The sequence below is a fragment of the Notolepis coatsorum genome (assembly GCF_963971535.1).
Source record: "Notolepis coatsorum genome assembly, chromosome: 4".
NCBI classification, from domain to species: Eukaryota; Metazoa; Chordata; class Actinopteri; order Aulopiformes; family Paralepididae; genus Notolepis; species Notolepis coatsorum.
The window spans coordinates 109,516,105-109,586,882 of record NC_140168.1 but is presented as its reverse complement, the minus strand read 5'-3'; positions in this window follow the sequence as shown (position 1 = coordinate 109,586,882).

Genomic DNA, 70,778 nt, shown 5'->3' with positions numbered 1-70,778 from the left:
TATTGTCACAGTGAAAGGGTTAACCTGCTGTCGTGTGGGAGTGAAAGGGTTAACCTTCTGTGTATTGTCGCAGTGAAAGGGTTAACCTTATGTGTATTGTCGCAGTGAAAGGGTTAACCTGCTGTGTGTTGTCACAGTGAAAGGGTTAACCTGTTGTGTATTGTCACAGTGAAAGGGTCAACCTGCTGTGTATTGTCACAGTGAAAGGGTTAACCTGCTGTGTATTGTCACAGTGAAAGACCTGCTGTGTATTGTCACAGTGAAAGGGTTAACCTGCTGTCGTGTGGGAGTGAAAGGGTTAACCTTCTGTGTATTGTCGCAGTGAAAGGGTTAACCTTATGTGTATTGTCGCAGTGAAAGGGTTAACCTGCTGTGTATTGTCACAGTGAAATGGTTAACATGCTGTGTATTGTGACAGTGAAAGGGTTAACCTGCTCAGTGAAAGGGTCAACCTGCTGTGTATTGTCACAGTGAAAGGGTTAACATGCTCAGTGAAAATGTTAACCTGCTGTGTATTGTCGCAGTGAAAGGGTTAACCTGCTGTGTATTGTCACAGTGAAAGGGTTAACCTGCTGTGTATTGTCACAGTGAAAGGGTTAACCTGCTGTGTATTGTCACAGTGAAAGGGTTAACCTGCTGTGTATTGTCGCAGTGAAAGGTCAACCTGCTGTGTATTGTCACAGTGAAAGGGTTAACCTGCTGTGTATTGTCGCAGTGAAAGGGTTAACCTGCTGTGTATTGTCACAGTGAAAGGGTTAACCTGCTGTGTATTGTCGCAGTGAAAGGTCAACCTGCTGTGTATTGTCACAGTGAAAGGGTTATGTATTGTCACAGTGAAAGGGTTAACCTGCTGTGTATTGTCACAGTGAAAGGGTTAACCTGCTGTGTATTGTCGCAGTGAAAGAGTTAACCTGCTGTGTATTGTCGCAGTGAAAGGGTCAACCTGCTGTGTATTGTCACAGTGAAAGGGTTAACCTGCTGTGTATTGTCACAGTGAAAGGGTTAACCTGCTGTGTATTGTCGCAGTGAAAGGGTTAACCTGCTGTGTTTTGTCACAGTGAAAGGGTTAACCTGCTGTATTGTCGCAGTGAAAGGGTTAACCTGCTGTGTATTGTCACAGTGAAAGGGTTAACCTGCTGTGTAGTGTCACAGTGAAAGGGTTAACCTGCTGTGTATTGTGGCAGTGAAAGGGTTAACCTGCTGTGTATTGTCACAGTGAAAGGGTTAACCTGCTGTGTATTGTCGCAGTGAAAGGGTTAACCTGCTGTGTATTGTCACAGTGAAAGGGTTAACCTGATGTGTATTGTCGCAGTGAAAGGGTTAACCTGCTGTGTGTTGTCACAGTGAAAGGGTTAACCTGCTGTGTATTGTCACAGTGAAAGGGTCAACCTGCTGTGTATTGTCACAGTGAAAGGGTTAACCTGCTGTGTATTGTCACAGTGAAAGGGTTAACCTGCTGTGTATTGTCACAGTGAAAGGGTTAACCTGCTGTGTATTGTCACAGTGAAAGGGTTAACCTGCTGTGTGATGTCACAGTGAAAGGGTTAACCTGCTGTATTGTCGCAGTGAAAGGGTTAACCTGCTGTGTTTTGTCACAGTGAAAGGGTTAACCTGCTGTATTGTCGCAGTGAAAGGGTTAACCTGCTGTGTATTGTCACCGTGAAAGGGTTAACCTGCTGTGTAGTGTCACAGTGAAAGGGTTAACCTGCTGTGTATTGTGGCAGTGAAAGGGTTAACCTGCTGTGTATTGTCACAGTGAAAGGGTTAACCTGCTGTGTATTGTCGCAGTGAAAGGGTTAACCTGCTGTGTATTGTCACAGTGAAAGGGTTAACCTGATGTGTATTGTCGCAGTGAAAGGGTTAACCTGCTGTGTGTTGTCACAGTGAAAGGGTTAACCTGCTGTGTATTGTCACAGTGAAAGGGTCAACCTGATGTGTATTGTCACAGTGAAAGGGTTAACCTGCTGTGTATTGTCACAGTGAAAGGGTTAACCTGCTGTGTATTGTCACAGTGAAAGGGTTAACCTGCTGTGTATTGTCACAGTGAAAGGGTTAACCTGTTGTGTATTGTCACAGTGAAAGGGTCAACCTGCTGTGTATTGTCACAGTGAAAGGGTTAACCTGCTGTGTATTGTCACAGTGAAAGACATGCTGTGTATTGTCACAGTGAAAGGGTTAACCTGTTGTGTATTTTCACAGTGAAAGGGTTAACCTGCTGTGTATTGTCACAGTGAAAGGGTTAACCTGCTGTTGTGTGGGAGTGAAAGGATTAACCTTCTGTGTATTGTCGCAGTGAAAGGCTTAACCTGCTGTGTATTGTCACAGTGAAAGGGTTAACCTGCTGTGTATTGTCGCAGTGAAAGGGTTAACCTGCTGTGTATTGTCGCAGTGAAAGGGTTAACCTGCTGTGTATTGTCGCAGTGAAAGGGTTAACCTGCTGTGTATTGTCACAGTGAAAGGGTTAACCTGCTGTGTATTGTCACAGTGAAAGGGTTAACCTGCTGTGTATTGTCGCAGTGAAAGGGTTAACCTGCTGTGTATTGTCACAGTGAAAGGGTTAACCTGCTGTGTATTGTCACAGTGAAAGGGTTAACCTGCTGTGTATTGTCACAGTGAAAGGGTTAACCTGCTGTGTATTGTCACAGTGAAAGGGTTAACCTGATGTGTATTGTCACAGTGAAAGGGTTAACCTGCTGTGTGTTGTCACAGTGAAAGGGTTAACCTGTTGTGTATTGTCACAGTGAAAGGGTCAACCTGCTGTGTATTGTCACAGTGAAAGGGTTAACCTGCTGTGTATTGTCACAGTGAAAGACCTGCTGTGTATTGTCACAGTGAAAGGGTTAACCTGCTGTGTATTGTCACAGTGAAAGGGTTAACCTGCTGTGTATTGTCACAGTGAAAGGGTTAACCTGCTGTCGTGTGGGAGTGAAAGGGTTAACCTTCTGTGTATTGTCGCAGTGAAAGGGTTAACCTTATGTGTATTGTCGCAGTGAAAGGGTTAACCTGCTGTGTATTGTCACAGTGAAATGGTTAACATGCTGTGTATTGTGACAGTGAAAGGGTTAACCTGCTCAGTGAAAGGGTCAACCTGCTGTGTATTGTCACAGTGAAAGGGTTAACATGCTCAGTGAAAATGTTAACCTGCTGTGTATTGTCGCAGTGAAAGGGTTAACCTGCTGTGTATTGTCACAGTGAAAGGGTTAACCTGCTGTGTATTGTCACAGTGAAAGGGTTAACCTGCTGTGTATTGTCACAGTGAAAGGGTCAACCTGCTGTGTATTGTCACAGTGAAAGGGTTAACCTGCTGCGTATTGTCACAGTGAAAGGGTTAACCTGCTGTGTATTGTCGCAGTGAAAGGGTTAACCTGCTGTGTTTTGTCACAGTGAAAGGGTTAACCTGCTGTATTGTCGCAGTGAAAGGGTTAACCTGCTGTGTATTGTCACAGTGAAAGGGTTAACCTGCTGTGTAGTGTCACAGTGAAAGGGTTAACCTGCTGTGTATTGTGGCAGTGAAAGGGTTAACCTGCTGTGTATTGTCACAGTGAAAGGGTTAACCTGCTGTGTATTGTCGCAGTGAAAGGGTTAACCTGCTGTGTATTGTCACAGTGAAAGGGTTAACCTGATGTGTATTGTCGCAGTGAAAGGGTTAACCTGCTGTGTGTTGTCACAGTGAAAGGGTTAACCTGCTGTGTATTGTCACAGTGAAAGGGTCAACCTGCTGTGTATTGTCACAGTGAAAGGGTTAACCTGCTGTGTATTGTCACAGTGAAAGGGTTAACCTGCTGTGTATTGTCACAGTGAAAGGGTTAACCTGCTGTGTATTGTCACAGTGAAAGGGTTAACCTGCTGTGTGTTGTCACAGTGAAAGGGTTAACCTGTTGTGTATTGTCACAGTGAAAGGGTTAACCTGCTGTGTATTGTCACAGTGAAAGGGTTAACCTGCTGTGTATTGTCACAGTGAAAGGGTTAACCTGCTGTGTATTGTCGCAGTGAAAGGGTTAACCTGCTGTGTTTTGTCACAGTGAAAGGGTTAACCTGCTGTATTGTCGCAGTGAAAGGGTTAACCTGCTGTGTATTGTCACAGTGAAAGGGTTAACCTGCTGTGTAGTGTCACAGTGAAAGGGTTAACCTGCTGTGTATTGTGGCAGTGAAAGGGTTAACCTGCTGTGTATTGTCACAGTGAAAGGGTTAAACTGCTGTGTATTGTCGCAGTGAAAGGGTTAACCTGCTGTGTATTGTCACAGTGAAAGGGTTAACCTGATGTGTATTGTCGCAGTGAAAGGGTTAACCTGCTGTGTGTTGTCACAGTGAAAGGGTTAACCTGCTGTGTATTGTCACAGTGAAAGGGTCAACCTGCTGTGTATTGTCACAGTGAAAGGGTTAACCTGCTGTGTATTGTCACAGTGAAAGGGTTAACCTGCTGTGTATTGTCACAGTGAAAGGGTTAACCTGCTGTGTATTGTCACAGTGAAATGGTTAACCTGTTGTGTATTGTCACAGTGAAAGGGTCAACCTGCTGTGTATTGTCACAGTGAAAGGGTTAACCTGCTGTGTATTGTCACAGTGAAAGACATGCTGTGTATTGTCACAGTGAAAGGGTTAACCTGTTGTGTATTTTCACAGTGAAAGGGTTAACCTGCTGTGTATTGTCACAGTGAAAGGGTTAACCTGCTGTTGTGTGGGAGTGAAAGGGTTAACCTTCTGTGTATTGTCGCAGTGAAAGGCTTAACCTGCTGTGTATTGTCACAGTGAAAGGGTTAACCTGCTGTGTATTGTCGCAGTGAAAGGGTTAACCTGCTGTGTATTGTCGCAGTGAAAGGGTTAACCTGCTGTGTATTGTCGCAGTGAAAGGGTTAACCTGCTGTGTATTGTCACAGTGAAAGGGTTAACCTGCTGTGTATTGTCACAGTGAAAGGGTTAACCTGCTGTGTATTGTCGCAGTGAAAGGGTTAACCTGCTGTGTATTGTCACAGTGAAAGGGTTAACCTGCTGTGTATTGTCACAGTGAAAGGGTTAACCTGCTGTGTATTGTCACAGTGAAAGGGTTAACCTGCTGTGTATTGTCACAGTGAAAGGGTTAACCTGATGTGTATTGTCACAGTGAAAGGGTTAACCTGCTGTGTGTTGTCACAGTGAAAGGGTTAACCTGTTGTGTATTGTCACAGTGAAAGGGTCAACCTGCTGTGTATTGTCACAGTGAAAGGGTTAACCTGCTGTGTATTGTCACAGTGAAAGACCTGCTGTGTATTGTCACAGTGAAAGGGTTAACCTGCTGTGTATTGTCACAGTGAAAGGGTTAACCTGCTGTGTATTGTCACAGTGAAAGGGTTAACCTGCTGTCGTGTGGGAGTGAAAGGGTTAACCTTCTGTGTATTGTCGCAGTGAAAGGGTTAACCTTATGTGTATTGTCGCAGTGAAAGGGTTAACCTGCTGTGTATTGTCACAGTGAAATGGTTAACATGCTGTGTATTGTGACAGTGAAAGGGTTAACCTGCTCAGTGAAAGGGTCAACCTGCTGTGTATTGTCACAGTGAAAGGGTTAACATGCTCAGTGAAAATGTTAACCTGCTGTGTATTGTCGCAGTGAAAGGGTTAACCTGCTGTGTATTGTCACAGTGAAAGGGTTAACCTGCTGTGTATTGTCACAGTGAAAGGGTTAATCTGATGTGTATTGTCACAGTGAAAGGGTTAACCTGATGTGTATTGTCACAGTGAAAGGGTTAACCTGCTGTGTATTGTCGCAGTGAAAGGGTTAACCTGCTGTGTATTGTCGCAGTGAAAGGCTTAACCTGCTGTGTATTGTCACAGTGAAAGGGTTAACCTGCTGTGTATTGTCGCAGTGAAAGGGTTAACCTGCTGTGTATTGTCACAGTGAAAGGGTTAACCTGCTGTGTATTGTCACAGTGAAAGGGTTAACCTGCTGTGTATTGTCGCAGTGAAAGGGTTAACCTGCTGTGTATTGTCACAGTGAAAGGGTTAGCCTGCTGTGTATTGTCACATTGAAAGGGTTAACCTGCTGTGTATTGTCACAGTGAAAGGGTTAACCTGCTGTGTATTGTCACAGTGAAAGGGTTAACCTGCTGTGTATTGTCACAGTGAAAGGGTTAACCTGCTGTCGTGTGGGAGTGAAAGGGTTAACCTTCTGTGTATTGTCGCAGTGAAAGGGTTAACCTTATGTGTATTGTCGCAGTGAAAGGGTTAACCTGCTGTGTGTTGTCACAGTGAAAGGGTTAACCTGTTGTGTATTGTCACAGTGAAAGGGTCAACCTGCTGTGTATTGTCACAGTGAAAGGGTTAACCTGCTGTGTATTGTCACAGTGAAAGACCTGCTGTGTATTGTCACAGTGAAAGGGTTAACCTGCTGTCGTGTGGGAGTGAAAGGGTTAACCTTCTGTGTATTGTCGCAGTGAAAGGGTTAACCTTATGTGTATTGTCGCAGTGAAAGGGTTAACCTGCTGTGTATTGTCACAGTGAAATGGTTAACATGCTGTGTATTGTGACAGTGAAAGGGTTAACCTGCTCAGTGAAAGGGTCAACCTGCTGTGTATTGTCACAGTGAAAGGGTTAACATGCTCAGTGAAAATGTTAACCTGCTGTGTATTGTCGCAGTGAAAGGGTTAACCTGCTGTGTATTGTCACAGTGAAAGGGTTAACCTGCTGTGTATTGTCACAGTGAAAGGGTTAACCTGCTGTGTATTGTCACAGTGAAAGGGTTAACCTGCTGTGTATTGTCGCAGTGAAAGGTCAACCTGCTGTGTATTGTCACAGTGAAAGGGTTAACCTGCTGTGTATTGTCGCAGTGAAAGGGTTAACCTGCTGTGTATTGTCACAGTGAAAGGGTTAACCTGCTGTGTATTGTCGCAGTGAAAGGTCAACCTGCTGTGTATTGTCACAGTGAAAGGGTTATGTATTGTCACAGTGAAAGGGTTAACCTGCTGTGTATTGTCACAGTGAAAGGGTTAACCTGCTGTGTATTGTCGCAGTGAAAGAGTTAACCTGCTGTGTATTGTCGCAGTGAAAGGGTCAACCTGCTGTGTATTGTCACAGTGAAAGGGTTAACCTGCTGTGTATTGTCACAGTGAAAGGGTTAACCTGCTGTGTATTGTCGCAGTGAAAGGGTTAACCTGCTGTGTTTTGTCACAGTGAAAGGGTTAACCTGCTGTATTGTCGCAGTGAAAGGGTTAACCTGCTGTGTATTGTCACAGTGAAAGGGTTAACCTGCTGTGTAGTGTCACAGTGAAAGGGTTAACCTGCTGTGTATTGTGGCAGTGAAAGGGTTAACCTGCTGTGTATTGTCACAGTGAAAGGGTTAACCTGCTGTGTATTGTCGCAGTGAAAGGGTTAACCTGCTGTGTATTGTCACAGTGAAAGGGTTAACCTGATGTGTATTGTCGCAGTGAAAGGGTTAACCTGCTGTGTGTTGTCACAGTGAAAGGGTTAACCTGCTGTGTATTGTCACAGTGAAAGGGTCAACCTGCTGTGTATTGTCACAGTGAAAGGGTTAACCTGCTGTGTATTGTCACAGTGAAAGGGTTAACCTGCTGTGTATTGTCACAGTGAAAGGGTTAACCTGCTGTGTATTGTCACAGTGAAAGGGTTAACCTGCTGTGTGTTGTCACAGTGAAAGGGTTAACCTGTTGTGTATTGTCACAGTGAAAGGGTCAACCTGCTGTGTATTGTCACAGTGAAAGGGTTAACCTGCTGTGTATTGTCACAGTGAAAGGGTTAACCTGCTGTGTATTGTCGCAGTGAAAGGGTTAACCTGCTGTGTTTTGTCACAGTGAAAGGGTTAACCTGCTGTATTGTCGCAGTGAAAGGGTTAACCTGCTGTGTATTGTCACCGTGAAAGGGTTAACCTGCTGTGTAGTGTCACAGTGAAAGGGTTAACCTGCTGTGTATTGTGGCAGTGAAAGGGTTAACCTGCTGTGTATTGTCACAGTGAAAGGGTTAACCTGCTGTGTATTGTCGCAGTGAAAGGGTTAACCTGCTGTGTATTGTCACAGTGAAAGGGTTAACCTGATGTGTATTGTCGCAGTGAAAGGGTTAACCTGCTGTGTGTTGTCACAGTGAAAGGGTTAACCTGCTGTGTATTGTCACAGTGAAAGGGTCAACCTGATGTGTATTGTCACAGTGAAAGGGTTAACCTGCTGTGTATTGTCACAGTGAAAGGGTTAACCTGCTGTGTATTGTCACAGTGAAAGGGTTAACCTGCTGTGTATTGTCACAGTGAAAGGGTTAACCTGTTGTGTATTGTCACAGTGAAAGGGTCAACCTGCTGTGTATTGTCACAGTGAAAGGGTTAACCTGCTGTGTATTGTCACAGTGAAAGACATGCTGTGTATTGTCACAGTGAAAGGGTTAACCTGTTGTGTATTTTCACAGTGAAAGGGTTAACCTGCTGTGTATTGTCACAGTGAAAGGGTTAACCTGCTGTTGTGTGGGAGTGAAAGGATTAACCTTCTGTGTATTGTCGCAGTGAAAGGCTTAACCTGCTGTGTATTGTCACAGTGAAAGGGTTAACCTGCTGTGTATTGTCGCAGTGAAAGGGTTAACCTGCTGTGTATTGTCGCAGTGAAAGGGTTAACCTGCTGTGTATTGTCGCAGTGAAAGGGTTAACCTGCTGTGTATTGTCACAGTGAAAGGGTTAACCTGCTGTGTATTGTCACAGTGAAAGGGTTAACCTGCTGTGTATTGTCGCAGTGAAAGGGTTAACCTGCTGTGTATTGTCACAGTGAAAGGGTTAACCTGCTGTGTATTGTCACAGTGAAAGGGTTAACCTGCTGTGTATTGTCACAGTGAAAGGGTTAACCTGCTGTGTATTGTCACAGTGAAAGGGTTAACCTGATGTGTATTGTCACAGTGAAAGGGTTAACCTGCTGTGTGTTGTCACAGTGAAAGGGTTAACCTGTTGTGTATTGTCACAGTGAAAGGGTCAACCTGCTGTGTATTGTCACAGTGAAAGGGTTAACCTGCTGTGTATTGTCACAGTGAAAGACCTGCTGTGTATTGTCACAGTGAAAGGGTTAACCTGCTGTGTATTGTCACAGTGAAAGGGTTAACCTGCTGTGTATTGTCACAGTGAAAGGGTTAACCTGCTGTCGTGTGGGAGTGAAAGGGTTAACCTTCTGTGTATTGTCGCAGTGAAAGGGTTAACCTTATGTGTATTGTCGCAGTGAAAGGGTTAACCTGCTGTGTATTGTCACAGTGAAATGGTTAACATGCTGTGTATTGTGACAGTGAAAGGGTTAACCTGCTCAGTGAAAGGGTCAACCTGCTGTGTATTGTCACAGTGAAAGGGTTAACATGCTCAGTGAAAATGTTAACCTGCTGTGTATTGTCGCAGTGAAAGGGTTAACCTGCTGTGTATTGTCACAGTGAAAGGGTTAACCTGCTGTGTATTGTCACAGTGAAAGGGTTAATCTGATGTGTATTGTCACAGTGAAAGGGTTAACCTGATGTGTATTGTCACAGTGAAAGGGTTAACCTGCTGTGTATTGTCGCAGTGAAAGGGTTAACCTGCTGTGTATTGTCGCAGTGAAAGGCTTAACCTGCTGTGTATTGTCACAGTGAAATGGTTAACCTGCTGTGTATTGTCGCAGTGAAAGGGTTAACCTGCTGTGTAATGTCGCAGTGAAAGGGTTAACCTGCTGTGTATTGTCGCAGTGAAAGGGTTAACCTGCTGTGTATTGTCACAGTGAAAGGGTTAACCTGCTGTGTATTGTCACAGTGAAAGGGTTAACCTGCTGTGTATTGTCGCAGTGAAAGGGTTAACCTGCTGTGTATTGTCACAGTGAAAGGGTTAACCTGCTGTGTATTGTCACATTGAAAGGGTTAACCTGCTGTGTATTGTCACAGTGAAAGGGTTAACCTGCTGTGTATTGTCACAGTGAAAGGGTTAACCTGATGTGTATTGTCACAGTGAAAGGGTTAACCTGCTGTGTGTTGTCACAGTGAAAGGGTTAACCTGTTGTGTATTGTCACAGTGAAAGGGTCAACCTGCTGTGTATTGTCACAGTGAAAGGGTTAACCTGCTGTGTATTGTCACAGTGAAAGACATGCTGTGTATTGTCACAGTGAAAGGGTTCTGTATCGTTAGTGGCTTAGCTTGGCATCGCTACTGCACTATCTCGCGTACGTGCACGCGTACTGAATAAACCACAAATGTACCTCTAATACCAGTATTAGTCTGACCACACCCCTCATCAGCTTACCTTCATAAGCAGGTGTGTGGTCACCTGCTCTCCTCCTTCTCGCTTTCACCACAAGGAAGAGGTGCCTCGGTAGATCCCCACACTTGACACCATGATGGAAGAAATTGGATTAGGAACAGCTTGGGAAACAAGGATACGTTGACATCATATCTTTGTTTTCTCTCTCACTATTTTCGAGAAAATACGGCGATATTGTCTTCGTACTGGAGTGTCTAGAAGATGATGATCATTCTAAAAACCCTCCACCGGTTTTCGTATTGGGAGCACGCCGCTGCATGCTTCTCAACTGCAGTTCCTTGCTGTGTTTGTTGGGGTGAAACCTGTCAGGCCACAGCTGAACTGTCGGACATGCCGCTGTTGTGAGGAGCGGTGCGTTCCAGGTTGGGTGAGTAGTGTTTGCTGGCGGGCTCCACTTGTCTGTTAGTGCTATGGGGGCTACTTGACAAAGTTTATGGAAACCGGCCCCAGGCTAGGGTCCTTTGTTTAGCCGCCTAGGCGACAGAAGGCCTTGGTCTGGCGACCATTATAGTTTTAACTAGTGGGCCGCGACCATTGACACTGGTGATCCCTGTGTGTTCTGGACGAGTGGATTCTCTCTGTCACCGTGTTAAGACCCCATCTTTCATATCCAAATGAGAGTATTCCTTCACGAGGGGATATGTGCATGTAATGTGCGATAGCGGCAGATTCATGTTCAAAGTCAGCTATACAGGCCAGTTGGTACTGTGCTGATTCCGCCGGACGTGGTAATGTCACCGTTGTGAAGCGGTGTTGACGTCTTGTTTTCTCTTTTCTCTTAAAAAGTGAGGAGGGGTTCAGAACGGCGGCCTGTCTGGGTGAGTGTTATGTCATTGTTTACATGTTCATGGCTTACGGTTAGCCGGTCAGTGGCCTGGCGCGGGGTAGCTTGGCTTCTCGCGCGCCGCCGGGAGCTCGCTTCTGATCGCGTGCGTCGTTAGATCGGCGTCTCACGAGCGGAAGCAATAGCACCCGAACGGTTGGAGCAGCCGTTAGCTTGATGCTATTCTGTTGAACGTGCTTTGATTTTAACATGTTTTACACTCTTGACCACGACGTCATCCTTGACAGGGGATGTTCGTCGACCCTGCCTGAGCCTAGACGGGGATTGCGTCAACAAAGAGGACTGTAGCGACTGGTGGAGCGGCGACGCTGCCCGGGTCGAACAACACAGGACGGCTGTGTTCTACGGTGTCTTGTGACTGCACTTCGCTGATCTGCGTTCCGGGTAGGTACGGGGTTGGCCAGACCTCATAACACGTCTTCTGGTTTTTACTTTGCTAAATGTATTGTGAATAACTGTGTTTTTTCCCAAAACGTGTGTTGTTGCAATGCATTTGGGATACGTTGCGGGTTGTGTGTGAGCTGTTTTTGTCACTGGCAGTTAGCTTCTCCGTGCAGATCGTGATGTATTGATCTGGTTGTTGTGTGAGAAACATCATGGTGTTTATGTGTACCGTGTACTCACTACTAAGGCAACTGACCTATGAAGCTATGCTTGGTGACAAGTGAGTAAAAGAATGTTCTTTCTCAGACTGTAATGACAATGAACAGTGAGTTCACACATTAACAGGTTTTCCTGTTTTAACTGGCCGTATTGAGGGTAAAATAGGGGGATTGTGTTTTTCCCCCCCGGTTCCCTGGGGACTTTATCACCTCCTATCAGACATGTTGTGCATTAATTGTGTCTTTTGTGTGGTAGGGATACGATGTGACTCTTAGCTTGATTGCTGAGGTTGTGCTAAATCTGCTGGAGAAACTTATTTCCTAAAGGGAAATTGGTTTGGTTGCTGTCATGTGTGCTTAGCAAGGCCTGTGGTCGATACTAATCAAGAATGATGTATTCTCTCATTGTGAAAAAAACGGCGTTCCTCTGTTGAGTGTTTTTGCCATTTTTTGTAGGTGATGATGGGTTGTGTGTGTCATGTGACCTACAACTGGGTTGTACTGGCCACAGAAGCACATGTGTATGTTGGACCGGGGTTCTTAGAGCCTTCTCTATTCTGTGTTTTTCCTTAGTAAAAATCAGATAGCAGGTTAGCTCATGCGCTGTGTGGAGCTGTGAAACGCTTCATAGAGCTGACTATGACTGTGTCATATTCTCTTTTTGTCATTACGTCGTATCATGGGTGTGGGGTCGTAAAGGGGTGAACTGGTAACCTTTCCTCTCCCCATTGTTCTGTCGGTCAGGGGTACACCCCCTGTCCTTCAAGGTTCCCGTCACGTGGCGGTTCGGCACGTTACGGGGGGGGGGGGGGGGGGGGGGGGGAGGGAGTTCCTGGTCCCACGGCCTGGTATATTGGGCGTGTGCACCGCAGGAATTCCCCCGCCATAGAGTACGTCACCGTGCGCGTCTCTGTTGGTAGGACTTCCGTGTGCTGTTCAGGTCCATGTGATGGATCTGTTTTCAGGGGGGGTGGTCAGGGCTCCTCCTCACCAAGCGCCTACTCAGGCCTTCTGTGAGTTCGGACTCCTTCTTCCATGTGAGGAAGCCTCCATCAGAGTACAGAGCCTTCCTCCTCAGATTGTCAAAGTGAGTGGACCCTCTAGAAGGGTCCTTTTCTATTGTATGTATATTCGATTCAATTCGTTTATTGAGTGTGTATGGGTTCGGTGCCTCTTCCCCGGAGGCCCTAAAACCAGTTTTTTACATGGCTCAAGGTGCAATATATTCTTTTCAATCTGTACAGCTCGCGTGGGAAGTCTCTCTGGGGATCCCCGTCTCTTTCCTATGGGAGGGTGGTGGGATGTAAAAATGTGAACATTTTTTACCCCGGCTGTGTAAACTGGGATACATACTGTTGATGCTTCCTTCTTTCTATTCCAGAAGTGTTGGAGTTAGGGAGTGTCACACCCCTCTTGTCGTTCCCCTGGGCGCCTTGGGGATTCAATGACAGGTCTAAATAGCCTGTTCATTGATGGGGGTGTGTCCCGACGCACGTATAGTGCTAGCTCGCTGTAAACAGGCGATTGACTGGCACGCCTTGGTTGCTTGTGGTTGAAACAGCGTTTTTATAAAGCAACTGAGATGGGGGTTTTTCCTCTTCCGGCGACCACATCCCATGACCTGGGTGGGTTGTCGACGGATTCTCGTTCATGTCTGGGGGATGATGACGGGATGGATCTGAACATATGTAGTGGGGTCTCACGCCCTTGGGGTGGGCCACCAGGCGCGGTTCGTCCGAACGTCTGGGTGGCGCCTTCTTTTCATGTTAAGATCAACACGCATATCTGCCCTTCTCCTGGAGTAGGCATGTCGGCGTGGTTAGGGCACGGGACTGGTTCTGGTCACGCTGGTCCAGATCAGTTGAACCCGTTGTCCGCCGGGGATGCAGATCTGCTGTTCTGGTACCCTGAGGGACTTGGGCTTTTTTCAGGGGGAAAAATGCCAGGTCGGTCTGGGTGTCACAGGGTTAAGCGCTATGGAGACCCTGGTTGGGTATGTTTTTACTCAGCACTGTCGTCATGGCTTACAGCCATGCCATTCTGTACGCGCTCGATCTCGTCGGATCTCGGCCGCTACACAGGTTGGTCCTGGTTAGTACTTGGTTGGGAGACCGCCGGGGAATACCGGGTACGGTGTGCTTAGGGGCTGGTTCTCCATAATTTTTCGCTCCTCTCTCACGCATGGCGAAGAGGGGCCTGTGGGGGTGGTTTTTTGACCTCCTCTGGTGACCCTGTGCTTCCCGTACCGCCAGGCCCGGTCCGAAGTGATGTTTGCAACCCGTAGGCCTGGGTTAACCCTTTTTGGAAACTGAAACACTTGTACTGCGGTATAGCCGGTGTATACCCGCAGGTGTGTTTTGGAGTTTTTTCTTGAGGGGTTATAGGAACAACCACCGCATTGGGTAACACCGAGGTGGTTGATTCCCTGGTGTGTTGGAGCAGTGTCAACTCCCGGGTTCACCGTTTGAGGGTGCCCCTGCACGTTCATGACGTCTGCCAATCGTGTCAGCCTTCTCTGCCTCGACCCCTCTGGGTGGGGGTTGTTAAATGGAGGCTTGGTCATGCAACACCGCCAGCTTACGCTCCTTCCGCCGGGGCGGCTGTGTTCAGCTGTCCCCTCTGGCGCCTGTCTCGTCCGCAGTCTCCAGGCTAGGGTTAACAGCCTGTTGCCTGGTTTTTCCCCGGTGCGCTGCCTGCTTCCGTTGGTTAACCTTTTTTGTGTGCTTACGGCCATGCTGACTGCCTATTCTGCAGGGTCAGTGTGCCAGGCGGTGTACTATTGGGGGGACGGGGCCCGCTCGGCTTACGGCCATACCGACCTGAACACGCCCGATCTCGTCCGATATCGGAAGCTGGGCAGGTTCTGGCCTGGTTGGTTCCGCCTGGTACCAGGTGCAGTAACTGAGGGGCCTTTGTCCGAATACGCTGGCGATGTGGGGGGCGGGGCACTACGTGCCCACCTGGTGGGGTCTTGATGCTGGCATCATGGACTTCTCCGGGCCCCCATTCTAGGGAGTCCAGTCCTTTTGGTGGGTCTGGGTCTTCCTTCGTGCTCCGCTGCTACGGCCTTGCCACGGGGTTGGGTTTGCCCTTGACCCCGTGATTCTGGGGGCAGTAACGAGGTTGTTCCTCCGTTCGTTCCCGGGTGGCATGCGGGTTGTGCGTGTGTGTAGTCGTGGGTCAAGCCACGGTCTGCTCACCCTGTGCGTTGAGTTGCTTGAGTGCCTCTTCGCACGGTCGGGTCCGTCGCCCTCCCGTGACGTCCCTAATAGGGGGGCTACCCTCCATTAGGGGGGGTCGGGGGGGCTCGGCCCTCCCTGTTCTGATGGTTTTGGGGGGCTGTCAGCGGGGTGTATTTGTCAGCCAAGTGGCTCCGCTTGGCCTCCCTTGTGCAGAAGGCGATGCCAAGCTAAGCCACTAACGATACAGAACGTTAGGTTATGACTATAACCAAGTTCTGTTAGTTAGGGGCGATGCTTGGCATCGGACGCCGCTGCAGCCCTTGTCCTCACCTTGTGGTGAAAGCTTGGGAAGGAGGAGAGCAGGTGACCACACACCTGCTTATGAAGGTAAGCTGATGAGGGGTGTGGTCAGACTAATACTGGTATTAGAGGTACATTTGTGGTTTATTCAGTACGCGTGCACGTACGCGAGATAGTGCAGAAGGCGATGCCAAGCATCGCCCCTAACTAACAGAACTTGGTTATAGTCATAACCTAACGTTAACATGCTGTGTATTGTGACAGTGAAAGGGTTAACCTGCTCAGTGAAAGGGTCAACCTGCTGTGTATTGTCACAGTGAAAGGGTTAACATGCTCAGTGAAAATGTTAACCTGCTGTGTATTGTCGCAGTGAAAGGGTTAACCTGCTGTGTATTGTCACAGTGAAAGGGTTAACCTGCTGTGTATTGTCACAGTGAAAGGGTTAACCTGCTGTGTGTTGTCACAGTGAAAGGGTTAACCTGTTGTGTATTGTCACAGTGAAAGGGTCAACCTGCTGTGTATTGTCACAGTGAAAGGGTTAACCTGCTGTGTATTGTCACAGTGAAAGACATGCTGTGTATTGTCACAGTGAAAGGGTTAACCTGTTGTGTATTTTCACAGTGAAAGGGTTAACCTGCTGTGTATTGTCACAGTGAAAGGGTTAACCTGCTGTTGTGTGGGAGTGAAAGGGTTAACCTTCTGTGTATTGTCGCAGTGAAAGGGTTAACCTTATGTGTATTGTCGCAGTGAAAGGGTTAACCTGATGTGTATTGTCACAGTGAAAGGCTTAACCTGCTGTGTATTGTGACAGTGAAAGGGTTAACCTGCTGTGTATTGTCGCAGTGAAAGGGTTAACCTGCTGTGTATTGTCACAGTGAAAGGGTTAACCTGCTGTGTATTGTCACAGTGAAGGGGTTAACCTGCTCAGTGAAAGTGTTAACCTGCTGTGTATTGTCACAGTGAAAGGGTTAACCTGCTCAGTGAAAATGTTAACCTGCTGTGTATTGTCGCAGTGAAAGGGTTAACCTGTTGTGTATTGTCACAGTGAAAGGGTCAACCTGCTGTGTATTGTCACAGTGAAAGGGTTAACCTGCTGTGTATTGTCACAGTGAAAGGCCTGCTGTGTATTGTCACAGTGAAAGGGTTAACCTGCTGTGTATTGTCACAGTGAAAGGGTTAATCTGATGTATATTGTCACAGTGAAAGGGTTAACCTGATGTGTATTGTCACAGTGAAAGGGTTAACCTGCTGTGTATTGTCGCAGTGAAAGGGTTAACCTGCTGTGTATTGTCGCAGTGAAAGGCTTAACCTGCTGTGTATTGTCACAGTGAAAGGGTTAACCTGCTGTGTATTGTCGCAGTGAAAGGGTTAACCTGCTGTGTATTGTCGCAGTGAAAGGGTTAACCTGCTGTGTATTGTCTCCGTGAAAGGGTTAACCTGCTGTGTATTGTCACAGTGAAAGGGTTAACCTGCTGTGTATTGTCACAGTGAAAGGGTTAACCTGCTGTGTATTGTCACAATGAAAGGGTTAACCTTATGTGTATTATCACAGTGAAAGGGTTAACCTGCTGTGTATTGTCGCAGTGAAAGGGTTAACCTGCTGTGTATTGTCGCAGTGAAAGGGTTAACCTGCTGTGTATTGTCACAGTGAAAGGGTTAACCTGCTGTGTATTGTCGCAGTGAAAGGGTTAACCTGCTGTGTGTTGTCACAGTGAAAGGGTTAACCTGTTGTGTATTGTCACAGTGAAAGGGTCAACCTGCTGTGTATTGTCACAGTGAAAGGGTTAACCTGCTGTGTATTGTCACAGTGAAAGGGTTAACCTGCTGTGTATTGTCACAGTGAAGGGGTTAACCTGCTCAGTGAAAGGGTTAACCTGCTGTGTATTGTCACAGTGAAAGGGTTAACCTGCTCAGTGAAAATGTTAACCTGCTGTGTATTGTCACAGTGAAAGGGTTAACCTGTTGTGTATTGTCACAGTGAAAGGGTCAACCTGCTGTGTATTGTCACAGTGAAAGGGTTAACCTGCTGTGTATTGTCACAGTGAAAGGCCTGCTGTGTATTGTCACAGTGAAAGGGTTAACCTGCTGTGTATTGTCACAGTGAAAGGGTTAATCTGATGTGTATTGTCACAGTGAAAGGGTTAACCTGATGTGTATTGTCACAGTGAAAGGGTTAACCTGCTGTGTATTGTCGCAGTGAAAGGGTTAACCTGCTGTGTATTGTCGCAGTGAAAGGCTTAACCTGCTGTGTATTGTCACAGTGAAAGGGTTAACCTGCTGTGTATTGTCGCAGTGAAAGGGTTAACCTGCTGTGTATTGTCGCAGTGAAAGGGTTAACCTGCTGTGTATTGTCGCAGTGAAAGGGTTAACCTGCTGTGTATTGTCACAGTGAAAGGGTTAACCTGCTGTGTATTGTCACAGTGAAAGGGTTAACCTGCTGTGTATTGTCACAATGAAAGGGTTAACCTTATGTGTATTATCACAGTGAAAGGGTTAACCTGCTGTGTATTGTCGCAGTGAAAGGGTTAACCTGCTGTGTATTGTCGCAGTGAAAGGGTTAACCTGCTGTGTATTGTCACAGTGAAAGGGTTAACCTGCTGTGTATTGTCGCAGTGAAAGGGTTAACCTGCTGTGTATTGTCACAGTGAAAGGGTTAACCTGCTGTGTATTGTCACAGTGAAAGGGTTAACCTGCTGTGTATTGTCACAGTGAAAGGGTTAACCTGCTGTGTATTGTCACAGTGAAAGGGTTAACCTGATGTGTATTGTCACAGTGAAAGGGTTAACCTGCTGTGTGTTGTCACAGTGAAAGGGTTAACCTGTTGTGTATTGTCACAGTGAAAGGGTTAACCTGCTGTGTGTTGTCACAGTGAAAGGGTTAACCTGCTGTGTGTTGTCACAGTGAAAGGGTTAACCTGTTGTGTATTGTCACAGTGAAAGGGTCAACCTGCTGTGTATTGTCACAGTGAAAGGGTTAACCTGCTGTGTATTGTCACAGTGAAAGACATGCTGTGTATTGTCACAGTGAAAGGGTTAACCTGTTGTGTATTTTCACAGTGAAAGGGTTAACCTGCTGTGTATTGTCACAGTGAAAGGGTTAACCTGCTGTTGTGTGGGAGTGAAAGGGTTAACCTTCTGTGTATTGTCGCAGTGAAAGGGTTAACCTTATGTGTATTGTCGCAGTGAAAGGGTTAACCTGCTGTGTATTGTCATAGTGAAAGGCTTAACCTGCTGTGTATTGTGACAGTGAAAGGGTTAACCTGCTGTGTATTGTCGCAGTGAAAGGGTTAACCTGCTGTGTATTGTCACAGTGAAAGGGTTAACCTGCTGTGTAGTGTCACAGTGAAAGGGTTAACCTGCTGTGTATTGTGGCAGTGAAAGGGTTAACCTGCTGTGTATTGTCACAGTGAAAGGGTTAACCTGCTGTGTATTGTCGCAGTGAAAGGGTTAACCTGCTGTGTATTGTCACAGTGAAAGGGTTAACCTGATGTGTATTGTCACAGTGAAAGGGTTAACCTGCTGTGTGTTGTCACAGTGAAAGGGTTAACCTGCTGTGTATTGTCACAGTGAAAGGGTCAACCTGCTGTGTATTGTCACAGTGAAAGGGTTAACCTGCTGTGTATTGTCACAGTGAAAGGGTTAACCTGCTGTGTATTGTCACAGTGAAAGGGTTAACCTGCTGTGTATTGTCACAGTGAAAGGGTTAACCTGCTGTGTGTTGTCACAGTGAAAGGGTTAACATGTTGTGTATTGTCACAGTGAAAGGGTCAACCTGCTGTGTATTGTCACAGTGAAAGGGTTAACCTGCTGTGTATTGTCACAGTGAAAGGGTTAACCTGCTGTGTATTGTCACAGTGAAGGGGTTAACCTGCTCAGTGAAAGGGTTAACCTGCTGTGTATTGTCACAGTGAAAGGGTTAACCTGCTCAGTGAAAATGTTAACCTGCTGTGTATTGTCGCAGTGAAAGGGTTAACCTGTTGTGTATTGTCACAGTGAAATGGTTAACATGCTGTGTATTGTGACAGTGAAAGGGTTAACCTGCTCAGTGAAAGGGTCAACCTGCTGTGTATTGTCACAGTGAAAGGGTTAACATGCTCAGTGAAAATGTTAACCTGCTGTGTATTGTCGCAGTGAAAGGGTTAACCTGCTGTGTATTGTCACAGTGAAAGGGTTAACCTGCTGTGTATTTTCACAGTGAAAGGGTTAACCTGCTGTGTGTTGTCACAGTGAAAGGGTTAACCTGTTGTGTATTGTCACAGTGAAAGGGTCAACCTGCTGTGTATTGTCACAGTGAAAGGGTTAACCTGCTGTGTATTGTCACAGTGAAAGACATGCTGTGTATTGTCACAGTGAAAGGGTTAACCTGTTGTGTATTTTCACAGTGAAAGGGTTAACCTGCTGTGTATTGTCACAGTGAAAGGGTTAACCTGCTGTTGTGTGGGAGTGAAAGGGTTAACCTTCTGTGTATTGTCGCAGTGAAAGGGTTAACCTTATGTGTATTGTCGCAGTGAAAGGGTTAACCTGCTGTGTATTGTCACAGTGAAAGGCTTAACCTGCTGTGTATTGTGACAGTGAAAGGGTTAACCTGCTGTGTATTGTCGCAGTGAAAGGGTTAACCTGCTGTGTATTGTCACAGTGAAGGGGTTAACCTGCTCAGTGAAAGGGTTAACATGCTGTGTATTGTCACAGTGAAAGGGTTAACCTGCTCAGTGAAAATGTTAACCTGCTGTGTATTGTCGCAGTGAAAGGGTTAACCTGTTGTGTATTGTCACAGTGAAAGGGTCAACCTGCTGTGTATTGTCACAGTGAAAGGGTTAACCTGCTGTGTATTGTCACAGTGAAATGCCTGCTGTGTATTGTCACAGTGAAAGGGTTAACCTGCTGTGTATTGTCACAGTGAAAGGGTTAATCTGATGTGTATTGTCACAGTGAAAGGGTTAACCTGATGTGTATTGTCACAGTGAAAGGGTTAACCTGCTGTGTATTGTCGCAGTGAAAGGGTTAACCTGCTGTGTATTGTCGCAGTGAAAGGCTTAACCTGCTGTGTATTGTCACAGTGAAAGGGTTAACCTGCTGTGTATTGTCGCAGTGAAAGGGTTAACCTGCTGTGTATTGTCGCAGTGAAAGGGTTAACCTGCTGTGTATTGTCTCCGTGAAAGGGTTAACCTGCTGTGTATTGTCACAGTGAAAGGGTTAACCTGCTGTGTATTGTCACAGTGAAAGGGTTAACCTGCTGTGTATTGTCACAATGAAAGGGTTAACCTTATGTGTATTATCACAGTGAAAGGGTTAACCTGCTGTGTATTGTCGCAGTGAAAGGGTTAACCTGCTGTGTATTGTCGCAGTGAAAGGGTTAACCTGCTGTGTATTGTCACAGTGAAAGGGTTAACCTGCTGTGTATTGTCGCAGTGAAAGGGTTAACCTGCTGTGTGTTGTCACAGTGAAAGGGTTAACCTGTTGTGTAATGTCACAGTGAAAGGGTCAACCTGCTGTGTATTGTCACAGTGAAAGGGTTAACCTGCTGTGTATTGTCACAGTGAAAGGGTTAACCTGCTGTGTATTGTCACAGTGAAGGGGTTAACCTGCTCAGTGAAAGGGTTAACCTGCTGTGTATTGTCACAGTGAAAGGGTTAACCTGCTCAGTGAAAATGTTAACCTGCTGTGTATTGTCACAGTGAAAGGGTTAACCTGTTGTGTATTGTCACAGTGAAAGGGTCAACCTGCTGTGTATTGTCACAGTGAAAGGGTTAACCTGCTGTGTATTGTCACAGTGAAAGGCCTGCTGTGTATTGTCACAGTGAAAGGGTTAACCTGCTGTGTATTGTCACAGTGAAAGGGTTAATCTGATGTGTATTGTCACAGTGAAAGGGTTAACCTGATGTGTATTGTCACAGTGAAAGGGTTAACCTGCTGTGTATTGTCGCAGTGAAAGGGTTAACCTGCTGTGTATTGTCGCAGTGAAAGGCTTAACCTGCTGTGTATTGTCACAGTGAAAGGGTTAACCTGCTGTGTATTGTCGCAGTGAAAGGGTTAACCTGCTGTGTATTGTCGCAGTGAAAGGGTTAACCTGCTGTGTATTGTCGCAGTGAAAGGGTTAACCTGCTGTGTATTGTCACAGTGAAAGGGTTAACCTGCTGTGTATTGTCACAGTGAAAGGGTTAACCTGCTGTGTATTGTCACAATGAAAGGGTTAACCTTATGTGTATTATCACAGTGAAAGGGTTAACCTGCTGTGTATTGTCGCAGTGAAAGGGTTAACCTGCTGTGTATTGTCGCAGTGAAAGGGTTAACCTGCTGTGTATTGTCACAGTGAAAGGGTTAACCTGCTGTGTATTGTCGCAGTGAAAGGGTTAACCTGCTGTGTATTGTCACAGTGAAAGGGTTAACCTGCTGTGTATTGTCACAGTGAAAGGGTTAACCTGCTGTGTATTGTCACAGTGAAAGGGTTAACCTGCTGTGTATTGTCACAGTGAAAGGGTTAACCTGCTGTGTATTGTCACAGTGAAAGGGTTAACCTGATGTGTATTGTCACAGTGAAAGGGTTAACCTGCTGTGTGTTGTCACAGTGAAAGGGTTAACCTGTTGTGTATTGTCACAGTGAAAGGGTTAACCTGCTGTGTGTTGTCACAGTGAAAGGGTTAACCTGCTGTGTGTTGTCACAGTGAAAGGGTTAACCTGTTGTGTATTGTCACAGTGAAAGGGTCAACCTGCTGTGTATTGTCACAGTGAAAGGGTTAACCTGCTGTGTATTGTCACAGTGAAAGACATGCTGTGTATTGTCACAGTGAAAGGGTTAACCTGTTGTGTATTTTCACAGTGAAAGGGTTAACCTGCTGTGTATTGTCACAGTGAAAGGGTTAACCTGCTGTTGTGTGGGAGTGAAAGGGTTAACCTTCTGTGTATTGTCGCAGTGAAAGGGTTAACCTTATGTGTATTGTCGCAGTGAAAGGGTTAACCTGCTGTGTATTGTCACAGTGAAAGGCTTAACCTGCTGTGTATTGTGACAGTGAAAGGGTTAACCTGCTGTGTATTGTCGCAGTGAAAGGGTTAACCTGCTGTGTATTGTCACAGTGAAAGGGTTAACCTGCTGTGTAGTGTCACAGTGAAAGGGTTAACCTGCTGTGTATTGTGGCAGTGAAAGGGTTAACCTGCTGTGTATTGTCACAGTGAAAGGGTTAACCTGCTGTGTATTGTCGCAGTGAAAGGGTTAACCTGCTGTGTATTGTCACAGTGAAAGGGTTAACCTGATGTGTATTGTCGCAGTGAAAGGGTTAACCTGCTGTGTGTTGTCACAGTGAAAGGGTTAACCTGCTGTGTATTGTCACAGTGAAAGGGTCAACCTGCTGTGTATTGTCACAGTGAAAGGGTTAACCTGCTGTGTATTGTCACAGTGAAAGGGTTAACCTGCTGTGTATTGTCACAGTGAAAGGGTTAACCTGCTGTGTATTGTCACAGTGAAAGGGTTAACCTGCTGTGTATTGTCACAGTGAAAGGGTTAACCTGCTGTGTGTTGTCACAGTGAAAGGGTTAACCTGTTGTGTATTGTCACAGTGAAAGGGTCAACCTGCTGTGTATTGTCACAGTGAAAGGGTTAACCTGCTGTGTATTGTCACAGTGAAAGGGTTAACCTGCTGTGTATTGTCACAGTGAAGGGGTTAACCTGCTCAGTGAAAGGGTTAACCTGCTGTGTATTGTCACAGTGAAAGGGTTAACCTGCTCAGTGAAAATGTTAACCTGCTGTGTATTGTCGCAGTGAAAGGGTTAACCTGTTGTGTATTGTCACAGTGAAAGGGTCAACCTGCTGTGTATTGTCACAGTGAAAGGGTTAACCTGCTGTGTATTGTCACAGTGAAAGGCCTGCTGTGTATTGTCACAGTGAAAGGGTTAACCTGCTGTGTATTGTCGCAGTGAAAGGGTTAATCTGATGTGTATTGTCACAGTGAAAGGGTTAACCTGATGTGTATTGTCACAGTGAAAGGGTTAACCTGCTGTGTATTGTCGCAGTGAAAGGGTTAACCTGCTGTGTATTGTCGCAGTGAAAGGCTTAACCTGCTGTGTATTGTCACAGTGAAAGGGTTAACCTGCTGTGTATTGTCGCAGTGAAAGGGTTAACCTGCTGTGTATTGTCGCAGTGAAAGGGTTAACCTGCTGTGTATTATCTCCGTGAAAGGGTTAACCTGCTGTGTATTGTCACAGTGAAAGGGTTAACCTGCTGTGTATTGTCACAGTGAAAGGGTTAACCTGCTGTGTATTGTCACAATGAAAGGGTTAACCTTATGTGTATTATCACAGTGAAAGGGTTAACCTGCTGTGTATTGTCGCAGTGAAAGGGTTAACCTGCTGTGTATTGTCGCAGTGAAAGGGTTAACCTGCTGTGTATTGTCACAGTGAAAGGGTTAACTTGCTGTGTATTGTCACAGTGAAAGGGTTAACCTGCTGTGTATTGTCACAGTGAAAGGGTTAACCTGCTGTGTATTGTCACAGTGAAAGGGTTAACCTGCTGTGTATTGTCACAGTGAAAGGGTTAACCTGATGTGTATTGTCACAGTGAAAGGGTTAACCTGATGTGTATTGTCACAGTGAAAGGGTTAACCTGCTGTGTATTGTCGCAGTGAAAGGGTTAACATGCTGTGTATTGTCGCAGTGAAAGGCTTAACCTGCTGTGTATTGTCACAGTGAAAGGGTTAACCTGCTGTGTATTGTCGCAGTGAAAGGGTTAACCTGCTGTGTATTGTCTCCGTGAAAGGGTTAACCTGCTGTGTATTGTCACAGTGAAAGGGTTAACCTGCTGTGTATTGTCACAGTGAAAGGGTTAACCTGCTGTGTATTGTCACAGTGAAAGGGTTAACCTGCTGTGTATTGTCACAATGAAAGGGTTAACCTTATGTGTATTATCACAGTGAAAGGGTTAACCTGCTGTGTATTGTCGCAGTGAAAGGGTTAACCTGCTGTGTATTGTCGCAGTGAAAGGGTTAACCTGCTGTGTATTGTCACAGTGAAAGGGTTAACCTGCTGTGTATTGTCGCAGTGAAAGGGTTAACCTGCTGTGTATTGTCACAGTGAAAGGGTTAACCTGCTGTGTATTGTCACAGTGAAAGGGTTAACCTGCTGTGTATTGTCACAGTGAAAGGGTTAACCTGCTGTGTATTGTCACAGTGAAAGGGTTAACCTGATGTGTATTGTCACAGTGAAAGGGTTAACCTGCTGTGTGTTGTCACAGTGAAAGGGTTAACCTGTTGTGTATTGTCACAGTGAAAGGGTTAACCTGCTGTGTGTTGTCACAGTGAAAGGGTTAACCTGCTGTGTTTTGTCACAGTGAAAGGGTTAACCTGTTGTGTATTGTCACAGTGAAAGGGTCAACCTGCTGTGTATTGTCACAGTGAAAGGGTTAACCTGCTGTGTATTGTCACAGTGAAAGACATGCTGTGTATTGTCACAGTGAAAGGGTTAACCTGTTGTGTATTTTCACAGTGAAAGGGTTAACCTGCTGTGTATTGTCACAGTGAAAGGGTTAACCTGCTGTTGTGTGGGAGTGAAAGGGTTAACCTTCTGTGTATTGTCGCAGTGAAAGGGTTAACCTTATGTGTATTGTCGCAGTGAAAGGGTTAACCTGCTGTGTATTGTCACAGTGAAAGGCTTAACCTGCTGTGTATTGTGACAGTGAAAGGGTTAACCTGCTGTGTATTGTCGCAGTGAAAGGGTTAACCTGCTGTGTATTGTCACAGTGAAAGGGTTAACCTGCTGTGTAGTGTCACAGTGAAAGGGTTAACCTGCTGTGTATTGTGGCAGTGAAAGGGTTAACCTGCTGTGTATTGTCACAGTGAAAGGGTTAACCTGCTGTGTATTGTCGCAGTGAAAGGGTTAACCTGCTGTGTATTGTCACAGTGAAAGGGTTAACCTGATGTGTATTGTCGCAGTGAAAGGGTTAACCTGCTGTGTGTTGTCACAGTGAAAGGGTTAACCTGCTGTGTATTGTCACAGTGAAAGGGTTAACCTGCTGTGTATTGTCGCAGTGAAAGAGTTAACCTGCTGTGTATTGTCGCAGTGAAAGGGTCAACCTGCTGTGTATTGTCACAGTGAAAGGGTTAACCTGCTGTGTATTGTCACAGTGAAAGGGTTAACCTGCTGTGTATTGTCGCAGTGAAAGGGTTAACCTGCTGTGTTTTGTCACAGTGAAAGGGTTAACCTGCTGTATTGTCGCAGTGAAAGGGTTAACCTGCTGTGTATTGTCACAGTGAAAGGGTTAACCTGCTGTGTAGTGTCACAGTGAAAGGGTTAACCTGCTGTGTATTGTGGCAGTGAAAGGGTTAACCTGCTGTGTATTGTCACAGTGAAAGGGTTAACCTGCTGTGTATTGTCGCAGTGAAAGGGTTAACCTGCTGTGTATTGTCACAGTGAAAGGGTTAACCTGATGTGTATTGTCGCAGTGAAAGGGTTAACCTGCTGTGTGTTGTCACAGTGAAAGGGTTAACCTGCTGTGTATTGTCACAGTGAAAGGGTCAACCTGCTGTGTATTGTCACAGTGAAAGGGTTAACCTGCTGTGTATTGTCATAGTGAAAGGGTTAACCTGCTGTGTATTGTCACAGTGAAAGGGTTAACCTGCTGTGTATTGTCACAGTGAAAGGGTTAACCTGTTGTGTATTGTCACAGTGAAAGGGTCAACCTGCTGTGTATTGTCACAGTGAAAGGGTTAACCTGCTGTGTATTGTCACAGTGAAAGACATGCTGTGTATTGTCACAGTGAAAGGGTTAACCTGTTGTGTATTTTCACAGTGAAAGGGTTAACCTGCTGTGTATTGTCACAGTGAAAGGGTTAACCTGCTGTTGTGTGGGAGTGAAAGGGTTAACCTTCTGTGTATTGTCGCAGTGAAAGGCTTAACCTGCTGTGTATTGTCACAGTGAAAGGGTTAACCTGATGTGTATTGTCACAGTGAAAGGGTTAACCTGCTGTGTGTTGTCACAGTGAAAGGGTTAACCTGTTGTGTATTGTCACAGTGAAAGGGTTAACCTGCTGTGTGTTGTCACAGTGAAAGGGTTAACCTGCTGTGTGTTGTCACAGTGAAAGGGTTAACCTGTTGTGTATTGTCACAGTGAAAGGGTCAACCTGCTGTGTATTGTCACAGTGAAAGGGTTAACCTGCTGTGTATTGTCACAGTGAAAGACATGCTGTGTATTGTCACAGTGAAAGGGTTAACCTGTTGTGTATTTTCACAGTGAAAGGGTTAACCTGCTGTGTATTGTCACAGTGAAAGGGTTAACCTGCTGTGTAGTGTCACAGTGAAAGGGTTAACCTGCTGTGTATTGTGGCAGTGAAAGGGTTAACCTGCTGTGTATTGTCACAGTGAAAGGGTTAACCTGCTGTGTATTGTCGCAGTGAAAGGGTTAACCTGCTGTGTATTGTCACAGTGAAAGGGTTAACCTGATGTGTATTGTCGCAGTGAAAGGGTTAACCTGCTGTGTGTTGTCACAGTGAAAGGGTTAACCTGCTGTGTATTGTCACAGTGAAAGGGTCAACCTGCTGTGTATTGTCACAGTGAAAGGGTTAACCTGCTGTGTATTGTCACAGTGAAAGGGTTAACCTGCTGTGTATTGTCACAGTGAAAGGGTTAACCTGCTGTGTATTGTCACAGTGAAAGGGTTAACCTGCTGTGTATTGTCACAGTGAAAGGGTTAACCTGCTGTGTGTTGTCACAGTGAAAGGGTTAACCTGTTGTGTATTGTCACAGTGAAAGGGTCAACCTGCTGTGTATTGTCACAGTGAAAGGGTTAACCTGCTGTGTATTGTCACAGTGAAAGGGTTAACCTGCTGTGTATTGTCACAGTGAAGGGGTTAACCTGCTCAGTGAAAGGGTTAACCTGCTGTGTATTGTCACAGTGAAAGGGTTAACCTGCTCAGTGAAAATGTTAACCTGCTGTGTATTGTCGCAGTGAAAGGGTTAACCTGTTGTGTATTGTCACAGTGAAAGGGTCAACCTGCTGTGTATTGTCACAGTGAAAGGGTTAACCTGCTGTGTATTGTCACAGTGAAAGGCCTGCTGTGTATTGTCACAGTGAAAGGGTTAACCTGCTGTGTATTGTCGCAGTGAAAGGGTTAATCTGATGTGTATTGTCACAGTGAAAGGGTTAACCTGATGTGTATTGTCACAGTGAAAGGGTTAACCTGCTGTGTATTGTCGCAGTGAAAGGGTTAACCTGCTGTGTATTGTCGCAGTGAAAGGCTTAACCTGCTGTGTATTGTCACAGTGAAAGGGTTAACCTGCTGTGTATTGTCGCAGTGAAAGGGTTAACCTGCTGTGTATTGTCGCAGTGAAAGGGTTAACCTGCTGTGTATTATCTCCGTGAAAGGGTTAACCTGCTGTGTATTGTCACAGTGAAAGGGTTAACCTGCTGTGTATTGTCACAGTGAAAGGGTTAACCTGCTGTGTATTGTCACAATGAAAGGGTTAACCTTATGTGTATTATCACAGTGAAAGGGTTAACCTGCTGTGTATTGTCGCAGTGAAAGGGTTAACCTGCTGTGTATTGTCGCAGTGAAAGGGTTAACCTGCTGTGTATTGTCACAGTGAAAGGGTTAACTTGCTGTGTATTGTCACAGTGAAAGGGTTAACCTGCTGTGTATTGTCACAGTGAAAGGGTTAACCTGCTGTGTATTGTCACAGTGAAAGGGTTAACCTGCTGTGTATTGTCACAGTGAAAGGGTTAACCTGATGTGTATTGTCACAGTGAAAGGGTTAACCTGATGTGTATTGTCACAGTGAAAGGGTTAACCTGCTGTGTATTGTCGCAGTGAAAGGGTTAACATGCTGTGTATTGTCGCAGTGAAAGGCTTAACCTGCTGTGTATTGTCACAGTGAAAGGGTTAACCTGCTGTGTATTGTCGCAGTGAAAGGGTTAACCTGCTGTGTATTGTCTCCGTGAAAGGGTTAACCTGCTGTGTATTGTCACAGTGAAAGGGTTAACCTGCTGTGTATTGTCACAGTGAAAGGGTTAACCTGCTGTGTATTGTCACAGTGAAAGGGTTAACCTGCTGTGTATTGTCACAATGAAAGGGTTAACCTTATGTGTATTATCACAGTGAAAGGGTTAACCTGCTGTGTATTGTCGCAGTGAAAGGGTTAACCTGCTGTGTATTGTCGCAGTGAAAGGGTTAACCTGCTGTGTATTGTCACAGTGAAAGGGTTAACCTGCTGTGTATTGTCGCAGTGAAAGGGTTAACCTGCTGTGTATTGTCACAGTGAAAGGGTTAACCTGCTGTGTATTGTCACAGTGAAAGGGTTAACCTGCTGTGTATTGTCACAGTGAAAGGGTTAACCTGCTGTGTATTGTCACAGTGAAAGGGTTAACCTGATGTGTATTGTCACAGTGAAAGGGTTAACCTGCTGTGTGTTGTCACAGTGAAAGGGTTAACCTGTTGTGTATTGTCACAGTGAAAGGGTTAACCTGCTGTGTGTTGTCACAGTGAAAGGGTTAACCTGCTGTGTTTTGTCACAGTGAAAGGGTTAACCTGTTGTGTATTGTCACAGTGAAAGGGTCAACCTGCTGTGTATTGTCACAGTGAAAGGGTTAACCTGCTGTGTATTGTCACAGTGAAAGACATGCTGTGTATTGTCACAGTGAAAGGGTTAACCTGTTGTGTATTTTCACAGTGAAAGGGTTAACCTGCTGTGTATTGTCACAGTGAAAGGGTTAACCTGCTGTTGTGTGGGAGTGAAAGGGTTAACCTTCTGTGTATTGTCGCAGTGAAAGGGTTAACCTTATGTGTATTGTCGCAGTGAAAGGGTTAACCTGCTGTGTATTGTCACAGTGAAAGGCTTAACCTGCTGTGTATTGTGACAGTGAAAGGGTTAACCTGCTGTGTATTGTCGCAGTGAAAGGGTTAACCTGCTGTGTATTGTCACAGTGAAAGGGTTAACCTGCTGTGTAGTGTCACAGTGAAAGGGTTAACCTGCTGTGTATTGTGGCAGTGAAAGGGTTAACCTGCTGTGTATTGTCACAGTGAAAGGGTTAACCTGCTGTGTATTGTCGCAGTGAAAGGGTTAACCTGCTGTGTATTGTCACAGTGAAAGGGTTAACCTGATGTGTATTGTCGCAGTGAAAGGGTTAACCTGCTGTGTGTTGTCACAGTGAAAGGGTTAACCTGCTGTGTATTGTCACAGTGAAAGGGTTAACCTGCTGTGTATTGTCGCAGTGAAAGAGTTAACCTGCTGTGTATTGTCGCAGTGAAAGGGTCAACCTGCTGTGTATTGTCACAGTGAAAGGGTTAACCTGCTGTGTATTGTCACAGTGAAAGGGTTAACCTGCTGTGTATTGTCGCAGTGAAAGGGTTAACCTGCTGTGTTTTGTCACAGTGAAAGGGTTAACCTGCTGTATTGTCGCAGTGAAAGGGTTAACCTGCTGTGTATTGTCACAGTGAAAGGGTTAACCTGCTGTGTAGTGTCACAGTGAAAGGGTTAACCTGCTGTGTATTGTGGCAGTGAAAGGGTTAACCTGCTGTGTATTGTCACAGTGAAAGGGTTAACCTGCTGTGTATTGTCGCAGTGAAAGGGTTAACCTGCTGTGTATTGTCACAGTGAAAGGGTTAACCTGATGTGTATTGTCGCAGTGAAAGGGTTAACCTGCTGTGTGTTGTCACAGTGAAAGGGTTAACCTGCTGTGTATTGTCACAGTGAAAGGGTCAACCTGCTGTGTATTGTCACAGTGAAAGGGTTAACCTGCTGTGTATTGTCATAGTGAAAGGGTTAACCTGCTGTGTATTGTCACAGTGAAAGGGTTAACCTGCTGTGTATTGTCACAGTGAAAGGGTTAACCTGTTGTGTATTGTCACAGTGAAAGGGTCAACCTGCTGTGTATTGTCACAGTGAAAGGGTTAACCTGCTGTGTATTGTCACAGTGAAAGACATGCTGTGTATTGTCACAGTGAAAGGGTTAACCTGTTGTGTATTTTCACAGTGAAAGGGTTAACCTGCTGTGTATTGTCACAGTGAAAGGGTTAACCTGCTGTTGTGTGGGAGTGAAAGGGTTAACCTTCTGTGTATTGTCGCAGTGAAAGGCTTAACCTGCTGTGTATTGTCACAGTGAAAGGGTTAACCTGATGTGTATTGTCACAGTGAAAGGGTTAACCTGCTGTGTGTTGTCACAGTGAAAGGGTTAACCTGTTGTGTATTGTCACAGTGAAAGGGTTAACCTGCTGTGTGTTGTCACAGTGAAAGGGTTAACCTGCTGTGTGTTGTCACAGTGAAAGGGTTAACCTGTTGTGTATTGTCACAGTGAAAGGGTCAACCTGCTGTGTATTGTCACAGTGAAAGGGTTAACCTGCTGTGTATTGTCACAGTGAAAGACATGCTGTGTATTGTCACAGTGAAAGGGTTAACCTGTTGTGTATTTTCACAGTGAAAGGGTTAACCTGCTGTGTATTGTCACAGTGAAAGGGTTAACCTGCTGTTGTGTGGGAGTGAAAGGGTTAACCTTCTGTGTATTGTCGCAGTGAAAGGGTTAACCTTATGTGTATTGTCGCAGTGAAAGGGTTAACCTGCTGTGTATTGTCACAGTGAAAGGCTTAACCTGCTGTGTATTGTGACAGTGAAAGGGTTAACCTGCTGTGTATTGTCGCAGTGAAAGGGTTAACCTGCTGTGTATTGTCACAGTGAAAGGGTTAACCTGCTGTGTAGTGTCACAGTGAAAGGGTTAACCTGCTGTGTATTGTGGCAGTGAAAGGGTTAACCTGCTGTGTATTGTCACAGTGAAAGGGTTAACCTGCTGTGTATTGTCGCAGTGAAAGGGTTAACCTGCTGTGTATTGTCACAGTGAAAGGGTTAACCTGATGTGTATTGTCGCAGTGAAAGGGTTAACCTGCTGTGTGTTGTCACAGTGAAAGGGTTAACCTGCTGTGTATTGTCACAGTGAAAGGGTCAACCTGCTGTGTATTGTCACAGTGAAAGGGTTAACCTGCTGTGTATTGTCACAGTGAAAGGGTTAACCTGCTGTGTATTGTCACAGTGAAAGGGTTAACCTGCTGTGTATTGTCACAGTGAAAGGGTTAACCTGCTGTGTATTGTCACAGTGAAAGGGTTAACCTGCTGTGTGTTGTCACAGTGAAAGGGTTAACCTGTTGTGTATTGTCACAGTGAAAGGGTCAACCTGCTGTGTATTGTCACAGTGAAAGGGTTAACCTGCTGTGTATTGTCACAGTGAAAGGGTTAACCTGCTGTGTATTGTCACAGTGAAGGGGTTAACCTGCTCAGTGAAAGGGTTAACCTGCTGTGTATTGTCACAGTGAAAGGGTTAACCTGCTCAGTGAAAATGTTAACCTGCTGTGTATTGTCGCAGTGAAAGGGTTAACCTGTTGTGTATTGTCACAGTGAAAGGGTCAACCTGCTGTGTATTGTCACAGTGAAAGGGTTAACCTGCTGTGTATTGTCACAGTGAAAGGCCTGCTGTGTATTGTCACAGTGAAAGGGTTAACCTGCTGTGTATTGTCGCAGTGAAAGGGTTAATCTGATGTGTATTGTCACAGTGAAAGGGTTAACCTGATGTGTATTGTCACAGTGAAAGGGTTAACCTGCTGTGTATTGTCGCAGTGAAAGGGTTAACCTGCTGTGTATTGTCGCAGTGAAAGGCTTAACCTGCTGTGTATTGTCACAGTGAAAGGGTTAACCTGCTGTGTATTGTCGCAGTGAAAGGGTTAACCTGCTGTGTATTGTCGCAGTGAAAGGGTTAACCTGCTGTGTATTATCTCCGTGAAAGGGTTAACCTGCTGTGTATTGTCACAGTGAAAGGGTTAACCTGCTGTGTATTGTCACAGTGAAAGGGTTAACCTGCTGTGTATTGTCACAATGAAAGGGTTAACCTTATGTGTATTATCACAGTGAAAGGGTTAACCTGCTGTGTATTGTCGCAGTGAAAGGGTTAACCTGCTGTGTATTGTCGCAGTGAAAGGGTTAACCTGCTGTGTATTGTCACAGTGAAAGGGTTAACTTGCTGTGTATTGTCACAGTGAAAGGGTTAACCTGCTGTGTATTGTCACAGTGAAAGGGTTAACCTGCTGTGTATTGTCACAGTGAAAGGGTTAACCTGCTGTGTATTGTCACAGTGAAAGGGTTAACCTGATGTGTATTGTCACAGTGAAAGGGTTAACCTGATGTGTATTGTCACAGTGAAAGGGTTAACCTGCTGTGTATTGTCGCAGTGAAAGGGTTAACATGCTGTGTATTGTCGCAGTGAAAGGCTTAACCTGCTGTGTATTGTCACAGTGAAAGGGTTAACCTGCTGTGTATTGTCGCAGTGAAAGGGTTAACCTGCTGTGTATTGTCTCCGTGAAAGGGTTAACCTGCTGTGTATTGTCACAGTGAAAGGGTTAACCTGCTGTGTATTGTCACAGTGAAAGGGTTAACCTGCTGTGTATTGTCACAGTGAAAGGGTTAACCTGCTGTGTATTGTCACAATGAAAGGGTTAACCTTATGTGTATTATCACAGTGAAAGGGTTAACCTGCTGTGTATTGTCGCAGTGAAAGGGTTAACCTGCTGTGTATTGTCGCAGTGAAAGGGTTAACCTGCTGTGTATTGTCACAGTGAAAGGGTTAACCTGCTGTGTATTGTCGCAGTGAAAGGGTTAACCTGCTGTGTATTGTCACAGTGAAAGGGTTAACCTGCTGTGTATTGTCACAGTGAAAGGGTTAACCTGCTGTGTATTGTCACAGTGAAAGGGTTAACCTGCTGTGTATTGTCACAGTGAAAGGGTTAACCTGATGTGTATTGTCACAGTGAAAGGGTTAACCTGCTGTGTGTTGTCACAGTGAAAGGGTTAACCTGTTGTGTATTGTCACAGTGAAAGGGTTAACCTGCTGTGTGTTGTCACAGTGAAAGGGTTAACCTGCTGTGTTTTGTCACAGTGAAAGGGTTAACCTGTTGTGTATTGTCACAGTGAAAGGGTCAACCTGCTGTGTATTGTCACAGTGAAAGGGTTAACCTGCTGTGTATTGTCACAGTGAAAGACATGCTGTGTATTGTCACAGTGAAAGGGTTAACCTGTTGTGTATTTTCACAGTGAAAGGGTTAACCTGCTGTGTATTGTCACAGTGAAAGGGTTAACCTGCTGTTGTGTGGGAGTGAAAGGGTTAACCTTCTGTGTATTGTCGCAGTGAAAGGGTTAACCTTATGTGTATTGTCGCAGTGAAAGGGTTAACCTGCTGTGTATTGTCACAGTGAAAGGCTTAACCTGCTGTGTATTGTGACAGTGAAAGGGTTAACCTGCTGTGTATTGTCGCAGTGAAAGGGTTAACCTGCTGTGTATTGTCACAGTGAAAGGGTTAACCTGCTGTGTAGTGTCACAGTGAAAGGGTTAACCTGCTGTGTATTGTGGCAGTGAAAGGGTTAACCTGCTGTGTATTGTCACAGTGAAAGGGTTAACCTGCTGTGTATTGTCGCAGTGAAAGGGTTAACCTGCTGTGTATTGTCACAGTGAAAGGGTTAACCTGATGTGTATTGTCGCAGTGAAAGGGTTAACCTGCTGTGTGTTGTCACAGTGAAAGGGTTAACCTGCTGTGTATTGTCACAGTGAAAGGGTTAACCTGCTGTGTATTGTCGCAGTGAAAGAGTTAACCTGCTGTGTATTGTCGCAGTGAAAGGGTCAACCTGCTGTGTATTGTCACAGTGAAAGGGTTAACCTGCTGTGTATTGTCACAGTGAAAGGGTTAACCTGCTGTGTATTGTCGCAGTGAAAGGGTTAACCTGCTGTGTTTTGTCACAGTGAAAGGGTTAACCTGCTGTATTGTCGCAGTGAAAGGGTTAACCTGCTGTGTATTGTCACAGTGAAAGGGTTAACCTGCTGTGTAGTGTCACAGTGAAAGGGTTAACCTGCTGTGTATTGTGGCAGTGAAAGGGTTAACCTGCTGTGTATTGTCACAGTGAAAGGGTTAACCTGCTGTGTATTGTCGCAGTGAAAGGGTTAACCTGCTGTGTATTGTCACAGTGAAAGGGTTAACCTGATGTGTATTGTCGCAGTGAAAGGGTTAACCTGCTGTGTGTTGTCACAGTGAAAGGGTTAACCTGCTGTGTATTGTCACAGTGAAAGGGTCAACCTGCTGTGTATTGTCACAGTGAAAGGGTTAACCTGCTGTGTATTGTCATAGTGAAAGGGTTAACCTGCTGTGTATTGTCACAGTGAAAGGGTTAACCTGCTGTGTATTGTCACAGTGAAAGGGTTAACCTGTTGTGTATTGTCACAGTGAAAGGGTCAACCTGCTGTGTATTGTCACAGTGAAAGGGTTAACCTGCTGTGTATTGTCACAGTGAAAGACATGCTGTGTATTGTCACAGTGAAAGGGTTAACCTGTTGTGTATTTTCACAGTGAAAGGGTTAACCTGCTGTGTATTGTCACAGTGAAAGGGTTAACCTGCTGTTGTGTGGGAGTGAAAGGGTTAACCTTCTGTGTATTGTCGCAGTGAAAGGCTTAACCTGCTGTGTATTGTCACAGTGAAAAGGTTAACCTGCTGTGTATTGTCGCAGTGAAAGGGTTAACCTGCTGTGTATTGTCGCAGTGAAAGGGTTAACCTGCTGTGTATTGTCGCAGTGAAAGGGTTAACCTGCTGTGTATTGTCACAGTGAAAGGGTTAACCTGCTGTGTATTGTCACAGTGAAAGGGTTAACCTGCTGTGTATTGTCGCAGTGAAAGGGTTAACCTGCTGTGTATTGTCACAGTGAAAGGGTTAACCTGCTGTGTATTGTCACAGTGAAAGGGTTAACCTGCTGTGTATTGTCACAGTGAAAGGGTTAACTGCTGTGTATTGTCACAGTGAAAGGGTTAACCTGATGTGTATTGTCACAGTGAAAGGGTTAACCTGCTGTGTGTTGTCACAGTGAAAGGGTTAACCTGTTGTGTATTGTCACAGTGAAAGGGTCAACCTGCTGTGTATTGTCACAGTGAAAGGGTTAACCTGCTGTGTATTGTCACAGTGAAAGACCTGCTGTGTATTGTCACAGTGAAAGGGTTAACCTGCTGTGTATTGTCACAGTGAAAGGGTTAACCTGCTGTGTATTGTCACAGTGAAAGGGTTAACCTGCTGTCGTGTGGGAGTGAAAGGGTTAACCTTCTGTGTATTGTCGCAGTGAAAGGGTTAACCTTATGTGTATTGTCGCAGTGAAAGGGTTAACCTGCTGTGTATTGTCACAGTGAAATGGTTAACATGCTGTGTATTGTGACAGTGAAAGGGTTAACCTGCTCAGTGAAAGGGTCAACCTGCTGTGTATTGTCACAGTGAAAGGGTTAACATGCTCAGTGAAAATGTTAACCTGCTGTGTATTGTCGCAGTGAAAGGGTTAACCTGCTGTGTATTGTCACAGTGAAAGGGTTAACCTGCTGTGTATTGTCACAGTGAAAGGGTTAACCTGCTGTGTGTTGTCACAGTGAAAGGGTTAACCTGTTGTGTATTGTCACAGTGAAAGGGTCAACCTGCTGTGTATTGTCACAGTGAAAGGGTTAACCTGCTGTGTATTGTCACAGTGAAAGACATGCTGTGTATTGTCACAGTGAAAGGGTTAACCTGTTGTGTATTTTCACAGTGAAAGGGTTAACCTGCTGTGTATTGTCACAGTGAAAGGGTTAACCTGCTGTTGTGTGGGAGTGAAAGGGTTAACCTTCTGTGTATTGTCGCAGTGAAAGGGTTAACCTTATGTGTATTGTCGCAGTGAAAGGGTTAACCTGCTGTGTATTGTCACAGTGAAAGGCTTAACCTGCTGTGTATTGTGACAGTGAAAGGGTTAACCTGCTGTGTATTGTCGCAGTGAAAGGGTTAACCTGCTGTGTATTGTCACAGTGAAAGGGTTAACCTGCTGTGTATTGTCACAGTGAAGGGGTTAACCTGCTCAGTGAAAGGGTTAACCTGCTGTGTATTGTCACAGTGAAAGGGTTAACCTGCTCAGTGAAAATGTTAACCTGCTGTGTATTGTCGCAGTGAAAGGGTTAACCTGTTGTGTATTGTCACAGTGAAAGGGTCAACCTGCTGTGTATTGTCACAGTGAAAGGGTTAACCTGCTGTGTATTGTCACAGTGAAAGGCCTGCTGTGTATTGTCACAGTGAAAGGGTTAACCTGCTGTGTATTGTCACAGTGAAAGGGTTAATCTGATGTGTATTGTCACAGTGAAAGGGTTAACCTGATGTGTATTGTCACAGTGAAAGGGTTAACCTGCTGTGTATTGTCGCAGTGAAAGGGTTAACCTGCTGTGTATTGTCGCAGTGAAAGGCTTAACCTGCTGTGTATTGTCACAGTGAAAGGGTTAACCTGCTGTGTATTGTCGCAGTGAAAGGGTTAACCTGCTGTGTATTGTCGCAGTGAAAGGGTTAACCTGCTGTGTATTGTCTCCGTGAAAGGGTTAACCTGCTGTGTATTGTCACAGTGAAAGGGTTAACCTGCTGTGTATTGTCACAGTGAAAGGGTTAACCTGCTGTGTATTGTCACAATGAAAGGGTTAACCTTATGTGTATTATCACAGTGAAAGGGTTAACCTGCTGTGTATTGTCGCAGTGAAAGGGTTAACCTGCTGTGTATTGTCGCAGTGAAAGGGTTAACCTGCTGTGTATTGTCACAGTGAAAGGGTTAACCTGCTGTGTATTGTCGCAGTGAAAGGGTTAACCTGCTGTGTATTGTCACAGTGAAAGGGTTAACCTGCTGTGTATTGTCACAGTGAAAGGGTTAACCTGCTGTGTATTGTCACAGTGAAAGGGTTAACCTGCTGTGTATTGTCACAGTGAAAGGGTTAACCTGATGTGTATTGTCACAGTGAAAGGGTTAACCTGCTGTGTGTTGTCACAGTGAAAGGGTTAACCTGTTGTGTATTGTCACAATGAAAGGGTTAACCTGCTGTGTGTTGTCACAGTGAAAGGGTTAACCTGCTGTGTGTTGTCACAGTGAAAGGGTTAACCTGTTGTGTATTGTCACAGTGAAAGGGTCAACCTGCTGTGTATTGTCACAGTGAAAGGGTTAACCTGCTGTGTATTGTCACAGTGAAAGACATGCTGTGTATTGTCACAGTGAAAGGGTTAACCTGTTGTGTATTTTCACAGTGAAAGGGTGAACCTGCTGTGTATTGTCACAGTGAAAGGGTTAACCTGCTGTTGTGTGGGAGTGAAAGGGTTAACCTTCTGTGTATTGTCGCAGTGAAAGGGTTAACCTTATGTGTATTGTCGCAGTGAAAGGGTTAACCTGCTGTGTATTGTCACAGTGAAAGGGTTAACCTGCTGTGTATTGTCGCAGTGAAAGGGTTAACCTGCTGTGTATTGTCACAGTGAAAGGGTTAACCTGCTGTGTATTGTCACAGTGAATGGGTTAACCTGCTCAGTGAAAGGGTTAACCTGCTGTGTATTGTCACAGTGAAAGGGTTAACCTGCTCAGTGAAAATGTTAACCTGCTGTGTATTGTCGCAGTGAAAGGGTTAACCTGTTGTGTATTGTCACAGTGAAAGGGTCAACCTGCTGTGTATTGTCACAGTGAAAGGGTTAACCTGCTGTGTATTGTCACAGTGAAAGGCCTGCTGTGTATTGTCACAGTGAAAGGGTTAACCTGCTGTGTATTGTCACAGTGAAAGGGTTAATCTGATGTGTATTGTCACAGTGAAAGGGTTAACCTGCTGTGTATTGTCACAGTGAAAGGGTTAACCTGCTGTGTATTGTCACAGTGAAAGGGTTAACCTGATGTGTATTGTCACAGTGAAAGGGTTAACCTGCTGTGTGTTGTCACAGTGAAAGGGTTAACCTGTTGTGTATTGTCACAGTGAAAGGGTCAACCTGCTGTGTATTGTCACAGTGAAAGGGTTAACCTGCTGTGTATTGTCACAGTGAAAGACCTGCTGTGTATTGTCACAGTGAAAGGGTTAACCTGCTGTGTATTGTCACAGTGAAAGGGTTAACCTGCTGTGTATTGTCACAGTGAAAGGGTTAACCTGCTGTCGTGTGGGAGTGAAAGGGTTAACCTTCTGTGTATTGTTGCAGTGAAAGGGTTAACCTTATGTGTATTGTCGCAGTGAAAGGGTTAACCTGCTGTGTATTGTCACAGTGAAATGGTTAACATGCTGTGTATTGTGACAGTGAAAGGGTTAACCTGCTCAGTGAAAGGGTCAACCTGCTGTGTATTGTCACAGTGAAAGGGTTAACATGCTCAGTGAAAATGTTAACCTGCTGTGTATTGTCGCAGTGAAAGGGTTAACCTGCTGTGTATTGTCACAGTGAAAGGGTTAACCTGCTGTGTATTGTCACAGTGAAAGGGTTAACCTGCTGTGTATTGTCACAGTGAAAGGGTTAACCTGCTGTGTATTGTCGCAGTGAAAGGTCAACCTGCTGTGTATTGTCACAGTGAAAGGGTTAACCTGCTGTGTATTGTCGCAGTGAAAGGGTTAACCTGCTGTGTATTGTCACAGTGAAAGGGTTAACCTTATGTGTATTGTCGCAGTGAAAGGGTTAACCTTATGTGTATTGTCGCAGTGAAAGGGTTAACCTGCTGTGTATTGTCACAGTGAAATGGTTAACATGCTGTGTATTGTGACAGTGAAAGGGTTAACCTGCTCAGTGAAAGGGTCAACCTGCTGTGTATTGTCACAGTGAAAGGGTTAACCTGCTGTGTATTGTCACAGTGAAAGGGTTAACCTTCTGTGTATTGTCGCAGTGAAAGGGTTAACCTTATGTGTATTGTCGCAGTGAAAGGGTTAACCTGCTGTGTATTGTCACAGTGAAATGGTTAACATGCTGTGTATTGTGACAGTGAAAGGGTTAACCTGCTCAGTGAAAGGGTCAACCTGCTGTGTATTGTCACAGTGAAAGGGTTAACATGCTCAGTGAAAATGTTAACCTGCTGTGTATTGTCGCAGTGAAAGGGTTAACCTGCTGTGTATTGTCACAGTGAAAGGGTTAACCTGCTGTGTATTGTCACAGTGAAAGGGTTAACCTGCTGTGTGTTGTCACAGTGAAAGGGTTAACCTGTTGTGTATTGTCACAGTGAAAGGGTCAACCTGCTGTGTATTGTCACAGTGAAAGGGTTAACCTGCTGTGTATTGTCACAGTGAAAGACATGCTGTGTATTGTCACAGTGAAAGGGTTAACCTTATGTGTATTGTCGCAGTGAAAGGGTTAACCTGCTGTGTATTGTCACAGTGAAAGGCTTAACCTGCTGTGTATTGTGACAGTGAAAGGGTTAACCTGCTGTGTATTGTCGCAGTGAAAGGGTTAACCTGCTGTGTATTGTCACAGTGAAAGGGTTAACCTGCTGTGTATTGTCACAGTGAATGGGTTAACCTGCTCAGTGAAAGGGTTAACCTGCTGTGTATTGTCACAGTGAAAGGGTTAACCTGCTCAGTGAAAATGTTAACCTGCTGTGTATTGTCGCAGTGAAAGGGTTAACCTGTTGTGTATTGTCACAGTGAAAGGGTCAACCTGCTGTGTATTGTCACAGTGAAAGGGTTAACCTGCTGTGTATTGTCACAGTGAAAGGCCTGCTGTGTATTGTCACAGTGAAAGGGTTAACCTGCTGTGTATTGTCACAGTGAAAGGGTTAATCTGATGTGTATTGTCACAGTGAAAGGGTTAACCTGCTGTGTATTGTCACAGTGAAAGGGTTAACCTGCTGTGTATTGTCACAGTGAAAGGGTTAACCTGATGTGTATTGTCACAGTGAAAGGGTTAACCTGCTGTGTGTTGTCACAGTGAAAGGGTTAACCTGTTGTGTATTGTCACAGTGAAAGGGTCAACCTGCTGTGTATTGTCACAGTGAAAGGGTTAACCTGCTGTGTATTGTCACAGTGAAAGACCTGCTGTGTATTGTCACAGTGAAAGGGTTAACCTGCTGTGTATTGTCACAGTGAAAGGGTTAACCTGCTGTGTATTGTCACAGTGAAAGGGTTAACCTGCTGTCGTGTGGGAGTGAAAGGGTTAACCTTCTGTGTATTGTTGCAGTGAAAGGGTTAACCTTATGTGTATTGTCGCAGTGAAAGGGTTAACCTGCTGTGTATTGTCACAGTGAAATGGTTAACATGCTGTGTATTGTGACAGTGAAAGGGTTAACCTGCTCAGTGAAAGGGTCAACCTGCTGTGTATTGTCACAGTGAAAGGGTTAACATGCTCAGTGAAAATGTTAACCTGCTGTGTATTGTCGCAGTGAAAGGGTTAACCTGCTGTGTATTGTCACAGTGAAAGGGTTAACCTGCTGTGTATTGTCACAGTGAAAGGGTTAACCTGCTGTGTATTGTCACAGTGAAAGGGTTAACCTGCTGTGTATTGTCGCAGTGAAAGGTCAACCTGCTGTGTATTGTCACAGTGAAAGGGTTAACCTGCTGTGTATTGTCGCAGTGAAAGGGTTAACCTGCTGTGTATTGTCACAGTGAAAGGGTTAACCTTATGTGTATTGTCGCAGTGAAAGGGTTAACCTTATGTGTATTGTCGCAGTGAAAGGGTTAACCTGCTGTGTATTGTCACAGTGAAATGGTTAACATGCTGTGTATTGTGACAGTGAAAGGGTTAACCTGCTCAGTGAAAGGGTCAACCTGCTGTGTATTGTCACAGTGAAAGGGTTAACCTGCTGTGTATTGTCACAGTGAAAGGGTTAACCTTCTGTGTATTGTCGCAGTGAAAGGGTTAACCTTATGTGTATTGTCGCAGTGAAAGGGTTAACCTGCTGTGTATTGTCACAGTGAAATGGTTAACATGCTGTGTATTGTGACAGTGAAAGGGTTAACCTGCTCAGTGAAAGGGTCAACCTGCTGTGTATTGTCACAGTGAAAGGGTTAACATGCTCAGTGAAAATGTTAACCTGCTGTGTATTGTCGCAGTGAAAGGGTTAACCTGCTGTGTATTGTCACAGTGAAAGGGTTAACCTGCTGTGTATTGTCACAGTGAAAGGGTTAACCTGCTGTGTGTTGTCACAGTGAAAGGGTTAACCTGTTGTGTATTGTCACAGTGAAAGGGTCAACCTGCTGTGTATTGTCACAGTGAAAGGGTTAACCTGCTGTGTATTGTCACAGTGAAAGACATGCTGTGTATTGTCACAGTGAAAGGGTTAACCTGTTGTGTATTTTCACAGTGAAAGGGTTAACCTGCTGTGTATTGTCACAGTGAAAGGGTTAACCTGCTGTTGTGTGGGAGTGAAAGGGTCAACCTGCTGTGTATTGTCACAGTGAAAGGGTTAACCTGCTGTGTATTGTCACAGTGAAAGGGTTAACCTGCTGTGTATTGTCGCAGTGAAAGGGTTAACCTGCTGTGTTTTGTCACAGTGAAAGGGTTAACCTGCTGTATTGTCGCAGTGAAAGGGTTAACCTGCTGTGTATTGTCACAGTGAAAGGGTTAACCTGCTGTGTAGTGTCACAGTGAAAGGGTTAACCTGCTGTGTATTGTGGCAGTGAAAGGGTTAACCTGCTGTGTATTGTCACAGTGAAAGGGTTAACCTGCTGTGTATTGTCGCAGTGAAAGGGTTAACCTGCTGTGTATTGTCACAGTGAAAGGGTTAACCTGATGTGTATTGTCGCAGTGAAAGGGTTAACCTGCTGTGTGTTGTCACAGTGAAAGGGTTAACCTGCTGTGTATTGTCACAGTGAAAGGGTCAACCTGCTGTGTATTGTCACAGTGAAAGGGTTAACCTGCTGTGTATTGTCATAGTGAAAGGGTTAACCTGCTGTGTATTGTCACAGTGAAAGGGTTAACCTGCTGTGTATTGTCACAGTGAAAGGGTTAACCTGTTGTGTATAGTCACAGTGAAAGGGTCAACCTGCTGTGTATTGTCACAGTGAAAGGGTTAACCTGCTGTGTATTGTCACAGTGAAAGACATGCTGTGTATTGTCACAGTGAAAGGGTTAACCTGTTGTGTATTTTCACAGTGAAAGGGTTAACCTGCTGTGTATTGTCACAGTGAAAGGGTTAACCTGCTGTTGTGTGGGAGTGAAAGGGTTAACCTTCTGTGTATTGTCGCAGTGAAAGGCTTAACCTGCTGTGTATTGTCACAGTGAAAGGGTTAACCTGCTGTGTATTGTCGCAGTGAAAGGGTTAACCTGCTGTGTATTGTCGCAGTGAAAGGGTTAACCTGCTGTGTATTGTCGCAGTGAAAGGGTTAACCTGCTGTGTATTGTCACAGTGAAAGGGTTAACCTGCTGTGTATTGTCACAGTGAAAGGGTTAACCTGCTGTGTATTGTCGCAGTGAAAGGGTTAACCTGCTGTGTATTGTCACAGTGAAAGGGTTAACCTGCTGTGTATTGTCACAGTGAAAGGGTTAACCTGCTGTGTATTGTCACAGTGAAAGGGTTAACCTGCTGTGTATTGTCACAGTGAAAGGGTTAACCTGATGTGTATTGTCACAGTGAAAGGGTTAACCTGCTGTGTATTGTCACAGTGAAAGGGTTAACCTGATGTGTATTGTCACAGTGAAAGGGTCAACCTGCTGTGTATTGTCACAGTGAAAGACCTGCTGTGTATTGTCACAGTGAAAGGGTTAACCTGCTGTGTATTGTCACAGTGAAAGGGTTAACCTGCTGTGTATTGTCACAGTGAAAGGGTTAACCTGCTGTCGTGTGGGAGTGAAAGGGTTAACCTTCTGTGTATTGTCGCAGTGAAAGGGTTAACCTTATGTGTATTGTCGCAGTGAAAGGGTTAACCTGCTGTGTATTGTCACAGTGAAATGGTTAACATGCTGTGTATTGTGACAGTGAAAGGGTTAACCTGCTCAGTGAAAGGGTCAACCTGCTGTGTATTGTCACAGTGAAAGGGTTAACATGCTCAGTGAAAATGTTAACCTGCTGTGTATTGTCGCAGTGAAAGGGTTAACCTGCTGTGTATTGTCACAGTGAAAGGGTTAACCTGCTGTGTATTGTCACAGTGAAAGGGTTAACCTGCTGTGTGTTGTCACAGTGAAAGGGTTAACCTGTTGTGTATTGTCACAGTGAAAGGGTCAACCTGCTGTGTATTGTCACAGTGAAAGGGTTAACCTGCTGTGTATTGTCACAGTGAAAGACATGCTGTGTATTGTCACAGTGAAAGGGTTAACCTGTTGTGTATTTTCACAGTGAAAGGGTTAACCTGCTGTGTATTGTCAAAGTGAAAGGGTTAACCTGCTGTTGTGTGGGAGTGAAAGGGTTAACCTTCTGTGTATTGTCGCAGTGAAAGGGTTAACCTTATGTGTATTGTCGCAGTGAAAGGGTTAACCTGCTGTGTATTGTCACAGTGAAAGGCTTAACCTGCTGTGTATTGTGACAGTGAAAGGGTTAACCTGCTGTGTATTGTCGCAGTGAAAGGGTTAACCTGCTGTGTATTGTCACAGTGAAAGGGTTAACCTGCTGTGTATTGTCACAGTGAAGGGGTTAACCTGCTCAGTGAAAGGGTTAACCTGCTGTGTATTGTCACAGTGAAAGGGTTAACCTGCTCAGTGAAAATGTTAACCTGCTGTGTATTGTCGCAGTGAAAGGGTTAACCTGTTGTGTTTTGTCACAGTGAAAGGGTCAACCTGCTGTGTATTGTCACAGTGAAAGGGTTAACCTGCTGTGTATTGTCACAGTGAAAGGCCTGCTGTGTATTGTCACAGTGAAAGGGTTAACCTGCTGTGTATTGTCACAGTGAAAGGGTTAATCTGATGTGTATTGTCACAGTGAAAGGGTTAACCTGATGTGTATTGTCACAGTGAAAGGGTTAACCTGCTGTGTATTGTCGCAGTGAAAGGGTTAACCTGCTGTGTATTGTCGCAGTGAAAGGCTTAACCTGCTGTGTATTGTCACAGTGAAAGGGTTAACCTGCTGTGTATTGTCGCAGTGAAAGGGTTAACCTGCTGTGTATTGTCGCAGTGAAAGGGTTAACCTGCTGTGTATTGTCTCCGTGAAAGGGTTAACCTGCTGTGTATTGTCACAGTGAAAGGGTTAACCTGCTGTGTATTGTCACAGTGAAAGGGTTAACCTGCTGTGTATTGTCACAATGAAAGGGTTAACCTTATGTGTATTATCACAGTGAAAGGGTTAACCTGCTGTGTATTGTCGCAGTGAAAGGGTTAACCTGCTGTGTATTGTCGCAGTGAAAGGGTTAACCTGCTGTGTATTGTCACAGTGAAAGGGTTAACCTGCTGTGTATTGTCGCAGTGAAAGGGTTAACCTGCTGTGTATTGTCACAGTGAAAGGGTTAACCTGCTGTGTATTGTCACAGTGAAAGGGTTAACCTGCTGTGTATTGTCACAGTGAAAGGGTTAACCTGCTGTGTATTGTCACAGTGAAAGGGTTAACCTGATGTGTATTGTCACAGTGAAAGGGTTAACCTGCTGTGTGTTGTCACAGTGAAAGGGTTAACCTGTTGTGTATTGTCACAATGAAAGGGTTAACCTGCTGTGTGTTGTCACAGTGAAAGGGTTAACCTGCTGTGTGTTGTCACAGTGAAAGGGTTAACCTGTTGTGTATTGTCACAGTGAAAGGGTCAACCTGCTGTGTATTGTCACAGTGAAAGGGTTAACCTGCTGTGTATTGTCACAGTGAAAGACATGCTGTGTATTGTCACAGTGAAAGGGTTAACCTGTTGTGTATTTTCACAGTGAAAGGGTGAACCTGCTGTGTATTGTCACAGTGAAAGGGTTAACCTGCTGTTGTGTGGGAGTGAAAGGGTTAACCTTCTGTGTATTGTCGCAGTGAAAGGGTTAACCTTATGTGTATTGTCGCAGTGAAAGGGTTAACCTGCTGTGTATTGTCACAGTGAAAGGCTTAACCTGCTGTGTATTGTGACAGTGAAAGGGTTAACCTGCTGTGTATTGTCGCAGTGAAAGGGTTAACCTGCTGTGTATTGTCACAGTGAAAGGGTTAACCTGCTGTGTATTGTCACAGTGAATGGGTTAACCTGCTCAGTGAAAGGGTTAACCTGCTGTGTATTGTCACAGTGAAAGGGTTAACCTGCTCAGTGAAAATGTTAACCTGCTGTGTATTGTCGCAGTGAAAGGGTTAACCTGTTGTGTATTGTCACAGTGAAAGGGTCAACCTGCTGTGTATTGTCACAGTGAAAGGGTTAATCTGATGTGTATTGTCACAGTGAAAGGGTTAACCTGCTGTGTATTGTCACAGTGAAAGGGTTAACCTGCTGTGTATTGTCACAGTGAAAGGGTTAACCTGATGTGTATTGTCACAGTGAAAGGGTTAACCTGCTGTGTGTTGTCACAGTGAAAGGGTTAACCTGTTGTGTATTGTCACAGTGAAAGGGTCAACCTGCTGTGTATTGTCACAGTGAAAGGGTTAACCTGCTGTGTATTGTCACAGTGAAAGACCTGCTGTGTATTGTCACAGTGAAAGGGTTAACCTGCTGTGTATTGTCACAGTGAAAGGGTTAACCTGCTGTGTATTGTCACAGTGAAAGGGTTAACCTGCTGTCGTGTGGGAGTGAAAGGGTTAACCTTCTGTGTATTGTCGCAGTGAAAGGGTTAACCTTATGTGTATTGTCGCAGTGAAAGGGTTAACCTGCTGTGTATTGTCACAGTGAAATGGTTAACATGCTGTGTATTGTGACAGTGAAAGGGTTAACCTGCTCAGTGAAAGGGTCAACCTGCTGTGTATTGTCACAGTGAAAGGGTTAACATGCTCAGTGAAAATGTTAACCTGCTGTGTATTGTCGCAGTGAAAGGGTTAACCTGCTGTGTATTGTCACAGTGAAAGGGTTAACCTGCTGTGTATTGTCACAGTGAAAGGGTTAACCTGCTGTGTATTGTCACAGTGAAAGGGTTAACCTGCTGTGTATTGTCGCAGTGAAAGGTCAACCTGCTGTGTATTGTCACAGTGAAAGGGTTAACCTGCTGTGTATTGTCGCAGTGAAAGGGTTAACCTGCTGTGTATTGTCACAGTGAAAGGGTTAACCTTATGTGTATTGTCGCAGTGAAAGGGTTAACCTTATGTGTATTGTCGCAGTGAAAGGGTTAACCTGCTGTGTATTGTCACAGTGAAATGGTTAACATGCTGTGTATTGTGACAGTGAAAGGGTTAACCTGCTCAGTGAAAGGGTCAACCTGCTGTGTATTGTCACAGTGAAAGGGTTAACCTGCTGTGTATTGTCACAGTGAAAGGGTTAACCTTCTGTGTATTGTCGCAGTGAAAGGGTTAACCTTATGTGTATTGTCGCAGTGAAAGGGTTAACCTGCTGTGTATTGTCACAGTGAAATGGTTAACATGCTGTGTATTGTGACAGTGAAAGGGTTAACCTGCTCAGTGAAAGGGTCAACCTGCTGTGTATTGTCACAGTGAAAGGGTTAACATGCTCAGTGAAAATGTTAACCTGCTGTGTATTGTCGCAGTGAAAGGGTTAACCTGCTGTGTATTGTCACAGTGAAAGGGTTAACCTGCTGTGTATTGTCACAGTGAAAGGGTTAACCTGCTGTGTGTTGTCACAGTGAAAGGGTTAACCTGTTGTGTATTGTCACAGTGAAAGGGTCAACCTGCTGTGTATTGTCACAGTGAAAGGGTTAACCTGCTGTGTATTGTCACAGTGAAAGACATGCTGTGTATTGTCACAGTGAAAGGGTTAACCTGTTGTGTATTTTCACAGTGAAAGGGTTAACCTGCTGTGTATTGTCACAGTGAAAGGGTTAACCTGCTGTTGTGTGGGAGTGAAAGGGTCAACCTGCTGTGTATTGTCACAGTGAAAGGGTTAACCTGCTGTGTATTGTCACAGTGAAAGGGTTAACCTGCTGTGTATTGTCGCAGTGAAAGGGTTAACCTGCTGTGTTTTGTCACAGTGAAAGGGTTAACCTGCTGTATTGTCGCAGTGAAAGGGTTAACCTGCTGTGTATTGTCACAGTGAAAGGGTTAACCTGCTGTGTAGTGTCACAGTGAAAGGGTTAACCTGCTGTGTATTGTGGCAGTGAAAGAGTTAACCTGCTGTGTATTGTCACAGTGAAAGGGTTAACCTGCTGTGTATTGTCGCAGTGAAAGGGTTAACCTGCTGTGTATTGTCACAGTGAAAGGGTTAACCTGATGTGTATTGTCGCAGTGAAAGGGTTAACCTGCTGTGTGTTGTCACAGTGAAAGGGTTAACCTGCTGTGTATTGTCACAGTGAAAGGGTCAACCTGCTGTGTATTGTCACAGTGAAAGGGTTAACCTGCTGTGTATTGTCATAGTGAAAGGGTTAACCTGCTGTGTATTGTCACAGTGAAAGGGTTAACCTGCTGTGTATTGTCACAGTGAAAGGGTTAACCTGTTGTGTATAGTCACAGTGAAAGGGTCAACCTGCTGTGTATTGTCACAGTGAAAGGGTTAACCTGCTGTGTATTGTCACAGTGAAAGACATGCTGTGTATTGTCACAGTGAAAGGGTTAACCTGTTGTGTATTTTCACAGTGAAAGGGTTAACCTGCTGTGTATTGTCACAGTGAAAGGGTTAACCTGCTGTTGTGTGGGAGTGAAAGGGTTAACCTTCTGTGTATTGTCGCAGTGAAAGGCTTAACCTGCTGTGTATTGTCACAGTGAAAGGGTTAACCTGCTGTGTATTGTCGCAGTGAAAGGGTTAACCTGCTGTGTATTGTCGCAGTGAAAGGGTTAACCTGCTGTGTATTGTCGCAGTGAAAGGGTTAACCTGCTGTGTATTGTCACAGTGAAAGGGTTAACCTGCTGTGTATTGTCACAGTGAAAGGGTTAACCTGCTGTGTATTGTCGCAGTGAAAGGGTTAACCTGCTGTGTATTGTCACAGTGAAAGGGTTAACCTGCTGTGTATTGTCACAGTGAAAGGGTTAACCTGCTGTGTATTGTCACAGTGAAAGGGTTAACCTGCTGTGTATTGTCACAGTGAAAGGGTTAACCTGATGTGTATTGTCACAGTGAAAGGGTTAACCTGCTGTGTGTTGTCACAGTGAAAGGGTTAACCTGTTGTGTATTGTCACAGTGAAAGGGTCAACCTGCTGTGTATTGTCACAGTGAAAGACCTGCTGTGTATTGTCACAGTGAAAGGGTTAACCTGCTGTGTATTGTCACAGTGAAAGGGTTAACCTGCTGTGTATTGTCACAGTGAAAGGGTTAACCTGCTGTCGTGTGGGAGTGAAAGGGTTAACCTTCTGTGTATTGTCGCAGTGAAAGGGTTAACCTTATGTGTATTGTCGCAGTGAAAGGGTTAACCTGCTGTGTATTGTCACAGTGAAATGGTTAACATGCTGTGTATTGTGACAGTGAAAGGGTTAACCTGCTCAGTGAAAGGGTCAACCTGCTGTGTATTGTCACAGTGAAAGGGTTAACATGCTCAGTGAAAATGTTAACCTGCTGTGTATTGTCGCAGTGAAAGGGTTAACCTGCTGTGTATTGTCACAGTGAAAGGGTTAACCTGCTGTGTATTGTCACAGTGAAAGGGTTAACCTGCTGTGTGTTGTCACAGTGAAAGGGTTAACCTGTTGTGTATTGTCACAGTGAAAGGGTCAACCTGCTGTGTATTGTCACAGTGAAAGGGTTAACCTGCTGTGTATTGTCACAGTGAAAGACATGCTGTGTATTGTCACAGTGAAAGGGTTAACCTGTTGTGTATTTTCACAGTGAAAGGGTTAACCTGCTGTGTATTGTCAAAGTGAAAGGGTTAACCTGCTGTTGTGTGGGAGTGAAAGGGTTAACCTTCTGTGTATTGTCGCAGTGAAAGGGTTAACCTTATGTGTATTGTCGCAGTGAAAGGGTTAACCTGCTGTGTATTGTCACAGTGAAAGGCTTAACCTGCTGTGTATTGTGACAGTGAAAGGGTTAACCTGCTGTGTATTGTCGCAGTGAAAGGGTTAACCTGCTGTGTATTGTCACAGTGAAAGGGTTAACCTGCTGTGTATTGTCACAGTGAAGGGGTTAACCTGCTCAGTGAAAGGGTTAACCTGCTGTGTATTGTCACAGTGAAAGGGTTAACCTGCTCAGTGAAAATGTTAACCTGCTGTGTATTGTCGCAGTGAAAGGGTTAACCTGTTGTGTATTGTCACAGTGAAAGGGTCAACCTTCTGTGTATTGTCGCAGTGAAAGGGTTAACCTTATGTGTATTGTCGCAGTGAAAGGGTTAACCTGCTGTGTATTGTCACAGTGAAAGGCTTAACCTGCTGTGTATTGTGACAGTGAAAGGGTTAACCTGCTGTGTATTGTCGCAGTGAAAGGGTTAACCTGCTGTGTATTGTCACAGTGAAGGGGTTAACCTGCTCAGTGAAAGGGTTAACCTGCTGTGTATTGTCACAGTGAAAGGGTTAACCTGCTCAGTGAAAATGTTAACCTGCTGTGTATTGTCGCAGTGAAAGGGTTAACCTGTTGTGTATTGTCACAGTGAAAGGGTCAACCTGCTGTGTATTGTCACAGTGAAAGGGTTAACCTGCTGTGTATTGTCACAGTGAAAGGCCTGCTGTGTATTGTCACAGTGAAAGGGTTAACCTGCTGTGTATTGTCACAGTGAAAGGGTTAATCTGATGTGTATTGTCACAGTGAAAGGGTTAACCTGATGTGTATTGTCACAGTGAAAGGGTTAACCTGCTGTGTATTGTCGCAGTGAAAGGGTTAACCTGCTGTGTATTGTCGCAGTGAAAGGCTTAACCTGCTGTGTATTGTCACAGTGAAAGGGTTAACCTGCTGTGTATTGTCGCAGTGAAAGGGTTAACCTGCTGTGTATTGTCGCAGTGAAAGGGTTAACCTGCTGTGTATTGTCTCCGTGAAAGGGTTAACCTGCTGTGTATTGTCACAGTGAAAGGGTTAACCTGCTGTGTATTGTCACAGTGAAAGGGTTAACCTGCTGTGTATTGTCACAATGAAAGGGTTAACCTTATGTGTATTATCACAGTGAAAGGGTTAACCTGCTGTGTATTGTCGCAGTGAAAGGGTTAACCTGCTGTGTATTGTCGCAGTGAAAGGGTTAACCTGCTGTGTATTGTCACAGTGAAAGGGTTAACCTGCTGTGTATTGTCGCAGTGAAAGGGTTAACCTGCTGTGTATTGTCACAGTGAAAGGGTTAACCTGCTGTGTATTGTCACAGTGAAAGGGTTAACCTGCTGTGTATTGTCACAGTGAAAGGGTTAACCTGCTGTGTATTGTCACAGTGAAAGGGTTAACCTGATGTGTATTGTCACAGTGAAAGGGTTAACCTGCTGTGTGTTGTCACAGTGAAAGGGTTAACCTGTTGTGTATTGTCACAATGAAAGGGTTAACCTGCTGTGTGTTGTCACAGTGAAAGGGTTAACCTGCTGTGTGTTGTCACAGTGAAAGGGTTAACCTGTTGTGTATTGTCACAGTGAAAGGGTCAACCTGCTGTGTATTGTCACAGTGAAAGGGTTAACCTGCTGTGTATTGTCACAGTGAAAGACATGCTGTGTATTGTCACAGTGAAAGGGTTAACCTGTTGTGTATTTTCACAGTGAAAGGGTGAACCTGCTGTGTATTGTCACAGTGAAAGGGTTAACCTGCTGTTGTGTGGGAGTGAAAGGGTTAACCTTCTGTGTATTGTCGCAGTGAAAGGGTTAACCTTATGTGTATTGTCGCAGTGAAAGGGTTAACCTGCTGTGTATTGTCACAGTGAAAGGCTTAACCTGCTGTGTATTGTGACAGTGAAAGGGTTAACCTGCTGTGTATTGTCGCAGTGAAAGGGTTAACCTGCTGTGTATTGTCACAGTGAAAGGGTTAACCTGCTGTGTATTGTCACAGTGAATGGGTTAACCTGCTCAGTGAAAGGGTTAACCTGCTGTGTATTGTCACAGTGAAAGGGTTAACCTGCTCAGTGAAAATGTTAACCTGCTGTGTATTGTCGCAGTGAAAGGGTTAACCTGTTGTGTATTGTCACAGTGAAAGGGTCAACCTGCTGTGTATTGTCACAGTGAAAGGGTTAATCTGATGTGTATTGTCACAGTGAAAGGGTTAACCTGCTGTGTATTGTCACAGTGAAAGGGTTAACCTGCTGTGTATTGTCACAGTGAAAGGGTTAACCTGATGTGTATTGTCACAGTGAAAGGGTTAACCTGCTGTGTGTTGTCACAGTGAAAGGGTTAACCTGTTGTGTATTGTCACAGTGAAAGGGTCAACCTGCTGTGTATTGTCACAGTGAAAGGGTTAACCTGCTGTGTATTGTCACAGTGAAAGACCTGCTGTGTATTGTCACAGTGAAAGGGTTAACCTGCTGTGTATTGTCACAGTGAAAGGGTTAACCTGCTGTGTATTGTCACAGTGAAAGGGTTAACCTGCTGTCGTGTGGGAGTGAAAGGGTTAACCTTCTGTGTATTGTCGCAGTGAAAGGGTTAACCTTATGTGTATTGTCGCAGTGAAAGGGTTAACCTGCTGTGTATTGTCACAGTGAAATGGTTAACATGCTGTGTATTGTGACAGTGAAAGGGTTAACCTGCTCAGTGAAAGGGTCAACCTGCTGTGTATTGTCACAGTGAAAGGGTTAACATGCTCAGTGAAAATGTTAACCTGCTGTGTATTGTCGCAGTGAAAGGGTTAACCTGCTGTGTATTGTCACAGTGAAAGGGTTAACCTGCTGTGTATTGTCACAGTGAAAGGGTTAACCTGCTGTGTATTGTCACAGTGAAAGGGTTAACCTGCTGTGTATTGTCGCAGTGAAAGGTCAACCTGCTGTGTATTGTCACAGTGAAAGGGTTAACCTGCTGTGTATTGTCGCAGTGAAAGGGTTAACCTGCTGTGTATTGTCACAGTGAAAGGGTTAACCTTATGTGTATTGTCGCAGTGAAAGGGTTAACCTTATGTGTATTGTCGCAGTGAAAGGGTTAACCTGCTGTGTATTGTCACAGTGAAATGGTTAACATGCTGTGTATTGTGACAGTGAAAGGGTTAACCTGCTCAGTGAAAGGGTCAACCTGCTGTGTATTGTCACAGTGAAAGGGTTAACCTGCTGTGTATTGTCACAGTGAAAGGGTTAACCTTCTGTGTATTGTCGCAGTGAAAGGGTTAACCTTATGTGTATTGTCGCAGTGAAAGGGTTAACCTGCTGTGTATTGTCACAGTGAAATGGTTAACATGCTGTGTATTGTGACAGTGAAAGGGTTAACCTGCTCAGTGAAAGGGTCAACCTGCTGTGTATTGTCACAGTGAAAGGGTTAACATGCTCAGTGAAAATGTTAACCTGCTGTGTATTGTCGCAGTGAAAGGGTTAACCTGCTGTGTATTGTCACAGTGAAAGGGTTAACCTGCTGTGTATTGTCACAGTGAAAGGGTTAACCTGCTGTGTGTTGTCACAGTGAAAGGGTTAACCTGTTGTGTATTGTCACAGTGAAAGGGTCAACCTGCTGTGTATTGTCACAGTGAAAGGGTTAACCTGCTGTGTATTGTCACAGTGAAAGACATGCTGTGTATTGTCACAGTGAAAGGGTTAACCTGTTGTGTATTTTCACAGTGAAAGGGTTAACCTGCTGTGTATTGTCACAGTGAAAGGGTTAACCTGCTGTTGTGTGGGAGTGAAAGGGTCAACCTGCTGTGTATTGTCACAGTGAAAGGGTTAACCTGCTGTGTATTGTCACAGTGAAAGGGTTAACCTGCTGTGTATTGTCGCAGTGAAAGGGTTAACCTGCTGTGTTTTGTCACAGTGAAAGGGTTAACCTGCTGTATTGTCGCAGTGAAAGGGTTAACCTGCTGTGTATTGTCACAGTGAAAGGGTTAACCTGCTGTGTAGTGTCACAGTGAAAGGGTTAACCTGCTGTGTATTGTGGCAGTGAAAGGGTTAACCTGCTGTGTATTGTCACAGTGAAAGGGTTAACCTGCTGTGTATTGTCGCAGTGAAAGGGTTAACCTGCTGTGTATTGTCACAGTGAAAGGGTTAACCTGATGTGTATTGTCGCAGTGAAAGGGTTAACCTGCTGTGTGTTGTCACAGTGAAAGGGTTAACCTGCTGTGTATTGTCACAGTGAAAGGGTCAACCTGCTGTGTATTGTCACAGTGAAAGGGTTAACCTGCTGTGTATTGTCATAGTGAAAGGGTTAACCTGCTGTGTATTGTCACAGTGAAAGGGTTAACCTGCTGTGTATTGTCACAGTGAAAGGGTTAACCTGTTGTGTATAGTCACAGTGAAAGGGTCAACCTGCTGTGTATTGTCACAGTGAAAGGGTTAACCTGCTGTGTATTGTCACAGTGAAAGACATGCTGTGTATTGTCACAGTGAAAGGGTTAACCTGTTGTGTATTTTCACAGTGAAAGGGTTAACCTGCTGTGTATTGTCACAGTGAAAGGGTTAACCTGCTGTTGTGTGGGAGTGAAAGGGTTAACCTTCTGTGTATTGTCGCAGTGAAAGGCTTAACCTGCTGTGTATTGTCACAGTGAAAGGGTTAACCTGCTGTGTATTGTCGCAGTGAAAGGGTTAACCTGCTGTGTATTGTCGCAGTGAAAGGGTTAACCTGCTGTGTATTGTCGCAGTGAAAGGGTTAACCTGCTGTGTATTGTCACAGTGAAAGGGTTAACCTGCTGTGTATTGTCACAGTGAAAGGGTTAACCTGCTGTGTATTGTCGCAGTGAAAGGGTTAACCTGCTGTGTATTGTCACAGTGAAAGGGTTAACCTGCTGTGTATTGTCACAGTGAAAGGGTTAACCTGCTGTGTATTGTCACAGTGAAAGGGTTAACCTGCTGTGTATTGTCACAGTGAAAGGGTTAACCTGATGTGTATTGTCACAGTGAAAGGGTTAACCTGCTGTGTGTTGTCACAGTGAAAGGGTTAACCTGTTGTGTATTGTCACAGTGAAAGGGTCAACCTGCTGTGTATTGTCACAGTGAAAGACCTGCTGTGTATTGTCACAGTGAAAGGGTTAACCTGCTGTGTATTGTCACAGTGAAAGGGTTAACCTGCTGTGTATTGTCACAGTGAAAGGGTTAACCTGCTGTGTATTGTCACAGTGAAAGGGTTAACCTGCTGTCGTGTGGGAGTGAAAGGGTTAACCTTCTGTGTATTGTCGCAGTGAAAGGGTTAACCTTATGTGTATTGTCGCAGTGAAAGGGTTAACCTGCTGTGTATTGTCACAGTGAAATGGTTAACATGCTGTGTATTGTGACAGTGAAAGGGTTAACCTGCTCAGTGAAAGGGTCAACCTGCTGTGTATTGTCACAGTGAAAGGGTTAACATGCTCAGTGAAAATGTTAACCTGCTGTGTATTGTCGCAGTGAAAGGGTTAACCTGCTGTGTATTGTCACAGTGAAAGGGTTAACCTGCTGTGTATTGTCACAGTGAAAGGGTTAACCTGCTGTGTGTTGTCACAGTGAAAGGGTTAACCTGTTGTGTATTGTCACAGTGAAAGGGTCAACCTGCTGTGTATTGTCACAGTGAAAGGGTTAACCTGCTGTGTATTGTCACAGTGAAAGACATGCTGTGTATTGTCACAGTGAAAGGGTTAACCTGTTGTGTATTTTCACAGTGAAAGGGTTAACCTGCTGTGTATTGTCAAAGTGAAAGGGTTAACCTGCTGTTGTGTGGGAGTGAAAGGGTTAACCTTCTGTGTATTGTCGCAGTGAAAGGGTTAACCTTATGTGTATTGTCGCAGTGAAAGGGTTAACCTGCTGTGTATTGTCACAGTGAAAGGCTTAACCTGCTGTGTATTGTGACAGTGAAAGGGTTAACCTGCTGTGTATTGTCGCAGTGAAAGGGTTAACCTGCTGTGTATTGTCACAGTGAAAGGGTTAACCTGCTGTGTATTGTCACAGTGAAGGGGTTAACCTGCTCAGTGAAAGGGTTAACCTGCTGTGTATTGTCACAGTGAAAGGGTTAACCTGCTCAGTGAAAATGTTAACCTGCTGTGTATTGTCGCAGTGAAAGGGTTAACCTGTTGTGTATTGTCACAGTGAAAGGGTCAACCTGCTGTGTATTGTCACAGTGAAAGGGTTAACCTGCTGTGTATTGTCACAGTGAAAGGCCTGCTGTGTATTGTCACAGTGAAAGGGTTAACCTGCTGTGTATTGTCACAGTGAAAGGGTTAATCTGATGTGTATTGTCACAGTGAAAGGGTTAACCTGATGTGTATTGTCACAGTGAAAGGGTTAACCTGCTGTGTATTGTCGCAGTGAAAGGGTTAACCTGCTGTGTATTGTCGCAGTGAAAGGCTTAACCTGCTGTGTATTGTCACAGTGAAAGGGTTAACCTGCTGTGTATTGTCGCAGTGAAAGGGTTAACCTGCTGTGTATTGTCGCAGTGAAAGGGTTAACCTGCTGTGTATTGTCTCCGTGAAAGGGTTAACCTGCTGTGTATTGTCACAGTGAAAGGGTTAACCTGCTGTGTATTGTCACAGTGAAAGGGTTAACCTGCTGTGTATTGTCACAATGAAAGGGTTAACCTTATGTGTATTATCACAGTGAAAGGGTTAACCTGCTGTGTATTGTCGCAGTGAAAGGGTTAACCTGCTGTGTATTGTCGCAGTGAAAGGGTTAACCTGCTGTGTATTGTCACAGTGAAAGGGTTAACCTGCTGTGTATTGTCGCAGTGAAAGGGTTAACCTGCTGTGTATTGTCACAGTGAAAGGGTTAACCTGCTGTGTATTGTCACAGTGAAAGGGTTAACCTGCTGTGTATTGTCACAGTGAAAGGGTTAACCTGCTGTGTATTGTCACAGTGAAAGGGTTAACCTGATGTGTATTGTCACAGTGAAAGGGTTAACCTGCTGTGTGTTGTCACAGTGAAAGGGTTAACCTGTTGTGTATTGTCACAATGAAAGGGTTAACCTGCTGTGTGTTGTCACAGTGAAAGGGTTAACCTGCTGTGTGTTGTCACAGTGAAAGGGTTAACCTGTTGTGTATTGTCACAGTGAAAGGGTCAACCTGCTGTGTATTGTCACAGTGAAAGGGTTAACCTGCTGTGTATTGTCACAGTGAAAGACATGCTGTGTATTGTCACAGTGAAAGGGTTAACCTGTTGTGTATTTTCACAGTGAAAGGGTGAACCTGCTGTGTATTGTCACAGTGAAAGGGTTAACCTGCTGTTGTGTGGGAGTGAAAGGGTTAACCTTCTGTGTATTGTCGCAGTGAAAGGGTTAACCTTATGTGTATTGTCGCAGTGAAAGGGTTAACCTGCTGTGTATTGTCACAGTGAAAGGCTTAACCTGCTGTGTATTGTGACAGTGAAAGGGTTAACCTGCTGTGTATTGTCGCAGTGAAAGGGTTAACCTGCTGTGTATTGTCACAGTGAAAGGGTTAACCTGCTGTGTATTGTCACAGTGAATGGGTTAACCTGCTCAGTGAAAGGGTTAACCTGCTGTGTATTGTCACAGTGAAAGGGTTAACCTGCTCAGTGAAAATGTTAACCTGCTGTGTATTGTCGCAGTGAAAGGGTTAACCTGTTGTGTATTGTCACAGTGAAAGGGTCAACCTGCTGTGTATTGTCACAGTGAAAGGGTTAACCTGCTGTGTATTGTCACAGTGAAAGGCCTGCTGTGTATTGTCACAGTGAAAGGGTTAACCTGCTGTGTATTGTCACAGTGAAAGGGTTAATCTGATGTGTATTGTCACAGTGAAAGGGTTAACCTGCTGTGTATTGTCACAGTGAAAGGGTTAACCTGCTGTGTATTGTCACAGTGAAAGGGTTAACCTGATGTGTATTGTCACAGTGAAAGGGTTAACCTGCTGTGTGTTGTCACAGTGAAAGGGTTAACCTGTTGTGTATTGTCACAGTGAAAGGGTCAACCTGCTGTGTATTGTCACAGTGAAAGGGTTAACCTGCTGTGTATTGTCACAGTGAAAGGGTTAACCTGCTGTGTATTGTCACAGTGAAAGGGTTAACCTGCTGTGTATTGTCACAGTGAAAGGGTTAACCTGCTGTGTATTGTCACAGTGAAAGGGTTAACCTGCTGTCGTGTGGGAGTGAAAGGGTTAACCTTCTGTGTATTGTCGCAGTGAAAGGGTTAACCTTATGTGTATTGTCGCAGTGAAAGGGTTAACCTGCTGTGTATTGTCACAGTGAAATGGTTAACATGCTGTGTATTGTGACAGTGAAAGGGTTAACCTGCTCAGTGAAAGGGTCAACCTGCTGTGTATTGTCACAGTGAAAGGGTTAACATGCTCAGTGAAAATGTTAACCTGCTGTGTATTGTCGCAGTGAAAGGGTTAACCTGCTGTGTATTGTCACAGTGAAAGGGTTAACCTGCTGTGTATTGTCGCAGTGAAAGGGTTAACCTGCTGTGTATTGTCGCAGTGAAAGGGTTAACCTGCTGTGTATTGTCACAGTGAAAGGGTTAACCTTATGTGTATTGTCGCAGTGAAAGGGTTAACCTTATGTGTATTGTCGCAGTGAAAGGGTTAACCTGCTGTGTATTGTCACAGTGAAATGGTTAACATGCTGTGTATTGTGACAGTGAAAGGGTTAACCTGCTCAGTGAAAGGGTCAACCTGCTGTGTATTGTCACAGTGAAAGGGTTAACCTGCTGTGTATTGTCACAGTGAAAGGGTTAACCTTCTGTGTATTGTCGCAGTGAAAGGGTTAACCTTATGTGTATTGTCGCAGTGAAAGGGTTAACCTGCTGTGTATTGTCACAGTGAAATGGTTAACATGCTGTGTATTGTGACAGTGAAAGGGTTAACCTGCTCAGTGAAAGGGTCAACCTGCTGTGTATTGTCACAGTGAAAGGGTTAACATGCTCAGTGAAAATGTTAACCTGCTGTGTATTGTCGCAGTGAAAGGGTTAACCTGCTGTGTATTGTCACAGTGAAAGGGTTAACCTGCTGTGTATTGTCACAGTGAAAGGGTTAACCTGCTGTGTGTTGTCACAGTGAAAGGGTTAACCTGTTGTGTATTGTCACAGTGAAAGGGTCAACCTGCTGTGTATTGTCACAGTGAAAGGGTTAACCTGCTGTGTATTGTCACAGTGAAAGACATGCTGTGTATTGTCACAGTGAAAGGGTTAACCTGTTGTGTATTTTCACAGTGAAAGGGTTAACCTGCTGTGTATTGTCACAGTGAAAGGGTTAACCTGCTGTTGTGTGGGAGTGAAAGGGTTAACCTTCTGTGTATTGTCGCAGTGAAAGGGTTAACCTTATGTGTATTGTCGCAGTGAAAGGGTTAACCTGCTGTGTATTGTCACAGTGAAAGGCTTAACCTGCTGTGTATTGTGACAGTGAAAGGGTTAACCTGCTGTGTATTGTCGCAGTGAAAGGGTTAACCTGCTGTGTATTGTCACAGTGAAAGGGTTAACCTGCTGTGTATTGTCACAGTGAAGGGGTTAACCTGCTCAGTGAAAGGGTTAACCTGCTGTGTATTGTCACAGTGAAAGGGTTAACCTGCTCAGTGAAAATGTTAACCTGCTGTGTATTGTCGCAGTGAAAGGGTTAACCTGTTGTGTATTGTCACAGTGAAAGGGTCAACCTGCTGTGTATTGTCACAGTGAAAGGGTTAACCTGCTGTGTATTGTCACAGTGAAAGGCCTGCTGTGTATTGTCACAGTGAAAGGGTTAACCTGCTGTGTATTGTCACAGTGAAAGGGTTAATCTGATGTGTATTGTCACAGTGAAAGGGTTAACCTGATGTGTATTGTCACAGTGAAAGGGTTAACCTGCTGTGTATTGTCGCAGTGAAAGGGTTAACCTGCTGTGTATTGTCGCAGTGAAAGGCTTAACCTGCTGTGTATTGTCACAGTGAAAGGGTTAACCTGCTGTGTATTGTCGCAGTGAAAGGGTTAACCTGCTGTGTATTGTCGCAGTGAAAGGGTTAACCTGCTGTGTATTGTCTCTGTGAAAGGGTTAACCTGCTGTGTATTGTCACAGTGAAAGGGTTAACCTGCTGTGTATTGTCACAGTGAAAGGGTTAACCTGCTGTGTATTGTCACAATGAAAGGGTTAACCTTATGTGTATTATCACAGTGAAAGGGTTAACCTGCTGTGTATTGTCGCAGTGAAAGGGTTAACCTGCTGTGTATTGTCGCAGTGAAAGGGTTAACCTGCTGTGTATTGTCACAGTGAAAGGGTTAACCTGCTGTGTATTGTCGCAGTGAAAGGGTTAACCTGCTGTGTATTGTCACAGTGAAAGGGTTAACCTGCTGTGTATTGTCACAGTGAAAGGGTTAACCTGCTGTGTATTGTCACAGTGAAAGGGTTAACCTGCTGTGTATTGTCACAGTGAAAGGGTTAACCTGATGTGTATTGTCACAGTGAAAGGGTTAACCTGCTGTGTGTTGTCACAGTGAAAGGGTTAACCTGTTGTGTATTGTCACAATGAAAGGGTTAACCTGCTGTGTGTTGTCACAGTGAAAGGGTTAACCTGCTGTGTGTTGTCACAGTGAAAGGGTTAACCTGTTGTGTATTGTCACAGTGAAAGGGTCAACCTGCTGTGTATTGTCACAGTGAAAGGGTTAACCTGCTGTGTATTGTCACAGTGAAAGACATGCTGTGTATTGTCACAGTGAAAGGGTTAACCTGTTGTGTATTTTCACAGTGAAAGGGTGAACCTGCTGTGTATTGTCACAGTGAAAGGGTTAACCTGCTGTTGTGTGGGAGTGAAAGGGTTAACCTTCTGTGTATTGTCGCAGTGAAAGGGTTAACCTTATGTGTATTGTCGCAGTGAAAGGGTTAACCTGCTGTGTATTGTCACAGTGAAAGGCTTAACCTGCTGTGTATTGTGACAGTGAAAGGGTTAACCTGCTGTGTATTGTCGCAGTGAAAGGGTTAACCTGCTGTGTATTGTCACAGTGAAAGGGTTAACCTGCTGTGTATTGTCACAGTGAATGGGTTAACCTGCTCAGTGAAAGGGTTAACCTGCTGTGTATTGTCACAGTGAAAGGGTTAACCTGCTCAGTGAAAATGTTAACCTGCTGTGTATTGTCGCAGTGAAAGGGTTAACCTGTTGTGTATTGTCACAGTGAAAGGGTCAACCTGCTGTGTATTGTCACAGTGAAAGGGTTAACCTGCTGTGTATTGTCACAGTGAAAGGCCTGCTGTGTATTGTCACAGTGAAAGGGTTAACCTGCTGTGTATTGTCACAGTGAAAGGGTTAATCTGATGTGTATTGTCACAGTGAAAGGGTTAACCTGCTGTGTATTGTCACAGTGAAAGGGTTAACCTGCTGTGTATTGTCGCAGTGAAAGGGTTAACCTGCTGTGTATTGTCACAGTGAAAGGGTTAACCTGCTGTGTATTGTCACAGTGAAAGGGTTAACCTGCTGTGTATTGTCACAGTGAAAGGGTTAACCTGCTGTGTATTGTCACAGTGAAAGGGTTAACCTGATGTGTATTGTCACAGTGAAAGGGTTAACCTGCTGTGTGTTGTCACAGTGAAAGGGTTAACCTGTTGTGTATTGTCACAATGAAAGGGTTAACCTGCTGTGTGTTGTCACAGTGAAAGGGTTAACCTGCTGTGTATTGTCACAGTGAAAGACATGCTGTGTATTGTCACAGTGAAAGGGTCAACCTGCTGTGTATTGTCACAGTGAAAGGGTTAACCTGCTGTGTATTGTCACAGTGAAAGACATGCTGTGTATTGTCACAGTGAAAGGGTTAACCTGTTGTGTATTTTCACAGTGAAAGGGTGAACCTGCTGTGTATTGTCACAGTGAAAGGGTTAACCTGCTGTTGTGTGGGAGTGAAAGGGTTAACCTTCTGTGTATTGTCGCAGTGAAAGGGTTAACCTTATGTGTATTGTCGCAGTGAAAGGGTTAACCTGCTGTGTATTGTCACAGTGAAAGGCTTAACCTGCTGTGTATTGTGACAGTGAAAGGGTTAACCTGCTGTGTATTGTCGCAGTGAAAGGGTTAACCTGCTGTGTATTGTCACAGTGAAAGGGTTAACCTGCTGTGTATTGTCACAGTGAATGGGTTAACCTGCTCAGTGAAAGGGTTAACCTGCTGTGTATTGTCACAGTGAAAGGGTTAACCTGCTCAGTGAAAATGTTAACCTGCTGTGTATTGTCGCAGTGAAAGGGTTAACCTGTTGTGTATTGTCACAGTGAAAGGGTCAACCTGCTGTGTATTGTCACAGTGAAAGGGTTAACCTGCTGTGTATTGTCACAGTGAAAGGCCTGCTGTGTATTGTCACAGTGAAAGGGTTAACCTGCTGTGTATTGTCACAGTGAAAGGGTTAATCTGATGTGTATTGTCACAGTGAAAGGGTTAACCTGCTGTGTATTGTCACAGTGAAAGGGTTAACCTGCTGTGTATTGTCACAGTGAAAGGGTTAACCTGATGTGTATTGTCACAGTGAAAGGGTTAACCTGCTGTGTGTTGTCACAGTGAAAGGGTTAACCTGTTGTGTATTGTCACAGTGAAAGGGTCAACCTGCTGTGTATTGTCACAGTGAAAGGGTTAACCTGCTGTGTATTGTCACAGTGAAAGACCTGCTGTGTATTGTCACAGTGAAAGGGTTAACCTGCTGTGTATTGTCACAGTGAAAGGGTTAACCTGCTGTGTATTGTCACAGTGAAAGGGTTAACCTGCTGTCGTGTGGGAGTGAAAGGGTTAACCTTCTGTGTATTGTCGCAGTGAAAGGGTTAACCTTATGTGTATTGTCGCAGTGAAAGGGTTAACCTGCTGTGTATTGTCACAGTGAAATGGTTAACATGCTGTGTATTGTGACAGTGAAAGGGTTAACCTGCTCAGTGAAAGGGTCAACCTGCTGTGTATTGTCACAGTGAAAGGGTTAACATGCTCAGTGAAAATGTTAACCTGCTGTGTATTGTCGCAGTGAAAGGGTTAACCTGCTGTGTATTGTCACAGTGAAAGGGTTAACCTGCTGTGTATTGTCACAGTGAAAGGGTTAACCTGCTGTGTATTGTCACAGTGAAAGGGTTAACCTGCTGTGTATTGTCGCAGTGAAAGGTCAACCTGCTGTGTATTGTCACAGTGAAAGGGTTAACCTGCTGTGTATTGTCGCAGTGAAAGGGTTAACCTGCTGTGTATTGTCACAGTGAAAGGGTTAACCTGCTGTGTATTGTCGCAGTGAAAGGTCAACCTGCTGTGTATTGTCACAGTGAAAGGGTTAACCTGCTGTGTATTGTCACAGTGAAAGGGTTAACCTGCTGTGTATTGTCACAGTGAAAGGGTTAACCTGCTGTGTATTGTCGCAGTGAAAGAGTTAACCTGCTGTGTATTGTCGCAGTGAAAGGGTCAACCTGCTGTGTATTGTCACAGTGAAAGGGTTAACCTGCTGTGTATTGTCACAGTGAAAGGGTTAACCTGCTGTGTATTGTCGCAGTGAAAGGGTTAACCTGCTGTGTTTTGTCACAGTGAAAGGGTTAACCTGCTGTATTGTCGCAGTGAAAGGGTTAACCTGCTGTGTATTGTCACAGTGAAAGGGTTAACCTGCTGTGTAGTGTCACAGTGAAAGGGTTAACCTGCTGTGTATTGTGGCAGTGAAAGGGTTAACCTGCTGTGTATTGTCACAGTGAAAGGGTTAACCTGCTGTGTATTGTCGCAGTGAAAGGGTTAACCTGCTGTGTATTGTCACAGTGAAAGGGTTAACCTGATGTGTATTGTCGCAGTGAAAGGGTTAACCTGCTGTGTGTTGTCACAGTGAAAGGGTTAACCTGCTGTGTATTGTCACAGTGAAAGGGTCAACCTGCTGTGTATTGTCACAGTGAAAGGGTTAACCTGCTGTGTATTGTCACAGTGAAAGGGTTAACCTGCTGTGTATTGTCACAGTGAAAGGGTTAACCTGCTGTGTATTGTCACAGTGAAAGGGTTAACCTGCTGTGTGTTGTCACAGTGAAAGGGTTAACCTGTTGTGTATTGTCACAGTGAAAGGGTCAACCTGCTGTGTATTGTCACAGTGAAAGGGTTAACCTGCTGTGTATTGTCACAGTGAAAGACATGCTGTGTATTGTCACAGTGAAAGGGTTAACCTGTTGTGTATTTTCACAGTGAAAGGGTTAACCTGCTGTGTATTGTCACAGTGAAAGGGTTAACCTGCTGTTGTGTGGGAGTGAAAGGGTTAACCTTCTGTGTATTGTCGCAGTGAAAGGGTTAACCTTATGTGTATTGTCGCAGTGAAAGGGTTAACCTGCTGTGTATTGTCACAGTGAAAGGCTTAACCTGCTGTGTATTGTGACAGTGAAAGGGTTAACCTGCTGTGTATTGTCACAGTGAAAGGGTTAACCTGCTGTGTATTGTCACAGTGAAGGGGTTAACCTGCTCAGTGAAAGTGTTAACCTGCTGTGTATTGTCACAGTGAAAGGGTTAACCTGCTCAGTGAAAATGTTAACCTGCTGTGTATTGTCGCAGTGAAAGGGTTAACCTGTTGTGTATTGTCACAGTGAAAGGGTCAACCTGCTGTGTATTGTCACAGTGAAAGGGTTAACCTGCTGTGTATTGTCACAGTGAAAGGCCTGCTGTGTATTGTCACAGTGAAAGGGTTAACCTGCTGTGTATTGTCACAGTGAAAGGGTTAATCTGATGTGTATTGTCACAGTGAAAGGGTTAACCTGATGTGTATTGTCACAGTGAAAGGGTTAACCTGCTGTGTATTGTCGCAGTGAAAGGGTTAACCTGCTGTGTATTGTCGCAGTGAAAGGCTTAACCTGCTGTGTATTGTCACAGTGAAAGGGTTAACCTGCTGTGTATTGTCGCAGTGAAAGGGTTAACCTGCTGTGTATTGTCGCAGTGAAAGGGTTAACCTGCTGTGTATTGTCGCAGTGAAAGGGTTAACCTGCTGTGTATTGTCACAGTGAAAGGGTTAACCTGCTGTGTATTGTCACAGTGAAAGGGTTAACCTGCTGTGTATTGTCGCAGTGAAAGGGTTAACCTGCTGTGTATTGTCACAGTGAAAGGGTTAACCTGCTGTGTATTGTCACAGTGAAAGGGTTAACCTGCTGTGTATTGTCACAGTGAAAGGGTTAACCTGCTGTGTATTGTCACAGTGAAAGGGTTAACCTGATGTGTATTGTCACAGTGAAAGGGTTAACCTGCTGTGTGTTGTCACAGTGAAAGGGTTAACCTGTTGTGTATTGTCACAGTGAAAGGGTCAACCTGCTGTGTATTGTCACAGTGAAAGGGTTAACCTGCTGTGTATTGTCACAGTGAAAGACCTGCTGTGTATTGTCACAGTGAAAGGGTTAACCTGCTGTGTATTGTCACAGTGAAAGGGTTAACCTGCTGTGTATTGTCACAGTGAAAGGGTTAACCTGCTGTCGTGTGGGAGTGAAAGGGTTAACCTTCTGTGTATTGTCGCAGTGAAAGGGTTAACCTTATGTGTATTGTCGCAGTGAAAGGGTTAACCTGCTGTGTATTGTCACAGTGAAATGGTTAACATGCTGTGTATTGTGACAGTGAAAGGGTTAACCTGCTCAGTGAAAGGGTCAACCTGCTGTGTATTGTCACAGTGAAAGGGTTAACATGCTCAGTGAAAATGTTAACCTGCTGTGTATTGTCGCAGTGAAAGGGTTAACCTGCTGTGTATTGTCACAGTGAAAGGGTTAACCTGCTGTGTATTGTCACAGTGAAAGGGTTAACCTGCTGTGTTTTTTCACAGTGAAAGGGTTAACCTGTTGTGTATTGTCACAGTGAAAGGGTCAACCTGCTGTGTATTGTCACAGTGAAAGGGTTAACCTGCTGTGTATTGTCACAGTGAAAGACATGCTGTGTATTGTCACAGTGAAAGGGTTAACCTGTTGTGTATTTTCACAGTGAAAGGGTTAACCTGCTGTGTATTGTCACAGTGAAAGGGTTAACCTGCTGTTGTGTGGGAGTGAAAGGGTTAACCTTCTGTGTATTGTCGCAGTGAAAGGGTTAACCTTATGTGTATTGTCGCAGTGAAAGGGTTAACCTGCTGTGTATTGTCACAGTGAAAGGCTTAACCTGCTGTGTATTGTGACAGTGAAAGGGTTAACCTGCTCAGTGAAAATGTTAACCTGCTGTGTATTGTCGCAGTGAAAGGGTTAACCTGTTGTGTATTGTCACAGTGAAAGGGTCAACCTGCTGTGTATTGTCACAGTGAAAGGCCTGCTGTGTATTGTCACAGTGAAAGGGTTAACCTGCTGTGTATTGTCACAGTGAAAGGGTTAATCTGATGTGTATTGTCACAGTGAAAGGGTTAACCTGATGTGTATTGTCACAGTGAAAGGGTTAACCTGCTGTGTATTGTCGCAGTGAAAGGGTTAACCTGCTGTGTATTGTCGCAGTGAAAGGCTTAACCTGCTGTGTATTGTCACAGTGAAAGGGTTAACCTGCTGTGTATTGTCGCAGTGAAAGGGTTAACCTGCTGTGTATTGTCGCAGTGAAAGGGTTAACCTGCTGTGTATTGTCGCAGTGAAAGGGTTAACCTGCTGTGTATTGTCACAGTGAAAGGGTTAACCTGCTGTGTATTGTCACAGTGAAAGGGTTAACCTGCTGTGTATTGTCGCAGTGAAAGGGTTAACCTGCTGTGTATTGTCACAGTGAAAGGGTTAACCTGCTGTGTATTGTCACAGTGAAAGGGTTAACCTGCTGTGTATTGTCACAGTGAAAGGGTTAACCTGCTGTGTATTGTCACAGTGAAAGGGTTAATCTGATGTGTATTGTCACAGTGAAAGGGTTAACCTGCTGTGTGTTGTCACAGTGAAAGGGTTAACCTGTTGTGTATTGTCACAGTGAAAGGGTCAACCTGCTGTGTATTGTCACAGTGAAAGGGTTAACCTGCTGTGTATTGTCACAGTGAAAGACCTGCTGTGTATTGTCACAGTGAAAGGGTTAACCTGCTGTGTATTGTCACAGTGAAAGGGTTAACCTGCTGTGTATTGTCACAGTGAAAGGGTTAACCTGCTGTCGTGTGGGAGTGAAAGGGTTAACCTTCTGTGTATTGTCGCAGTGAAAGGGTTAACCTTATGTGTATTGTCGCAGTGAAAGGGTTAACCTGCTGTGTATTGTCACAGTGAAATGGTTAACATGCTGTGTATTGTGACAGTGAAAGGGTTAACCTGCTCAGTGAAAGGGTCAACCTGCTGTGTATTGTCACAGTGAAAGGGTTAACATGCTCAGTGAAAATGTTAACCTGCTGTGTATTGTCGCAGTGAAAGGGTTAACCTGCTGTGTATTGTCACAGTGAAAGGGTTAACCTGCTGTGTATTGTCACAGTGAAAGGGTTAACCTGCTGTGTTTTGTCACAGTGAAAGGGTTAACCTGTTGTGTATTGTCACAGTGAAAAGGTCAACCTGCTGTGTATTGTCACAGTGAAAGGGTTAACCTGCTGTGTATTGTCACAGTGAAAGACATGCTGTGTATTGTCACAGTGAAAGGGTTAACCTGTTGTGTATTTTCACAGTGAAAGGGTTAACCTGCTGTGTATTGTCACAGTGAAAGGGTTAACCTGCTGTTGTGTGGGAGTGAAAGGGTTAACCTTCTGTGTATTGTCGCAGTGAAAGGGTTAACCTTATGTGTATTGTCGCAGTGAAAGGGTTAACCTGCTGTGTATTGTCACAGTGAAAGGCTTAACCTGCTGTGTATTGTGACAGTGAAAGGGTTAACCTGCTGTGTATTGTCGCAGTGAAAGGGTTAACCTGCTGTGTATTGTCACAGTGAAAGGGTTAACCTGCTGTGTATTGTCACAGTGAAGGGGTTAACCTGCTCAGTGAAAGGGTTAACCTGCTGTGTATTGTCACAGTGAAAGGGTTAACCTGCTCAGTGAAAATGTTAACCTGCTGTGTATTGTCGCAGTGAAAGGGTTAACCTGTTGTGTATTGTCACAGTGAAAGGGTCAACCTGCTGTGTATTGTCACAGTGAAAGGGTTAACCTGCTGTGTATTGTCACAGTGAAAGGCCTGCTGTGTATTGTCACAGTGAAAGGGTTAACCTGCTGTGTATTGTCACAGTGAAAGGGTTAATCTGATGTGTATTGTCACAGTGAAAGGGTTAACCTGATGTGTATTGTCACAGTGAAAGGGTTAACCTGCTGTGTATTGTCGCAGTGAAAGGGTTAACCTGCTGTGTATTGTCGCAGTGAAAGGCTTAACCTGCTGTGTATTGTCACAGTGAAAGGGTTAACCTGCTGTGTATTGTCGCAGTGAAAGGGTTAACCTGCTGTGTATTGTCGCAGTGAAAGGGTTAACCTGCTGTGTATTGTCTCCATGAAAGGGTTAACCTGCTGTGTATTGTCACAGTGAAAGGGTTAACCTGCTGTGTATTGTCACAGTGAAAGGGTTAACCTGCTGTGTATTGTCACAATGAAAGGGTTAACCTTATGTGTATTATCACAGTGAAAGGGTTAACCTGCTGTGTATTGTCGCAGTGAAAGGGTTAACCTGCTGTGTATTGTCGCAGTGAAAGGGTTAACCTGCTGTGTATTGTCACAGTGAAAGGGTTAACCTGCTGTGTATTGTCGCAGTGAAAGGGTTAACCTGCTGTGTATTGTCACAGTGAAAGGGTTAACCTGCTGTGTATTGTCACAGTGAAAGGGTTAACCTGCTGTGTATTGTCACAGTGAAAGGGTTAACCTGCTGTGTATTGTCACAGTGAAAGGGTTAACCTGATGTGTATTGTCACAGTGAAAGGGTTAACCTGCTGTGTGTTGTCACAGTGAAAGGGTTAACCTGTTGTGTATTGTCACAGTGAAAGGGTCAACCTGCTGTGTATTGTCACAGTGAAAGGGTTAACCTGCTGTGTATTGTCACAGTGAAAGACCTGCTGTGTATTGTCACAGTGAAAGGGTTAACCTGCTGTGTATTGTCACAGTGAAAGGGTTAACCTGCTGTGTATTGTCACAGTGAAAGGGTTAACCTGCTGTCGTGTGGGAGTGAAAGGGTTAACCTTCTGTGTATTGTCGCAGTGAAAGGGTTAACCTGCTGTGTATTGTCGCAGTGAAAGGGTTAACCTGCTGTGTATTGTCACAGTGAAATGGTTAACATGCTGTGTATTGTGACAGTGAAAGGGTTAACCTGCTCAGTGAAAGGGTCAACCTGCTGTGTATTGTCACAGTGAAAGGGTTAACATGCTCAGTGAAAATGTTAACCTGCTGTGTATTGTCGCAGTGAAAGGGTTAACCTGCTGTGTATTGTCACAGTGAAAGGGTTAACCTGCTGTGTATTGTCACAGTGAAAGGGTTAACCTGCTGTGTATTGTCGCAGTGAAAGGCTTAACCTGCTGTGTATTGTCACAGTGAAAGGGTTAACCTGCTGTGTATTGTCGCAGTGAAAGGGTTAACCTGCTGTGTATTGTCGCAGTGAAAGGGTTAACCTGCTGTGTATTGTCACAGTGAAAGGGTTAACCTGTTGTGTATTTTCACAGTGAAAGGGTTAACCTGCTGTGTATTGTCACAGTGAAAGGGTTAACCTGCTGTGTATTGTCGCAGTGAAAGGGTTAACCTGCTGTGTATTGTCACAGTGAAAGGGTTAACCTGCTGTGTATTGTCACAGTGAAAGGGTTAACCTGCTGTGTATTGTCACAGTGAAAGGGTTAACCTGCTGTGTATTGTCACAGTGAAAGGGTTAACCTGATGTGTATTGTCACAGTGAAAGGGTTAACCTGCTGTGTGTTGTCACAGTGAAAGGGTTAACCTGTTGTGTATTGTCACAGTGAAAGGGTCAACCTGCTGTGTATTGTCACAGTGAAAGGGTTAACCTGCTGTGTATTGTCACAGTGAAAGACCTGCTGTGTATTGTCACAGTGAAAGGGTTAACCTGCTGTGTATTGTCACAGTGAAAGGGTTAACCTGCTGTGTATTGTCACAGTGAAAGGGTTAACCTGCTGTTGTGTGGGAGTGAAAGGGTTAACCTTCTGTGTATTGTCGCAGTGAAAGGGTTAACCTTATGTGTATTGTCGCAGTGAAAGGGTTAACCTGCTGTGTATTGTCACAGTGAAATGGTTAACATGCTGTGTATTGTGACAGTGAAAGGGTTAACCTGCTCAGTGAAAGGGTCAACCTGCTGTGTATTGTCACAGTGAAAGGGTTAACATGCTCAGTAAAAATGTTAACCTGCTGTGTATTGTCGCAGTGAAAGGGTTAACCTGCTGTGTATTGTCACAGTGAAAGGGTTAACCTGCTGTGTATTGTCACAGTGAAAGGGTTAACCTGCTGTGTGTTGTCACAGTGAAAGGGTTAACCTGTTGTGTATTGTCACAGTGAAAGGGTCAACCTGCTGTGTATTGTCACAGTGAAAGGGTTAACCTGCTGTGTATTGTCACAGTGAAAGACATGCTGTGTATTGTCACAGTGAAAGGGTTAACCTGTTGTGTATTTTCACAGTGAAAGGGTTAACCTGCTGTGTATTGTCACAGTGAAAGGGTTAACCTGCTGTTGTGTGGGAGTGAAAGGGTTAACCTTCTATGTATTGTCGCAGTGAAAGGGTTAACCTTATGTGTATTGTCGCAGTGAAAGGGTTAACCTGCTGTGTATTGTCACAGTGAAAGGCTTAACCTGCTGTGTATTGTGACAGTGAAAGGGTTAACCTGCTGTGTATTGTCGCAGTGAAAGGGTTAACCTGCTGTGTATTGTCACAGTGAAAGGGTTAACCTGCTGTGTATTGTCACAGTGAAGGGGTTAACCTGCTCAGTGAAAGGGTTAACCTGCTGTGTATTGTCACAGTGAAAGGGTTAACCTGCTCAGTGAAAATGTTAACCTGCTGTGTATTGTCGCAGTGAAAGGGTTAACCTGTTGTGTATTGTCACAGTGAAAGGGTCAACCTGCTGTGTATTGTCACAGTGAAAGGGTTAACCTGCTGTGTATTGTCACAGTGAAAGGCCTGCTGTGTATTGTCACAGTGAAAGGGTTAACCTGCTGTGTATTGTCACAGTGAAAGGGTTAATCTGATGTGTATTGTCACAGTGAAAGGGTTAACCTGATGTGTATTGTCACAGTGAAAGGGTTAACCTGCTGTGTATTGTCGCAGTGAAAGGGTTAACCTGCTGTGTATTGTCGCAGTGAAAGGCTTAACCTGCTGTGTATTGTCACAGTGAAAGGGTTAACCTGCTGTGTATTGTCGCAGTGAAAGGGTTAACCTGCTGTGTATTGTCGCAGTGAAAGGGTTAACCTGCTGTGTATTGTCTCCGTGAAAGGGTTAACCTGCTGTGTATTGTCACAGTGAAAGGGTTAACCTGCTGTGTATTGTCACAGTGAAAGGGTTAACCTGCTGTGTATTGTCACAATGAAAGGGTTAACCTTATGTGTATTATCACAGTGAAAGGGTTAACCTGCTGTGTATTGTCGCAGTGAAAGGTTTAACCTGCTGTGTATTGTCGCAGTGAAAGGGTTAACCTGCTGTGTATTGTCACAGTGAAAGGGTTAACCTGCTGTGTATTGTCGCAGTGAAAGGGTTAACCTGCTGTGTATTGTCACAGTGAAAGGGTTATATTTCGTATGGCATCGCTCCCGCTCTGAGCCTTACGAGATACTCTATATCGCCTGTGATACCTAATGTATCTCCCACGAACAAAAACACATGCACCCCACCTGTATGGGGCCCCGCCCCTTATGGTGGCACCACCCATATAATCATGACTCTGGTCATGACACACCCTTCCTCTATTTTCGTCCCAGCGTACTGGATGCTATGCACCATGCGAGCTAGCGGAATGAAAAGATTAAGGGAGATTAATAATGTTGGAAGCTTACCGGAGGTTGCTGGCCCCTGGCATCTTCGACGCATGTTTTCGGCGACACGACGGGCCTGTGATGTTCCTCGTTTGATGACTGCACATCGAGGTTCAGCTGTACAAGGCTGGCTGTCGGGCCAGCTTGTACTCAGGTAGGCCCTGTGTCTTCAGGCATGGGTATTAGTGTTAGTAATGCTGGTTTGTGTTGTTAACACAACCTTGTTGTGTGTTGGCGCCAGGGGCAAGATGGTTTGGTGAACGTTC